At 45.2% G+C, this 70,925-nt stretch overlaps 3 protein-coding genes and 1 non-coding gene across 5 annotated transcripts in view; 3 read left to right on the forward strand and 1 right to left on the reverse strand.

The window, feature by feature from the left end:
* The window catches only part of LOC117047544 (lipocalin-like), an 11,494-nt gene extending 3,050 nt beyond the window's left edge, over positions 1-8,444 (forward strand). Inside the window, exons 3-7 of one of the 2 annotated variants that reach the window (XM_033150820.1) lie at positions 479-555; positions 1,532-1,642; positions 2,930-3,031; positions 6,624-6,649; positions 8,275-8,444. In XM_033150820.1, coding sequence (XP_033006711.1) covers positions 479-555; positions 1,532-1,642; positions 2,930-3,031; positions 6,624-6,649 — 316 coding nt within the window. In that variant the 3' untranslated portion in view covers positions 8,275-8,444. The remainder of the gene's footprint in view (positions 1-478; positions 556-1,531; positions 1,643-2,929; positions 3,032-6,623; positions 6,650-8,274) is intronic. The other variant, XM_033150821.1, reaches the window with a different exon arrangement.
* Positions 8,445-11,680: 3,236 nt separating this feature from the next.
* On the forward strand, positions 11,681-18,861 carry LOC117047547 (lipocalin-15-like). Its single transcript, XM_033150824.1, has 7 exons — positions 11,681-12,044; positions 12,638-12,777; positions 14,450-14,520; positions 16,059-16,172; positions 17,385-17,486; positions 17,939-17,960; positions 18,837-18,861. Exons 1-7 carry the CDS (start codon positions 11,949-11,951, stop codon positions 18,841-18,843), a joined length of 552 nt encoding a protein of 183 aa, XP_033006715.1. The 5' UTR covers positions 11,681-11,948; the 3' UTR covers positions 18,844-18,861.
* Positions 13,960-14,031, forward strand: TRNAK-UUU. The gene has a single exon. It is a non-coding gene; the product is annotated as a tRNA-Lys (tRNA).
* Positions 18,862-26,665: 7,804 nt separating the features above from the next.
* On the reverse strand, positions 26,666-49,398 carry LOC117047540 (cytochrome P450 2J5-like). The gene is made up of 9 exons (XM_033150815.1): positions 49,231-49,398; positions 44,741-44,897; positions 39,577-39,726; positions 39,078-39,238; positions 34,631-34,807; positions 33,425-33,566; positions 31,470-31,657; positions 30,234-30,375; positions 26,666-27,064 (listed from the first exon to the last, which is right to left on the reverse strand). The coding sequence occupies exons 1-9, from the start codon at positions 49,396-49,398 to the stop codon at positions 26,877-26,879; spliced, it is 1,473 nt and encodes a 490-aa protein (XP_033006706.1). The 3' UTR covers positions 26,666-26,876.
* Between the last annotated feature and the right edge of the window lie 21,527 nt (positions 49,399-70,925).

Consider the following 70,925-nt stretch of genomic DNA (forward strand, 5'->3'; position numbering starts at 1 on the left):
TTTCGAACTGCTAGGTTGGCAGGAGCAGGGACCAAGCAATGGGAGCGCGCCCCGTCGCAGGGATTCGAACCGCCGACCTTCTGATCGGCTAGCCCTAGGCTCTGTGGTTTAACCCACAGTGCCACCCGTGTCCCTAGATTTACAGTATGTACTTGTTTATAAATGTGACCCAAGAGCATTGCATAAGCGAGACTCTGCCAACCTGGTGCCCTCCAGAGGATTTGAGCTGAACATTTGGAAGAACTTTCTGATAGTAAGAGCTGCTCAACAGTGGAACGGTCTCCCTTGGGAGGAGATGGACTCTCCTTCCTTGGAGGTTTTTAAGCAGAGGTTGGATGGCCATCTGTCAGGGATGCTTTAGCGGAGATTCCTCGAACTCAAAACCCTGAAGGTTGTCCCTGTAAACCAGGAGGCTTCCTGAGCTGGCTGCCTGTGCTTCTCCTTCTTTCATCACTGTCCTGCTCTCTCTCTGCTCTAGGCTCGATGAGTGCGAGACGAGGAAAAGCCTTTTTGTCCGGACTGAGCAGCCTGGCCGATTCCTATACACCAGCCCACGTAAGTGAGAGCCACATCCTCTCCCTTCTGGCTGGGCAGCAGCCAGGCAGCCGTCATTCAGGGATGGGTTGGGAAAGAGATTGGCACCTTTCTGACTTAATCCCTCCTGGCTGTTTCCAAGCAGGGCATGGAAGAGCCACCCCTTGCCAGACGGAGAGGGGAAGTGGTTCTAGCAGCTGGGGGCTGGGTGGGTGCCAAACCAAGCCAACCTGCCAGTGCCTGCTACCATTTATATCATAGAATTGTAGAGCTGGAAGGGATCCTGAGAGTCATCTAGTCCAACCCCCTGTACAGGGGCGTAGCTAGCCGCTGGGCTGCCGGGGGCGGCAAGCCCAGCGGCACCCATGGGGGCGGGGCGTCGCTCCGTGCACATGACGTCATGACGCATGCGCATGGAACAACGCCTCCGCGTGGGCCAGTTGGCCCGCCCCTCTCCCGCTGCGCTCTGTGAGCGGAGCCGTCCCGGGGAAAGGAGAGGGGTTGGGCCAGCGAGGGGGGTGTCATTCCCCTCGCTGGCCTGCCCCTGTCCTTTCCCCCCGGGCTCCACTCCCTGAGCCCAGTGGGCAGGGAGCGGAGCAGCGGCGCGTGGGGGTGACATGCGGCGGCCCCTCCCACCACTCCCCATGCACCACCGGTCACCCCGGGAGGAGCAGCGCTGCACAGACAGGGTGCTCGCTCGGCTGAGCGAGCACCCCGTCCGTGCAGCACTGCTGCTCCCGGGGTGACGGAGGGAGCTGCGGTGCGTGGGAGTGGCGGGAGGGGCCGCTGCTTGTCACCCCCACCCGCTGCTTGTCACCCTGTCACTGGGGGCGTACCGCCCCTACCGCCCCTCCCCAGCGACGCCCCTGCCCCTGTAATCTAGGAATCATTTCCGTGGTGTGCAAAGCCAGTGTCTGGCAGTGGTGGGGTGTGTCTGTGTGTCTGTGTCTCCTTGCTGGCTCCAGTTCAATTCTCCTCTTGCCTCCTTCGATGCCAGGCTCTGGAAGCCGCCATGATGTCCGCGTGGTGGAGACCAACTACAATGAGTATGCCTTGCTGTATGCCAAAGAGAAACACTACAAGATGTTCAGAATGGTGACGCTGTATGGTATGTCTGTTCCTCCCACTGCTCAGCCACCAGGGGGCAGCCTTCCTCCCTTCTGCTCCCCCTCCCCCACCCTTCTGGCTTGCGCTGTTCCCCTTGGGGACAGAGGACTGGGGAGCCTGGGTTGTTGTTGTTGTTTTTTTGCACCAGATAGATTGGGTGGCAGGAGAGCTGGAGAGTTGGAAGGGACCATGAGGATCATCTAGTGCAGTGGTGGCGAACCTATGGCACGCGTGCCAGAGCTGGCACGCAGAGCCCTCACTGCTGGCACGCGCACCATCGGCCCAGGTCTTGAGATGGCCGCCGTGGTGCAGCGATCCCTCCGGCGCCCCCGACGTGCCGTCTCTCCGCTGCCTCCCTCCCGCGCTTGCCGCCCCTCAGGAGGGGGGTGGGCGAGCGGGGGATGAGGGGCGTGGCACTGGAGCGGCGCGGGGCTCTGCGCGCCCTTCCAGTGCTTCCGGGATGGGAGGCGAGGGCGGGCGGCTCGCGCTCCCGCCGCCGCCTCGGGCGAAGGGGCGGAGTCGACGCTGGCAGCCGGAGGTCGTCGCCTTATGCAAGGGCTGAGTGAGTGAGGGGGAAGACGACGAAGGAGGCGCGCGCGCAACAGCCTCTCCACACCTTCGCCGGCGGCGCTTTCCTGGGACGGCCGGGAGAAGTCGCTGCCGCTGCCCCAAGTCCGCTGAGGGAACGAGGACCCTCCGCTTCTTCAGGGGCAGCAGCAGGTGCGGGGCCCGAAGCCCCTTCAAAAGGAGAGCCGCTGCTGCGTCTTCATCTCCTTCGAGCGGTGTCCGCCCGCGCCCTCCCTCCGCTCCCGGCTCCTTTACGAGGCTTCCCGGGCGCCTCGGGTGACTGGCTCCTCCCCGCTCCCTTGGCGAGGCGGAGGCGTGCGTTTGTTTGCCCGCCTGTTTGGTCTCCGAAAAAAGGCTTTCCAATCCGCGCACCGCCGTCGTTGGTTTTTTTTTTTTTTTTTTTTTTTGCCCCGGCCGCTGTGCTCATGTTTCCCTCTTGGGCGACGGGAGTGGCGGCCGGTCTCATCTCCTTGCACTTCCTCCAGAAGCTCCCCAAAAAAAGCTCAACAAGTTTGGGCACTTTGTAATAAATAAGCGGGTTTTGGTTTACAATTTGGGCACGCGGTCTCTAAAAGGTTCGCCACCACTGATCTAGTGCAACCCCCTGCAGGGCAGGAATCCTTTTGCCCAACATGGGACTCGAACCCACGACCCTGAGATGAAGAGTCTTGTGCTCTACCGACTCTCCTCGCTCAACAGCGCTTTGTTTTTGTGGTGGCAGGTAGAAGCAAGGAGCTGAGTCCCGAACTGCGGGAGAAGTTCACCCAGCTGGCCTTGGCAGAGGGACTTGGTGATAACGACATCCTGTTCTTGCCCAGCACTGGTAAGTGGGAGAACTGGGAGCAGGAGCAGGACAGGCCTCAGGTTTCTTCCTCTAGGGATTGCCATGTGGGGGTTATCATGGGTTCACCTTGGACAGAGGGCAGCAGTTCATAAACAGTTTTCAGGCCCCTTCCCCTTGGTACCAGAAAACTCATCCCAGTGCCCCCCATCCTATCCTAAGAAAAGGCATTATTTGTAATAGTGCTTTGTACAACACACTATTTTTCTTTTTCTTTTTCATTTTCATTTACCGGTATTTATTAGATTTATATACCGGCATTCATCACAAGATCTCTGGGCGGTTCACAAGATAAAAATACAACGTAAAAGCACAAGTAAATAATTAAAACGCTAACAACAGAACAACAACCCCCACAAACACATTTAAACGTACATAGAGTGTTAATCTCAGCCCAAGGCCTTGTTGAAGAGGAACTTTTTCACTTAGCACCTAAAGGTGTATAATGAAGGCTCCAGGTGAGCCTCCCTGGGGAGAATATTCCACAAATGGGGAGCCACTACAGAAAAGGCCCCATCCTTGTGTGGCCGCCTCAAGATAGTAGCACCATGGCATTCAGAGCAGTAGCCACTGATTGTGCATTGATTCAAAATCCAATTAAGACTATTTAATGAATGCAATGAAAATGATGTTTGATCCAGCGATAGCACCTGTTTCAAAGCCCGAAGGTCATTTTCACCTCCAGCACCCCCTGGTGCCCCCTAGAGTCTTGGCACCCCACCTTAGGTATTCACTCCCCAGCAGGTAGCACTGCCCACTTGGGCAGCCACTAGGCTAGGAGTCTAGTCCGTCCAGTCAGCAACCTTTTTCAGCAACCGTCCCTCAGACCTTGTGGAGGGCCGGACTATATTTTTTTTTGGGGGGGGGGGTATCAGTGTCTTCCTATGCCCCACAAATAACCCAGAGATGCATTTTAAATAAAAGTACCCCGGACCGTCCGCGGGCCGGATTGAGAAGGCGATTGGGCCGCATCCGGCCTCCGGGTCTTAGGTTGCCTACCCCTGGTCTAGTCCATCACACCACTTAGTTTTGCCTCACCAATGGCACATGGCCCCAGAGAAGTTTTCCTGAAGGCAGTGTGGCTCCCCATCCTTGGTTTAAAGGGGTCCAGTCCCTGCCTGGTCTGTCTGTGATTCAAATTCTGAAACCCAAAATATCCCTTCACTCTTAAGCTCCGGTTGCCAAAACATAGAATCTCAGCAGTTTGCTTTGTTTTCTTTCCCTCCCCATTGATTTAATACATTGATCACATGCCTTTTTAAGGAAGAGATCTCCATGACGTGTACAAATACGGTATTCAGAAAAATCTCCCCCAAAATATGAAACATCATTTCAACACAGCTTTTTTAGAAACATCAGAAATGTGCAGCAGTCTTACAGCTGGCACAAAATCAATGAATGATGGGGCTCCATGCCAACCTATGCTACAACAAATCAAAGTGCACAACCAATTTTTTGGGAAAGCCAAATCAGACTCTTGAAAATGACAAAGAGGAGATGAATCAGCTAAGAACATCTGAAAATACCAGTCAGGTGGAGCTTGCCTGATTTCACAGGGAGTTGAGTTCCACAGATCCATGTGGGGACACCACCTGCATCCTTGCCAGGATTGGTTCCCAAAGCAGCTCACAGTTAAAACCCATCACCATTGTCATGCTATAGCCCGTGTATATCATTAAAAGCATACTAAATCCTTGCTTTTCAGCTGATGTAGGGTCAGGATCCACAGCACACTGACCATTGATCTGCCTGCTGGTCCTGTTTCTAGATTTTTAGCGGGGGCTATATGAAGAAAGAGGAAGAGAAAAACTGAGAGGAGAAACAGGCATAAACGTGTTTCCTGCTGGAATTGAAAATTAAGGATACCTGGCCTTATGTGCCATGCATAATAATAATAATAATAATAATAATAATAATAATAATAATATATTATTTAGACCCCACCCATCTAGCTGGGTTTCCCCAGCCACTCTGGGCGGCTTCCACCAGAATATTAAAATACAATAGTCTATTAAACATTAAAAGCTTCCCTAAACAGGGCTGCCTTCAGATGTCTTCTAAAAGTCTCGTAGTTGGTTTTTCTCTTTGACATCCGGTGGGAGGGCATTCCACAGGGCGGGTGCGACTACCGAGAAGGCCTTCTACCTGGTTCCCTGTAACTTGGCTTCTCGCAGCAAGGGAACTGCCAGAAGGCCCTTGGAGCTGGACCTCAGTGTCTGGGCTGAACGGTGGGGGTGGAGATGCTCCTTCAGGTATACTGGACCGAGGCCGTTTAGGGCTTTAAAGGTCAGCACCAACACTTTGAATTGTGCTTGGAAATGTACTGGGAGCCAATGTAGGTCTTTCAGGACCGGTGTTATATGGTCCCGGCGGCCGCTCCCAGTCACCAGTCTAGCTGCGGCATTCTGGATTAGTTGTAGTTTCCAGATCACCTTCAAAGGTAGCCCCACATAGAGCACATTGCAGTAATCCAAGTGGGAGATAACTAGAGTATGCACCACTGTGGCGAGACAGTCTGTGGGGAGGTAGGGTCTCAGCCTGCGTACCAGATGGAGCTGATACACAGCTGCCCTGGACACAGAATTAACCTGTGCCTCCATGGACAGCTGTGAGTCCAAAATGACTCCCAGGCTGCTCACCTGGCTCTTCAGGTGCACCGTTACACCATTCAGGACCAGGGAGTCCCCCACACCCACCCGCCCCCTATCCCCCTAAAACAGTACTTCTGTCTTCTCAGGATTCAACCTCAGTCTGTTAGCCACCATCCATCCTCCAACCACCTCCAGACAGGACCTTTGCCGCCTTCACTAGTTCTGATTTGAAAGAGAGGTAGAGCTGGGTATCATCCGCATACTGATCAACACCCAGCCCAAACCCCCTGATGATCTCTCCCAGCGGCTGCATGTAGATGTTAAAAAGCATGGGGGAGAGGACAGAACCCTGAGGCACCCCACAAGTGAGAGCCCAGGGGTCTGAACACTCACCCCCCCACCACCACCACCACTTTCTGGACACGGCCCAGGAGGAAGGAGCGGAACCACTGTATAACTGTGCCCCCAGCTCCCAACCCCTCTAGCCAGTCCAGAAGGATGTTATGATTGATGGTGTCAAAAGCCTCTGAGAGGTCCAGCAGAACTAGGAAACAGCTCTCACCTTTGTCCCTAGCCTGCCGGAGATCATCGACCAGTGTGTGCAAGGCAGTTTCAGTCCCATGATATTCCCAGTCTGAGCAACAGAGAGGAGTTTGCACCTGGGCATAGATTAAAGGTTAATAAGTCACTTTTAGTCTCTTGCAGCTGGGCACTCTGAATTGCATTGTGGGGCTGGGGGGAGGTGTTTAGGGAGTAGGGAATTCAAGAGTGCAATGGGCTTGCCTAGTGGTGCATGTTTGGCCAAGGTTGGACTAGAAGACCTCTGGATGCCCTTGTTCCAGAGCTATGATTTGGTGGCCACACAGGACTGTGCCCTGGGTAGCAAAGTGACCCTTTGCTCACCAGCATGCAGCCCCCCCCCGCCACCTTCGAATGCCTTTGGACCACTCCCTGATCCCTCTCCTTGCTTTCTCTCCGGACAGATCTTTGCATGACGGACGATGTGTAGGTGAGTTGCCTTTTACTTTGTGGCTTGTGGGAGAGGCAGGCGGTGGGCAGTGTTACATTTCTAGAAATCGAAAGGTTGGAGCTCATACATGTCTTTACCGAGGTCTTTCCTCATAAACCCTGACAGTGCATGTGTGTCAATTGCTGGGGAAGGAGTGCACGGGGCTCTCCAAAGCATGGTTTGTCAGACATGATATGTATTAACCTTTGTGTTATGTGTGAGCTGGGCCACTGTCTTGGGCAACGAGTGCCGAGGGCTGCTTGCTTAAGAACATAAAGAAGAGCCTGATGGATCAGACCAATGGCCCATCCAGTGGCGTAGGAAGCCTCTTCGCCACCCGGGGCGGAAAACCGTAGCGCACATGCACAACGTCATTACGTATAACGCATACGTCATTATATATGACGCATGCGTAGCGACACTGCACATGCGCGCTACGGAGCGGAGGTGAGCCAGGGAGGGGCGCCAGCCTGACGCCCCTCCCTGGCTCGCCTCCGCCCACAGCCGCCCCGAGCGGCAAGGATAAGGCCCTTTGCTTCGCTCCTTCTTCCTGCTCACCAGGCTGCGGGCGGAGGCAAGCCAGCTAGGGTGTCCGACTCCGTGGCTCGCCTCCGCCCACAGCCCGAGCAGCAAAGCATGCGCCGACGGCTAACCTGCTCGGCGCGCTTTGCTGGTTGGGCTGCGGGCGGAGCCGAGCCCTGGTGTCACGGGGGAGGGCGCCCAGAGTGTCACCCTCACCCGCCCCGCCATTCCTACGCCACTGGGCCCATCTAGTCCAGCATCCTGTTCTCACAGTGGCCGGTCAGATGCATATTGTAGGAAACCCACAAGTAGGATTTGAGCACGAGAGCCCTCTCCCCTTCAGGTTTTCCAGCCACTGGTATTCAGAAGCATGGCTGCCTCCGACTGCAGAGGCGGATTATAGCCAGCAATAGTTGTCTCCTCCATGAGTTTGTCCGATCCTCTTTTAAATCGCTCAACGCTGGTGGCTGTTATTGCCTCCATAGTTTAACTCTGTGCTTGCTTAGATGACAGAGAGAGAGGGAGAGAGAGAGAGAGAAGAGAGAGAAGAGGCATGGAGGAGATTTCAAGAGATCTCGGTTTTCCCAGGCATGCTCTACCCAAGTCCCAAACTCTGAGAGGCAAACAGGAGCAAGAGAGGCCTTCTTTGTTTGGGAGCATTTGTGGGGCTGCAGGTTGGCTTCTGGAAGGCCCACAGAAGGTTGGCCTGATGATCAGCCATGGCAGTTCTTCAGGACGCAATGACAGCCCTGCTGCTGAATCAGGCCAAGGGCCCAGTCTCCTGTTTTCTTGCGGGCTCAGCTGCTCGTCCTCAGCAGGTGCTGCTGAGAAGGAGACTGTTTCTGTACACGGAGGCTCTCTTGATAGACCTCTGAGTCTGTCTTGTCCCCTTTTAAAGCTAATAGAGCCACATCTGGTGGCAGGGGGTTCCGTAGTCATGGTGTGTCAACAAATACAGTTGTGTGTAGTTTGCACCCAGCGGAGGGCTGAGCTTACTTGGACACCAGCAAGGAGAACTGAGACTTCTGAATCTGGTGGTTGGTGGTTGGGATTATATCCAGAATGCAGAAATATGCGGCACACACACCCCATTTCCTTTTCAGGCTCCTAGGTTGAAAATCCAGGTTTTGCTTCGAGCAAGGAAGGCCCATTTTCTGACCCGTCTACCAATCCTTGACTTCTCCAGCACTGACATAGCACCTGTTTCCTGTTCAGCCATGAGCACCTTTCACCTCTAACCCACCCATGTAAAAGCTGGTCATTGATTAAAAATTAAAAAAAATGTCACACAAAATGGTAGTGTTGCTGTTTTGGTTTTGTCATTGGGGGAATCTCCAGGAACACACTCCCTTAATCCTCAGGCCATAGGTACATTAATTATTATTTGTTACTACTATCATAATGTCATAATAAGGTAATATTTCGTCCTGCAAAAAGTATCATTTCCTGCCATCAGGAAATGCTGCATTTCTTCCCAGAGTTGCCTTTTGCACCATTGATATCCCCCAGATTTTTAAAATATTATTATTATTATTATTATTATTATTATTATTATTATTATTATTATTACTACTACTACTATTACTCAAAGGCATTTGAAGGATCTATCGAATGCATTAGGAAGGCTGTCTTAATCCTTCAACCTGTTTGTCCATGTAGCCCACTGCTGCCTACACTGGCTGGCAGCAGCACTCTAGGATTGTCTCAAGCAGAAAGAGCTTGGCACTCCCACAGTCTCTGGCCCTTTTAGCAGGGGGAGTTTCAAGCTCTTCTGCATGCATAGCTAGAGGGTGTTCCTGACTTCATTCCAATCTTCGAATCCGGGCTGTTGTCCAAATCTATCCTTTGAAGTTTAATGACGCAGCAACTGCCAAGTTATTTCAATCCGAGCTGTTGTCCAAACCTATCAATTAAAATTAAAATTGATGCAATAGTTTCCACATTGTTTGTTGAGCATACTGTTTGCAGTATTGCAATGTAAATGAACTGTATTCCACCAATATAAGTCATTAGGCGATCAATCAGCTTTTCCAGAGATCACACACTAAAAGCATTTTTTTCTAATACCGGTACAACACATTTTTGTGTATTGTTTTCAGAAGCATATGCATTCCATGCACAGTTTGCACTAGCATGTGCATTTTTAGACATGTTCCTTGACTTACGTTGCCTGTGAAATTTAGAGAATTTTGAAGGGCAGTTGTGTTTCAGTTGACACATTGTTGCAGAAGGTGAAAATTTGGAAGATATGCCTTGAAAATGTGAGCTGAATCTAATCTCTTCCCTGTTCTTAGCTGGAGCCCCTGGCTGTCTATTGGGTTGGGCCAGACCTGATTGGCAGGTGACCTGGGGAATTTACCTTTGTGTTTTGGTGGTCAAGAGGACTTCATTGCATCCATCCACAAGTTAGGAACCGAGGAAGCAGCCTTATACATAGTTAGACCATTAGCCTATCTCCTTCTGTATTGTCTACACTGATTGGCAGTAAGTTTCAATGGGTTTTGGCAAGGGACACTCTCAGTCCTACCTAGAGATGTTAAAAATTCCAATTTTTAATACACACACACATACAGCAGGAGAAAACAGCTTGCTCCATCTTCCCTCAAGATATTTGAAGATGACAGCCCTCAAGATATTTGAAGATGGCTATCCTGTCTTCTCTCAGTCTCCTCTTTTCCAGGCTCAATGTACTCAACTCCCTCAATCATTCCTCATAAGGCTTGGTATCCAGACTGATCATCTTGGTCACCCTCCTCTGCACATGTTCCAGCTTGTCAATATCCTTCTTAAATTGTGGTTCCCTGAATTAGACACAGTATCCCAGGTGTGGTGTGACCAAGGCAGAATAGAGTGGCACTATGACTTCCCTTGATCTGGACACTATACTTCCGTTGACGCAGCCTAGAATAGCATTAGCCTTATTTGCTGCTGCATCACACTGTTGACTCACGTTAACCTTGTGGTCCACTAAACATGTGGTGAACAAACTAAAGTTCGATCCAAACTAGGTGGTGGTAGTCATTGGTTGATGATAATGGTGATCTAGGTGGAAATGTCCAACCTATTTTCAACAAGAATGCACTCCCTGGCCCTAGAGCAACAGACTCACAAAGGGATCCAGCTCTATCTTTATCCAAGGATATGCTGGTGACCTCAGTGCCCAGGAGTGCCTTCCTCCATATTTACTGCCCTATACTGGGGGAGAAGTCAGACTTAGCCTTAGCTGTTCATGCTTTAGTCCAGGGGAACTAAATGTGTCTTCTAGATGTGTCATTTGGTTGACAGATGGAGCTGGCTTGAAACCTGTGGCAAGAGCCACTGCTCTCTTGCCAGTGGGCAGAAACTCCCAACCAGCTGCAATCAAGAGAGAGAGGAAGTGGCCTGTGAACTAATCCTGCCTTTATCTAAATCCTCCTGAAGCTTTCCTAAATCCCCTTGTGCAAAGGCCTTCCAGCTGAGCCAAGCTGCCTTAAGAGAAAATGCACACAATACGCCCCCTTCAAATTACTGGCTTCTTTAAACAAACAGCAAAACCTGAAGGACCTCAACTTCCTCCCAGTTGCTGCATGCCCAGAGCAAGAAAAGTGGTAGAGGTTGATTCATAGATTCATAGAAATGAAAAGTTGAAAGGGACCCTGAGGACATGTAGTCCAACCCCCTGCAATGCAGGAATATGCAGCTGTCCCATACGGGGATCAAACCTGCAACCTTGGGGTTGTCACCGCTATGCTTTAACCAACTGAAAGACATGGAAACCTTGCTCAGAAAAGGAGATGAGCATCCTATTTGGAAAGGGGAGAGGAAGCAACAATATTGGAATATTGGGAGACTGTGGGTAGCCTTTACACAGTTAGACCCACTGAAATGATTGAATATAGCCAGGAAAAAGCTAGGACTGGGAAAAGTTGGCCACGGCAGTTCATGCACTGGTAACTTCAAGACTGGATTACTGCAATGCGCTTGAACCGGGAGCAGCAGTTAGTGCACAGTGCTGCAGTACAATTGCTAATAGGAGTGAGGCCTTCTCAGCATACAACACCAGTGCTCAGGAATCTGCACTGGTTGTCAGTCTGCTACTAGGCTAGGTTCAAGGTGTTACTGTTAAAATATAAAGCCCTTAACAACTTGGGGCCAATTTACCTGTGAGTTGGAAGGGGCCAATTTACCTGTGAGTTTCTTTTTTTAAAGTATTTTTTTATGAAGTATTTTCTTGATTTACAAAGGTATATGCAATCTCTCTCTCGTATTTTGGATCATGGGGAGTCATGTTGAGGTGTCCCTTCAACCAACCTGCCTGTTCTCTTTTCTTGTTGTTGTTGGGTCAGTCGAAGGGGCTTGCTCAGAGCTGTAGCTACAGGGGAGCTAGCCAGGGTTTTTGCCCTGGTTGAAGCCTCCAGAGGGGTGCCATTGAGGCTCTCAGTCTCTCTCTCCCCCCCCCCCTCTGTACACAAGTACGCATGGGTGTGTGTGTGCCAAACTGGGTCTTTGACCCGGGTGAAATAAATCCTAGTTTTGCCCCTGGTTGCTATCCAGTTTCAGCCCAGCAATTATCACTTAATAGGGTGTTACCCAATACCACCCATCCAAGATAGCAGATCCACACTTGGCCAAAGTGTTGCATAAGACGTGGGAGGGGACGCTGCAGAGTGCCCTGGCCGCTGTGACACCCAAGGGGAGAGGTATAAAGTTGGGCGCCTTCGAAGGAGACGGCATCTTCCTCTGCCCAGCTGCTTTTCTCTTGACAGCACGCAAGGAGCAAGAGGAGGCACCTGCGGGAATGAGATCCACCATGCATAGCCTTCTGGTGCTCCTGCTATGCTCATTCTGCGTTCGGGCAGAGATTGCCATGCAACCAGACTTCGATCTTCAGAAGGTACTGAGCTGTAGGGAAAGGGTGTGGCCCCTGCTGTGTGGAAGTTACATCCCTCTCTTTGCTTCCAGAGCTAGCCAATTGCTTACACTTCTTTCTGCCTTCTGCAACCAAGTGTCCTCCATGAGTTGGTGCCGAAGGAACTCCCACCAGCCCCAGCTAGCCAGAGGCCAGCGGCAAGGGGATGATGAGAGCAGGTGTCCACCAAATACTGTCTAAATTTATACTTGATTCGTTGCTGGCCATTTGCTCTGTTATGTTTTGACCGTATAATCAAATCTGGTTGGCAAATTTGAAAGCCTTATCATCACCTCATGCACTTGCCAGAGTCAGCTTCACTGACACCGTTGTTGGTTTATTGCTGACCTACACTTCAGTCCAGCTCCTGAGATTTAATCTGGGTGTGCATTCATTCTCCTTTTTTATTATGGGCTTCTTTTCCTTAGAGAGGTTCCTGTGCTCCACTCCGAGCCTTGGCACAAATAATGCAGGTTAATTGAAATGCACAGAAATGTGGGGAATGCCAGATTTGGCCTCGTCTGGATGGTGGAGTGGAGGGGTGAGACCTCTGGTCTGACTGGAATGGTTTCCTCCAGTTTGCAGGGATGTGGCACATCATGGCCGGAACATCAAACTGCCCCGTATTCCAGGGCATGAAGAGCATCATGACAACATCTGCTGCTTTAGTCAAACCCCTTCCAAACGGAGACATGAAAATACTTACTGGCTACCCTTTGTAAGTAACTACTGCTAGATGCTTAGGAGCACTTTACATGATCAAGAATGGGGGAGGGAGGGCACATTTTCTGGGGGGAGGGGGAATATGCCCCTCCCAAATACCCCCTCCCTGTGAAACCCTTTGAAATCGCTGGGGTAGGATGAAAAAATTCCCTCTTCATTAGACCAAGCATGGAAGGCACACCCCTCACTCTGGTTTGCCTTGGGGGGGGGTGTTTCCATGTAGACTACAATGGATTGGTGATCCCCTGTGGCTGGATCATAGAGCCAGCAAGGAGAAGCACCCTCTTTCAGAACAGATGTGCCAAATGCTGATCAAAATTTGTTGGGGTGGGTTTGGACCATTTCCCTATAAGGAGATGCTTAATGCTCCCCCACCCCACCCCGGCCACCCCACTCCTCCTGCAAATCAACACTGAAGTGTTATAGTATCCCAACACTAATTTAATCAGTACTTTCCTAATATTATACATCCTGGAAAAGTGACCTAATGCTAATTAAAATACACAAGTGGGATGATAAAATGAAACTCGCTGCAAATGTTATAATTTATTTCTTTATTCCATTACATTCTATTCCACCTTTTTCTAAGATGAGCTCATCGGGGTGTATATGTTTCTGCCTCCTCCTCTCATCCTCACAGTGACCTGTGAGGTAGGTTAGGGTGAGAGGCAACAACTGGCCCCCAGTGAGAGCCCTGGTCTCTGAGGTCTTAGTGGTTGCACTAACTGCTACATTATCACCGGCTCTCATAATGTATCTGAAGAAGTGTGCATGCACACGAAAGCTCATACCAAGAACAAACACAGTTGGTCTCTAAGGTGCTACTGGAAGGAATTTTCTATTTTGTTTCTCATAATGCAGTTTCACTCTGTGTAGGGCTTTCTGGGAGTTTTGGACTCCAGTTCCCATCATCCCTGACCATTGGTCTTGCTGGCTGGGGAAGATGCAACATGTAACCCCCAAACACCTGTGAATATGTTGGGCAGCTAAATCTTCAATATGAAGGAAGAGTCCCAACTCAACACATTGACAGCAATGGCAATGATGCTCCTTTCCCTGTTCTTCCGTCTGAGAAAGGGATCGCGATGTCAAGCGTGCCCCTCCCCCACATTAAAATATGGGCGAATGAGACAAAGCACCTCTGCTGAATATGCCCCACGGGGAAGCAGCCTCCATAGTCTAATAGCTCAGTTGGTAGAGCATGAGACTTTTGATCTCAGGGTCATGAGTTCGAGCCCCACATTGGACAAAACATTCCTGCATTGCAGGGGGTTGGACTAGATAATCATCAAGGTCCCTTCCAACTCTATGATTCTATAATGGGGGGTGGGGCTCAACCTCTTGCTAATATTAAAAAAAAATGGGCAGATTTTACTATCTGGGCCCAGTTGCTTAGAAACATTAAACAGGTCCCTATAAGTGTAACTCTGTATACTTACTGCTTTGTAAAGTTTGTGGAGGCTTTAAAGCTACTCAGAATCAAATGATAGCTTAGTAGATAGAGCATGAGACTCTTAACCTCAGGGTTGTGGGTCTGAGCCCCACATTGGGCAAAACATTCCTGCATTGCAGGGGGTTGGACTAGATGACCCTTGTGGTACCTTCCAACTGTATAATTCTATTATGTCTAAACACATTATGTGTCTTTCCCTCATTTCTCTTTTCAGCCCTGAGGAGTGCAAGAAGGTAGAGATGTACTTTAAGAAGGCAGACCAGCCTGCACACTTCACGAATGACGGTAGGGCACAAGTGCTTTAGGGCGTGTAGAGAGGGGAGCAGGGCTGTGTGTTAAGGCTTGCCCCCGGAATTGCATTTTCCTGCCCCCCGCCCAGCCTGTCATGATTCAGACGAGGGGATGCACCAAGCAAGGGGTTTCCCAGGCATGGCCAGGGCAGGCAAAAGTCTGCACCTTGGAGGGAAATCAGGACCATGGAGAGATCCCCTGCTCCTGAGGTCAAACAGCCAGGTTGCCTCAGCAAGGTCTTAGGGGCACAGAGTGTGAGTGAAAGAACTGTAGCTTTCTGCTGCAGCCCTTGGTTCCTTTGTGAGAATAGGATTTCCAGCTGCAGGGATCTCTTCTGAGGACTTTTCTCTTGATTTCTCATGGAATCTGTGGGCCAGCCATCAGAATCTGGTGCCCAAGGTGTCTACTCAGGGAGAGAGGGGGAAGTGTCAGTGGACCCCCATGAGATGGACAAGGGCATGAACCAATCTCCTTCTCAGAGCTGCAGTTCCCTGAGGACTTTGCCCTCTGCAGGATTTTGGTCCAGAGCCAGGACACAACCACATGTTGTGTGAGAGGAAAGCCTGGCACGTGACCTCTTTCTGAGTAGGGGCTACCTGTGTGGTAGTAAGAAGAAGAAGAAGAAGAGGAAGAGTTTGGATTTGATATCCCGCTTTTCACTACCCGAAGGAGTCTCAAAGCGGCTAACATTCTCCTTTCCCTTCCTCCCCCACAACAAACACTCTGTGAGCTGAGTGGGGCTGAGAGACTTTAGAGAAGTGTGACTAGCCCAAGGTCACCCAGCAGCTGCATGTGGAGGAGTGGAGACACGAACCCGGTTCCCCAGATTACGAGTCTACCACTCTTAACCACTACACCACAGTGACTCTGGCAACAGGGACAATAGGACTTTGCAAAACTGACCTGACAAATGGTTATGTGTTTAAAAAATCCTGTGTGCCTCTGAGCCTGTGCAGAGTGCTTTTCTCTCTCTCTCTCTCAGATAAAAAGGCTTGAAACAGAGTGATCCTGAGCATGTACAGGGTACTTCTTAATGCAGATTGAAACACACATGTTTTGGTACATATCTATTCCCTTGCCTACTAAGTGCAAGAACACTGAACAAGCATTTTTCAAAATTCCTAGCAATTTCCAAATAAATTCTGGTTTCTCTGCAGCCCAGCTGGCAAAAGAGCTTGCCATTCACATTAGTGGTTCTTGGATCATTTCCTTCTCACCCATCTAGGAAAATTGGGATGGAGACTCTAGAAGAAGTCAAGAATCTTGGAGGTGGCAATCTTTGTGATGCTATGCAATGCCACACGAGGGAAAGGCAGAATTTATTTAGGGTGGCATGGGATAACTTCAGAGTGTGGTTTGGTGGGTGATTATCTGGCTCTGGAAATCAATATTATCTGGCTCTGGCTCTGGCTCTGGAAAGATGGGAGGAAGGAAAAGTTGAAAGGACAAAGAACAGATTTTCACCCTCCTCCCATGGCCTCAGAGTCCCTAGGGCCAGAACTAATTGGGGGTCCCTCTTTTCCTTCATTCAGAGAATGCCAAGAGAGATATGCGGGTGCTGGAAACCGACTACACCAACTTTGCCCTCCTCTACACCTTCAAGGAGGTCGAAAACGAGCCCAGCAGCACCACCGTCCAGTTGTATAGTATGTGCTCCAATGACCCATCCTTGAGCAAGAGAAAGGAGGGTGGAGGTGGCAAGAGTCGCCATCTTACTTCCTGAGCCATTGACGGCAGAGCAGTGTTGCTAAGTTGGGGCTGCTTCCTTGAAGGGATTGCACACCGTCTGATGCATCCCAGGCAAAAGCAGGGCCCCCTGATTGAATCCCCTGATCGGGACCCCTCACTGAAACTCAGGAGTTGCTTTCTTCTCTGTCTCCTGGGCGCTGTGCTGATTAACTCAGCAGCCACTTGTCTTCCATGGTTTTAAAGCCAGGAAGATGTGTGTGTGTTGTAGATAAAACTAGAAAACCCTCATTGTCCTGCAATAGATTATAATATAGTACAGTACGGTACTAAACAGGGCCAGCACAAGGCAATTTGCTGCCTGAAGTGAAGGCAAAGATGGCACATCTCTCCCACATATACTGGCAGCTGAATCTTATTTCAGCACTGGTGATGGGGACAGCAGAATTTCAGGGCAGGCTATGTGGCACAGCTCTCCCCTCTGATACCTCGCTGCTGCTGCTACTACTGCCCTCCTCTCCTCCAGCTGCCTCACACTTCATAATAGCATGGGGTAGGCTCAATTACCAAAATAAAAAGTAGCATCCATTTTATGACACTTTAAATTATCTGGAATCCTGGGAATTGGTGGAGGATGCAGAGGACTCGATGCCTCCCATAGAACAAGAGTTCCCAGCATTCCTTGCAGGGAGGGAGAAGGTTGTTAAATGGTTAGGCTGGACCACTAGTTTTAAGGTGGGATGAGACAGATGTTTTGTTTTATGTACAGCAGCATCAGCCGCAAGAGGCACTTTATAAAGCTTAAGAGGCCAGGCCTTTGTCCCAATAAGTTTACAGTCTAAAAGTTGATGGAGGGAAGGCCATGAAAACAGAGTTGCCAAGTTGCTCCCAAGATTGAGGGGGCCCAGCGCATGTCATGTGAATGTGGGGCAAGTGTCCAGGCCATGAGGTGCAACCCCTCATTCAAACCACTTCTGAAAGCTCCTCCTCCTCCCTACCTCCAGCCTCAGCCCACAGACTGGAACCCCCTTAGGGTGTTCCCTCCACATGGCAGCCTCTCAAGACTCTACCCTGCCCTGCCCACAAACTGGAGGTTGGTGAAGGTATTGCTCACCACCTCAAACATTGTGTATATGTGAACAGAGTCTAATTCTGACCTCCTCTGGATGCAGCCCGCACTCAAGACATCAGCAATGAAGTGCTGGAGAAGTTCAAGGAACATTACCACAAGGTGGGGCTCACAGACGACCTGATGGTAATCCTCCCCAAGTCTGGTGAGTATAGCATTTGTGATTTGTTTTCCTTTCAACCTGTCTGGTTTAGCATGCTGCTGTTACTCATCATGAAGTTGCTACAGTAATCTCACACTTTTAACATTTGAAAGAAAAAGGTACCTGTGCTGCATACCCTTGAGTGTCCCCAGAAAAAAACACTGCTCATTGCGAGGATAACACTGATTCCCACAAATTGATCCAGAGGTTGGGTTGTGAGTGAAATGGCAGTAGAGGAATGGGCCAGGTGAGATTTTCCAAGCTAGCTTATCCATTGGGTATAAGCAATACCACCAGACATTTTTTTTAAAAAAATTAAAAGCCTACTTGTTTTGCTTAGTGGGAGTCAATCCTGACCATCAAGGCCTCCCATGCTTGCTTGACAATTGGATTTCTTAAAGTCACATCTCTGTGTTCTAATACTCATGAACTTCTTTCCCGTTTTTGCATTGCAGATGTTTGCTACAAGCTCCTCAGGTGAGTGATAAGTCTGGCTAAAGAGGGGGAGTTTGCTACATCTGGAAAACTGGAAGCTGGAGGGTAGAGAGTTACTCCCCCCCCCACTGGTAATGTAGTAATGGGCAGCCAGTGTCCAATGGTGATTTAGACTACCTGGAATCAAGCTATCTGGGTGCAGAGAGACAGGACAGCACTCAGATACCAGGCACTGGAGGCTCTCATGGTCAGTTGAGAGGATGGGAAACATCAGCAGCTGCCTAGATGCAGTTCAGCTACAACTCCCACCAGCCTCAACAAACATGGTCAATGGCCAGGGATGATGGCAACAAGCATCAAAGACCAAGAAACCTCAGGAGAGTTTCCCACTGCTGCTTGCAGCCAATCCTTTTTCCTGGGCACCGTGATTGCCATTCAACAGTCATTCGGGAGCCCAAGGAATCCTCAGACAAGTCCGGAAGCTTGTTTACAGGCAGATGTGGGCTTTTCTCTTCCAAGGTTGTCAAGGGGAGGGAGCCGAGGTGTGCATCTATGTGCGGGAGCAATGGCAAACCAAGCCCCACAAGAAGGGCCTGCCAACAGCTGCCCCAAGGAAACAGGGCCCTGAATTTTGCTGGCATCACAAGTGTGGCAAGGCCTTGGCCATGCTGGCTGGGGGTGGTGGGTGTTGTAGTTCAGGAGCTGCATCTGGAAGCCCAAACATTCACCAGTCCAACTGCAGGGCTTTTCTGAGTAGATCTGCCATCTGTTGGTTGCTGTTGCTGTGAAGAAGGTTTGTGACTGGACAATCCAAGAAGAAAAAGAGGAAGAGGTAGTAGTTGGGACAAAATTTTGATATAGTGCCAGTTGCACAGTTCAATGCTTTTTCCACTTACCATCCTAACTTTTGTTTTGCAGTGCCTGAAGAGGACCCAATTCATCATCAGCCAAGGCTTGCCCTCCACCCCACTGCAGAAGTCCCGCAGATTCAGAAATCAGAAATCATTGCTGCTGATCAGATCTCTCACACTCTTTCCCCACTACAAGTGTTCCCCACTCTGCAATCTGACCTCTGCTTCATCCACACCCCATCCCTTCCTGCTGAATAAACAGCTTTACAATTTGGATTCTTTTTTTTAGCAATGTGTTTCTTTGAGATAGGCTGTTTTTAGCAAGGATGATGAGGTCTATTGCAGATATTAATATTGCACAATTTGAAGCGACTGGGTGCATGAAAACTGACTCCTTTTTGGAAATAAAACATTGTCAAGGTCAATAAGTTTAATTAAAACTTTACTTGCAGAACTTTCTTCAAAACATGACAAAAAGCAGTAAATGATAAATCCAAACAGTTCCACAGTCCAAAGCATAGGCTCAGCATCTTAGAAAATATGAAATCCTCCAAACAGACCTATAAGCATTCTTACTTCCACAGAGCCTGTGAAGAAAAAAACACATAGGCAGCTCCCTTCTCATGTGAACTAAGGTTAAACACTCACGCGTTAGCTAGCAGAAAACAACAATAGTTAATGATCAACTCAGTTAAAACTCAGTTTCCTTTAGAATACTGCAGTGGAATTTCTCCATGTTAAACTTTTTTAGCAATACACATTTAGTCATTTAGCCCTTTCAGTGTCAATTAAACAATTATACTTAACAAGGTCCCCAGACCTTCGTGTAACAGACATTGGACATTTAACTTTCCAGACTCAAAGTATGTGTTCTGGCAGCCATGAAGGATCATACCATCCATTTGTACTGTCCTGCTATTAACCCCCATAACTATGGGAATATAATTTAAAAGTACCAGAACATATGAAAATATCAAAAACTTCAGACCAAAAGGAATATATCAGTGGACATACATGTACCATATGCTTCAAGGAGGCCCTTGCAGCATCACAATCCCAGCATCTACCTGCCTGAGATGATGCCTTCCTGTACACCCATTTGGGTGGATCAATCTGCATTTCAAATCCTTTCTGTACAGATCCTCAAGCGATTTCCCATTGTTTAGGTTGTACAGAACATTTTAATGTCCTATTCCACAACTTTCTACATTTTTATACATCTGCCTTACAGAAACCCAAAGAGCATTTATAAACAGCAGTTGTGGATGTAGCTTTCTGAGAAGTTCTGGAAAGTCCCTCCAACAATTTAGGAGATGCCAAAGTGCTCAAAGCAGACACCAGCAGATGTTGCCTTTGTAGATATTGCCATTCAGCATGATATTTAAACCTCAATGTAGGAAATGACCAAAATTCTCCACCTGAACCTATCTGCTGATCTAATATATAAATCCCACATATCGGCCCACTTTTTCCAGGAAAGAGGCTGACTTTCCATCCTCAAATCTGCATTGCCCCATCAAATTAATCTGCCATGGGCATATGGGCCAAATTATAACTGACGAGACAATACATACCATGTCTTTGCAGTTGCTAAAATTGTAGGTGGGATAAGGAGGTATTTCTCTTTTCTCCAAAGCTACCCATCCTAGGAGAGGTGCTAGAGAAGTCATCTCTAAAAATACCCATGCTGGGGTAGTCACAGAATAGTAAGGATTCAAAGGATGGCTGTCTTTCTGTTCCCGTACTTTTTCGGAAAGGATGGATGTGGTATGTTTCTCATTCACTGTGAGCTGAAGGTGATGTTCCCCTCAGGGAGACCTCAGTTCTGCAACCCTGGTAGGTGCTGATATTTTTATGCACACCACACACACCGCAACCCTGGGATTTTCCATTCACCCAAATGCACAAAGACTGAACTCTCACCCACTGTCTCCTAGCCCCCTCCTCACTTTCCTTCCTTGCAGATCCTCCTATGCACCCTCCCCTGCACAAAGTCTGGGCTAGGTGCTCACCAGATTCGAGATGTTAACATGCAGTGGTTGGGAGTGAAAGAAGCCAGCCAGGAGCCTGGCAGGATAAGACTTGTTGAATTCATTTGTGATGCAAAGCCATGGGGGTGGAGAAAATAATATTTCCTCTGCAAAATGATTCCTCCTTCCCAGATTCCTCTCCTCTCCTCTCCTCTCTGGGACGGAGCTGTGCACTTAGGAGATGCTCCCTGCAGCAGGGAGGGGAGGGAAGAGTTGTTGCTGTCACCACCACTGTTCAGCTGGTGCCTTTGGGGAGACAGCCAGACCACTTTGCTTGGTGGGCTGCGTTCACAGCTGCCTCTTTTGTGGGGTTGAAAGGAAGATTCTGGCTTCTCCTTCCTCAGCAGTCTGGGCTGGATGGTGGGTCACTCCAGCTGTAGCCAAGGCTCAGAAGTGGGGAAGCATCTCTCACCCAACTTGCACCCTTACATTTTTTGCACCCAGGGCAACTGCCCCAGTGGCCCCTACCATGCTATGTCCCTGCCTCCTATAGCCTACAGAGGACTAATGCCAGCCTTTCATGTTATTCTCTTCCTTTCAATTATTACAGTTCCACATAATACAATTAACTATACTGGTGGCGCAGTAAAATTGAATGGTTAGTATTAGCATCAATGCCTGGAAGGTTTTGTTCCAAAACTGTTATTATATAGTCTCAGACCATTAGCCTAATTGCCTGGTATAAAAGTGTTGTAAGTCTGTGGACAGAGAAGGAGCCTCTTACACAACCAGAAGTGCTAGACGGAGACAAGAGACAGAGTGAGAGAGAGAAGGCAGGGAAATGTTGGGCATACGATTATTTTTGATTGCTCTGCTGGTGGGTCTTTTGATTCTGCACTTCCTGAAACAGCTCTGGTGGTCACGCCGACGCTTCCCTCCAGGGCCCCTTCCACTTCCTGCCATTGGAAGCATGTGGCGGGCTGCGATCAGGCTCTATCGAGAGACATTCACTAAGGTACTTCTTTCTAAATAACTGCATATTCTGGCGTATAAGACTACTTTTTAATCCAGGGAAACCTTCTCAAAAGTCGGGGGTCGTCTTATACGCCGGGTGGAGAATCTGCGGTCGAGTATATCTCAAACTCTATATTTTAACTGGAAAAGTAGGGGGTTGTTTTATGCGCCCAGTCGTCTTATACGCTGGAAAATACGGTAACTGGCTGAGAAGGAGAATTCATGAAGCAAAGCATGAATTATTTTCTTCTTGTGGTAACTGTGGATAACTGTGGTCTTTGTGAAAACTTCTGGCATGAAGTTTATATGGGAAATTGGTATGTGATATCTAGGAGACTTGGGGTGCAGTCTTCCAGGACGTGGCGGATGTTCAAAGGCAGTTTAAGCACTCACGTTATTTTCACACCAACCCTGTGGTTGGGCTGAGAGCTAGAGACTAGCCCAAGGTCACTCAGTGTGCTCTGGGGCAGAATTGTGCTTTCTACCAGCTTCTCCCCAATCCCAGTCCAACACTCCAATTTTGCAACACTCCAACTATTGCAAAGTCATCAAAGAAAAGCATCTCGCCAGGACTGGGTACTCTAACGAATTTAACCTGAAAGGTATTTTGAAAGTGTTTGGCACACTCAAGAACTGACTTCTTGTTAGCATCTCTGGGTTACAGAAAGACCTCTGAAATGTCCTCAGAGGCCATTGCACTCTCACACACTTGTGGGCAGAATGAAGATTCAGGGACAGAAAATCTGACAGCTTAGTTCAGACTGGAGAATAAACAGGCTTCTTCTTTTTTCAGCTGCCCAGATAAAAAGTGAAATGCGCAAATACTTTAAAATCTGATTCACAGTATGAATGACCAATGCCAAATGGGCAAACCCCCTCTTGCTCAAAAAAATTAAAGGGACAGGAAAGGTTAGCCATGTAGGCATGCTAGGATTGAAACATGAGGTTGTATAATGAGAGTGGCTCAGAAAACTTAACAGAAGTGGGAAGAAAAAAGCTAAGCAATTTATCAGGCGCTAGTGATCAGTGTGTCAGATGCATATCCAGTGGAGCCACAATGATGTGTTCCCTTTACCTTCTGGCTAGGAGGCATATAAGCTCATAAACACAGGTGCTGATTCATTTATCTGTTTTAAAATTTTGTTGCACCAGCATTCCTCAAGCAGTTAGTATCAGTTGGCTCCAAAGGTGGATGGACTACCATTTAGTGAAGTTATCAGGCACCCCATCTAAAACATACCACAAAGCTAGCTGAAGCATTTAATAAGCTCCATAAGTAATATGCTTCAAAGTAACTGGAACAAAACCAAGAGCACAGGCATCTCTGGGTGCGGTCCTGTCTGTTTGCAACATCACTTTTTGTGATAGCCATACTTTTTGTGTGGCTGCATAAGGAGCTTACAGATGGGCTGAGATCTAAGATGGGCATGTACAGGGAACCCCCGATTTCTGCAGGGGTTGCGGTCCGGGTCCTTGCATGCAACAGCGGAGCACACGCAAGTCCTGTTGAGTATAATTATTTAATTGACACTGAAATGGGGAATGCCTGTGTGTAATTGAAACGGACATGAGGGATATTCCACTGGAGTATACCACCGGGTCCTTGTCATTAGAAAGCATTCCAGACCCTCCATCTCCCAGAACCTGGCGAGCCTTAAAAGTAGAACAGCAAAGAGCTCAAAGACAGAGAGCATGGAGCAGCACATGTAGAGGAGACGATGAGAATGACGAATGAGGGAGTGGGCGAGAAGAAGAAGAAGAAGAAGAAGAAGAAGAAGAAGAGGAGTTTGGATTTGATATCCCGCTTTTCGCTACCCGAAGGAGTCTCAAAGCGGCTAACATTCTCCTCTCCCTTCCTCCCCACAACAAACACTCTGCGAGGTGAGTGGGGCTGAGAGACTTCAGAGAAGTGTGACTAGCCCAAGGTCACCCAGCAGCTGCATGTGGAGGAGTGGAGACATGAACCCAGTTCCCCAGATTACGAGTCTACCGCTCTTAACCACTACACCACACTGGCGAGACAGGGAGAGGGGGTGGAGATTCACTTGGAACAACGCCATTATCCGAGAGGCTGGGTTCTATAGCCTCTCTCTATAAAGATTGATTTCCAAAGATTTCCAAAGAATAGCAAGGAGAGACAAGAGGGCCTTTCTAAACAAGCAATGCAAAGAAATAGAGGAAAATAACAGAATGGGGGAAAACCAGAGATTTGTTCAAGAAAATTGGAGATATGAAAGGAACATCTCGTACAAAGATTACCACAATTAAGGACGAAAGTGGAAAGGACCTAACAGAAGCAGAAGACATCAAGAAGAGGTAGCAAGAATACACAGAGGAATTATAACAGAAAGATACGGAGGTCTCATACACCCCAGGTAATGTGGTTGCTGACCTTGAGCCAGACATCCTGGAGAGTGAAGTCAAATGGGCCTTAGAAAGCCTCGCTAACAACAAGGCCAGTGGAAGTGATGATATTCCAGCTGAACTATTTAAATTTTTAAAAGATGATGCTGTTAAGGTGCTACACTCAATATGCCAGCAAGTTTGGAAAACTCAGCAGTGGCCAGGGGATTGGAGAAGATCAGTCTACATCCCAATCTCAAAGAAGGGCAGTGCCAAAGAATGCTCCAACTACCGCACAACTGCACTCATTTCACACGCTAGCAAGGTTATGCTTAAAATTCTACAAGGCAGGCTTAAGCAGTATGTGGACCGAGAACTCCCAGAAGTGCAAGCTGGATTTCGAAGGGGCAGAGGAACCAGAGACCAAATTGCAAACATGCGCTGGATGATGGAGAAAGCTAGAGAGTTCCAGAAAAACATCTACTTCTGCTTCATTGACTATGCAAAAGCATTTGACTGTGTCAACCACAGCAAACTATGGCAAGTTCTTAAAGAAATGGGAGTGCCGGATCACCTCATTTGTCTCCTGAGAAATCTCTATGTGGGACAAGAAGCTACAGTTAGAACAGGATATGGAACAACTGATTGGTTCAAAATTGGGAAAGGAGTACGACAAGGCTGTATATTGTCTCCCTGCTTATTTAACTTATATGCAGAATTCATCATGCGAAAGGCTGGACTGGATGAATGCCAAACTGGAATTAAGATTGCCGGAAAAAATATCAACAACCTCAGATATGCTGATGATACTACCTTGATGGCAGAAAGTGAGGATGAATTAAAGAACCTTTTAATGAGAGTGAAAGAGGAGAGCGCAAAATATGGTCTGAAGCTCAACATCAAAAAAACTAAGATCATGGCTACTGGTCCCATCACCTCCTGGCAAATAGAAGGGGAAGAAATGGAGGCAGTGAGAGATTTTACTTTCTTGGGCTCCATGATCACTGCAGATGGTGACAGCAGTCACGAAATTAGAAGACACCTGCTTCTTGGGAGAAAAGCAATGACAAACCTAGACAGCATCTTAAAAAGCAAAGACATCACCTTGCCGACAAAGGTCCGTATAGTTAAAGCTATGGTTTTCCCAGTAGGAATGTACAGAAGTGAGAGCTGGACCATAAAGAAGGCTGAACACCAAAGAATTGATGCTTTTGAATTATGGTGCTGGAGGAGACTCTTGAGAGTCCCATGGACTGCAAGAAGATCAAACATATCCACCCTTAAAGAAATCAGCCCTGAGTGCTCACTGGAAGGACAGATCCTGAAGTTGAGGCTCCAGTACTTTGGCCACCTCATGAGAAGAGAAGACTCCCTAGAAAAGACTCTGATGTTGGGAAAGATGGAGGGCACAAGGAGAAGGGGATGACAGAGGATGAGATGGTTGGACAGTGTTCTCGAAGCGACTAGCATGAGTTTGGCCAAACTACGGGCGGCAGTGAAAGATAGCCGTGCCTGGCGTGCTGTGGTCCATGGGGTCACAAAGAGTCGGACATGACTAAACGAATGAACAACAACAACAACAAGCTTGGTGGATCAGGGGAATGCTGTGTTTATAACTTAATTTTTAATTTATTCATCTACTTTAAATATATACTCTTATGAAACTGCAGGTTATTACAATGTTCTTATCTGTTTACAATTTGTCTGTAAATATTCAATAAACCATTTCCATTTCCATTCTTCTATAAAAAGTTGGTTATCTTGATTTGTTATTTTTCTGGTAAGTTCCGCCATTTCTGCATATTTATAAGCTTTTGAATCCATTCTTCTTCTGCTGGGACTTGTACTTCTTTCCATTTGGGGGCATTCTTCCTGCACTAGTAGCATACATGAATAAATTCCTGTTCAATTTGGGTAGTTATGTCCCTCTAATTCCCAAAAGCTTCTGGGTTTTGTTTTTTTATACAAATGTTATTTCAAATATACTTTTCAATACATTATATATCATTTCCCAGTAAACTTTAACCTTACCATAAGACCACCACATATGATGAAAAGAACCTTCTTTCTCTTCCAACACTTATTTGATTTAGATTTATACATTTTTGCCAATTTACTTGCTTTTTGATAACATCGATATATCATTTTCATATAATTTTCTCTAGGACCATAACATGCTGTAAATATCAGAAAGAACTTTCTGACAGAAAGAGCTGTTTGTTAGTGGAATGGACTCCCTCAGGAGGTTGTGGAGTCTCATTCACTGGAAGTTTTAAAGCAGAGGTTGGATGGCCATCTGTCATGGATGCTTTAGCTGAGATTCCTGCATTGCAGGGGGTTGGCCCAGATGACCCTTAGGGTCCCTTCCAACACTACAATTCTTTGGTTCTATGATCAGTATGGAGGGGGTTGAAATGGGGAGAGAAAAGGAAGTGCAGAAAGAGGAGTGATCTGTGTGTAGGAGAGAGTTGAGGAAAGTGAAAAGGAGGATCGAGGGAAAAGGGGAGTAAGAGCAAGAATGGGGATGGAAAGTAAGTTGGAAAAACGAGGGATTAGGAGGGCTGGGGATAGGGTTGAAGATGAAAGCAGGGGCATGAAAGGGCCTGAAAAACAGGAGGTGGAATGAAGGTGAAAATGGGTGAAAAGCAGAGCTGCAGAAAGAAGAGACCTCAGCAGTTGCATGAGATGGGAAGGGGAAACTCCAGGGGGCTAATGTGTCAGGTATGGCAAAGAGTGTCAGGAATGGCATGAGTGGAGCCCCCTGGAACTTTCCTATTTTATTACGCCTTGCAGCGGGGAACAGCACAGAGTTTATAAGGATGGGGATGTGTTGTACCCCCTGGTACAGCCTCTAGATTGAGTTCTTTCACTCCTTCTGGCAGCTGGAAGCGGAACATTCTCAGCAGGCTGGTCAGGAAGAGGAATATTTCAATCTTTGCTAGCTGCATTCCCAAACACATGCGAGACCCTAGGAGGAGACAAGGGGAAAGCAACAAGTGAGCAATAATTTATTTTCCAATGTCTATTTCTGTGTACTCTACATAATACTTTGGTGAACTAGACATAGTTAGGATAGGGAAATAATCAAGGCTGTTGTCAATTCCCTAGCCTGCTGAGTGCCAACATTTCAGGGTTGATTATGAAAGACAAACTTTGTTCAACTGCCCTGAGCAACAGCGGGGATAAGTCACAAGGCCAGATTGAAAGAAACTGAGAGATGGGAAGGGAGGAAGTAGAGGTTGTAGTAGCCGATTACCCTGTGCTTGCAGCCCTGGTTTCGGTGTGAAGGTTTCTGGGTCTCTTTGTTTATTTGGTGCTTGACAGAAAGAGAGCTGCAAGGCTTTTAAAAAAATACTCAACTGCCTCTGCACTATCTCCAAGGGTGATGTTCTATGAGCTTGATAGTCTTCTTCTAGAGTATAGCATTGTGCAAGGTCCAGCACAGGGCTAATCATAAAAAAAATCGTATTCTGAATTCGCCCTTCCCTCCCTCCCACACAACAACATAAAATGTTTGGATGGGAATATTGCTGGGAGGCAGGGACGATAAGGAAAGCGCCGTATAATATTTGCAAATTTAATATTCCAAAGGCAGCTCATAGAACGTCTATTTGTAGGGTCACAGCTAACTGGGCTGAGACAAAGTCTCTGCCTGAGAGCTTCTGTGAGTCAGAGGTGACACTATAAGACTCAGTAAATGAACTCTTTGCAGTCTTATGGAAAAAGAAGAAAACATATTATCTCTAAGATGAATGCATTAGGCACATGAATTTGCCTTTCAACTGTTTCATCATCATAGTCTTAGAATACAACGAGATTCTAAGTGTAATATGAGAATTATGACTCAACAAAACCCAGCATTAACAATGCTGTCGAGTGTACAGTATACATTGACCCAGGTAATCAGGCCTGAGAAGTTCAGCGTGAAAGAGGTCTGAACTGGTGCTCCAAGCTCTAACTGCATGGCTCTTACAAGCCATTTCAAAGTCCTTATACCCAGTGCTATTTTTCTAGAAAAAGAGGTGCTAAAACTTACCACAAACACCTTTTATAATGGCAATGGCACCCACCTGACAGGGGCCAGAACTGAGTTCCAGTGTGTTCCAGCTGGAAAATAGCCCTGCTTATACCAATAATTTAGGAACTTTAAGCACTGTAACTAAGTCAAGTTTTACTGCCTGCGCAATGTTTTCTGAATGCTGTGTGGAAAAACACAGGACTCTGACCTTTGGAGAGTTTATATGTGAACCATTATAAACTTACCAAATGTGTGTTCTTTTTCCTCCTCTGGGGAAGAGCGAGACTTTGAAAAGAACTCACAAGGGCATATATTAAAGGTCTAGCAGCCTATATTTCCACACTTTACTTTGCTGCATGTTTTTTTTAATTTAAAATCTTTGCTGGGATGTTCTCACCAAAGAGTACTTGCCCCAAACCTGGATCTTGGAATTCTCGTTTCTATATACAAGGCATGTCCATCAGGTAGATCATGACATCTCTGGTAGATCACTGAGAGATCTCTGGCTCCCCCCAAAGAAGCTCAACAGCTTTGACCTGAACCCCAAAACAGGGCTTTCCTTCCTAAAAAAACACTCAGCAACTTTGACCTGAACCCCCCAAAAGGGGGTAGATCATTGCCAGTTTTTAACTGTGAGTAGATCACAGTCTCTTGGGAGTGGGCCACCCCTGCTATATACCTATTTTTCCCCTGACAACCAACCAGAATAACCTGTAAAACCAGGCTATATAATCGTACAAAAATGGCTGGCTCATCTTTACTTTAAAACATCACCATCAACAATTGAATAGGCATAATTATTTGTATAAAAATGATAAGAGATGTTTGGAAGTTAGCAATGAGAATGTCTGCTGAATTTCTACAGGAACAATATTTTGCAGCATGCGGCAGATGATACTAAAAGCCCAGCTCCTGACAGATATGGGACAAAAATATTCCTTTGTTCTTTGAAAATGGAAAACTGACACATACCCCAATCTCCTATAGAGCTCAGGATGAAAGAAATAGGAAGTGGGGTGATTTCATTGCAGACTCAGTTCTGAGTGTGGTTTCAGACCAGGCTAAATTACATCCCAGGAAAAGATGCTGGGTAGCTTCTTGGGAGAAAATCAATGAAAAACCTAAGCATCTTAAAAAGCAAAGACATCACCTTGCTGACAAAGGTCTGTATAGTTAAAGCTATGGTATTCCCAGTAGTAATGTACAGAAGTGAGAGCTGGACCATCAAGAAGGCTGATCGCCGAAGAATTGATGCTTTTGAATTATGGTGCTGGGGGAGACTCTTGAGAGTCCCATGGACTGCAAGAAGATCAAACCTATCCATTCTCAAGGAAATCGGCCCTGAGCACTCACTGGAAGGGCAGATCCTGAAGTTGAGGCTCCAGTACTTTGGCCACCTCATGAGAAGAGAAGACTCCCTGGAAAAGACCCTGATGTTGGGAAAGATGGAGGGCACAAGGAGAAGGGGACGACAGAGGATGAGATGGTTGAAGAAGAAGAAGAAGAAGAAGAAGAAGAAGAAGAAGAAGAAGAAGAAGAAGAAGAAGAAGAAGAAGAAGAAGAAGAAGAGTTTGGATTTGATATCCCACTTTTCACTACCCGAAGGAGTCTCAAAGCGGCTAACATTCTCCTTTCCCTTCCTCCCCCACAACAAACACTCTGTGAGGTGAGTGGGGCTGAGAGACTTCAGAGACGTGTGACTAGCCCAAGGTCACCCAGCAGCTGCATGTGGAGGAGCGGAGACGCGAAACCGGTTCCCCAGATTACGAGTCTACCACTCTTAACCACTACACCACACGGGCTCCCCAGTTGGACAGTGTTCTCGAAGCTACTAACATGAGTTTGGCCAAAGTGCGGGAGGCAGTGAAGGATAGGCGTGCCTGGCGTGCTCTGGTCCATGGGGTCACGAAGAGTCGGACACACTGAACGACTGAACAACAACAAAGCTTTAGCCTAAACGTGCCACTGCCTTGCGATGTTCTGCTGCCCAGCAGTGCTACTCCTGCCAGAAGGATGTTACTTCTGCTCTGCCTCCCTTGGTGCTGCTGTTCTCATTTCCTGGAATCTCCCCAATAAGCATGCCTACAACTAACAACATAGCTTGGACAATGGCATTTACCTGCACCAAATGGCAGATATTCTTCTCTAGCCACATATTGTCCGTTCTTGTCCAAAAAATGATTTGGGTTGAACTCTGTTGGTGTCTCCCATCGTGTGGGATCAAGAAGAACAGAACGCAGATCGGGAATTATAGCTGTCCCCTGCAAAGAAGAAACAATTGAATGGGAATGCACTCAGAGCAATACATTTCTGGGTTGTCCTTCACTGCCCTAGGGCTAATATTTCTGAAATTGAAACTGAATTTAAACTGGGTGACGTTTTTGTGGGGAGAGTGGCATTTCATCTCTAACTTTTTCCCATTTAAAAGCTCCCTGTTTGGGCAGGGTAAAGGACGGCCTCATTCTCTCCATCCCTCTTTTAAAAGGGAAGACCCAAAACCAGAGGAAGACTTCTGGTCTCCATATTTTCCTCCTCTTGATACATGAATAATAGAATTCTAGAGCTGGAAGGACTTCAAAGGTCATCGAGTCCAATCACCTGCAATACAGGAATCTCAACTAAAGTGTAAATTACAGAAGACCATTCAGCCTCTGCTTTGAAATCTCCAATGAAGGGAATTCCACAACAGCTCTGCCAGAAAGTTCTTCCTGATGTTTAGCTGGAATCTCCTTTCCATTGAAGCCATTGGTTTAGGTCCTGCCCTCTAGAGCAGGACAAAACAAGCTTTCTCCATTTTCCATTTGACAGCCCTTGAGATATTTGAAAATGACTATCATATCTTCTCTCAGCCTCCCTTTCCCCCAGGTTTTAGCATAACCAGCTTCCTCAACCATTCCTCATAAAGCTTAATTTCCATACCCTTTATAATCTTGCTCACCCTCCTCTGCAAACGTTCCAGCTTGTCAATATCCTTCTTAAACTGTGGTGCCCAGAACAGGACACAGGACTCCCCATGTGGTCTGACCAAAGTAGAATAGAGCACTACTATTACTTCCCTTGCTCTGGACACTATACTTCTGTTGATGCAGCCTCATATAGCATTAGCTTTTTTTTTTATGCTGCATCAAACTGTTGACACTATACTCCTGACAAAGAAAATGTCCCATGGAATGGTACTAGCTGATGGTGAAACAAGTCTGCAGATGGAGCTCCTGCTCTTGTGTGATTTTCTTGCTCTTCGGGTTTTAGACAACGCAAGCTCCTGAATGGCTGCCTGCAACGCTCAATACGCTGCAGCCCAGTGATGCTCTTTGTTCTTGGGATACAGGAGTGCAGTTGTATCATGCTTCTATACCTTGGGAATGAGGACACCATGAATCTTCACATCCTCTGTACATTGCCTGACAACCCCAAAAAGTAAGGCATATTTAAAGCGCTGTGTTTCATGAATCACAGCATTGATGTAGGGCAATTTCTTCTTATCTTGATAGCTGATTGAGTGAGCAGAACCTATGACATCATCTATCTCCTTGTAGACTTTATCTGAAGAAAATGATGGAAAGATATGGTTTATTCTGAATATTGCAATGTTTTTTTCAGATGGACATATATTCCCCATGAATTTATTCCATAACATTCTGTGAATGAGTCCCTGTTTCTTACATTTATAGCACACCTTTTCCTCCAAGGAGCTCATGTCAGTGGTTCTTCCCCACTCAAGATCCCAAGGGTGAAAAAGGGGGAAGTGAATCTCTGCTCAGCTGTTTCTGGTTACATGAGCTGGCTGGATTTGCTGAAGGGCTGTGATCCAAGCCTGTCTGTTGTACACATTTTTGAAAAAACATATCCCCCACCCTTCAATATTTCCTATGTTGTTTCATTAATCCTCTTCCTTACTTGATCTTGGCAAATATCAATCATGTAGTAGACCAAGGAGAAGCAGGGAGAGGGCTCAGGCACTTATTTCACAGCAGAGGCAATGATGGCATCTGCTGGAGACCTCTTGGCCAGTCCTCCACATGGGATCCAACTGTTAGAGGTTGAGGTCCCTTTGCTCTCCCCGGCAAAATATTTGAGGGTCCTGGACTTCCCAAAGTTGATGGATGTTACCATTCAAATGGGGGCGGGGCGGGTGCCACATCTTGTAATCAATTCTGTGGACTGGGGCTTACCTGCCTCCGAATAATTTATTCAATTTGGCACCCCTGCCTCTTTATATCAGATAAATGAGCTTCTCTCAAAGAGAAAATCACTCGCTAAGCTGTGCAGAGGAAAAGGTGGCTTCATTGGCCATGTGTTAAACTGCCATTTATATTTCGAAAGATTCCAAAGTCCTTTTATCAAGGCCAAATAAAATGCAAAGAGGGAGTGAGTGAGCCCACCAGAACTCTTCCAGGCTGAATGTTCAGCAAAGAGGGGGAGAGAGAGTCAGAAAACAGGTGGCTTGTTACTGGTCATAATCTGTGCATTGGTTAACATTTCATATTTGTTGCAGTTTTAGAAGGGGCATGACTTGCCGGTTGTCATGAAGGTATCTGGATTCATCACTATATTCACCCTGGCAAAAACAATGACTTCTTTATGCATCTTTCTTTCCCTTCTTTTGACCATGCCATTTCCCAATCTTCAAATTGTCTTCCCTCTTTTTGCACAGACATTCCTCTCCTTCAGAAAAACTTTCATTGACTCGCTTAGCTTCATCCACTGCCCACAACCGCCTCCTGTTCCAACTTCTCTACACATTCAGACCCTCCATCTCCTCCTGTCTTAGTAATAATAGATTGGAAGCTTCCTATGGGGACAGGGTATTCAGGGCATTTTACATTTCTGCTTCTGATGACCTTGATTTTAGGTTCCAGAAACTATGTAGGAAAATGTTCATGGGGAAAAGGGTTCTTTCCAGATGTAACAAAATAGAAAATTCTTTTCAGTGGCACCTTAGAGACCAACTGAGTTTGTTCTTGGTATGAGCTTTCGTGTGCATGCACACGAAAGCTCATACCAAGAACAAACTCAGTTGGTCTCTAAGGTGCCACTGAAAAGAATTTTCTATTTTGTTTCGACTATGGCAGACCAACACGGCTACCCACCTGTAACTTTCCAGATGTGTAAGTCAAAAGCATTTAACTTATTTTGATAACCCTTTGTCTTCCAAAACTTCCATCATAAACTCACTTACTTTTAACTATTTCCATGCCTTTAGGTTCCTTGTTTTAGCATCTCATTAGATATGTATGAAACCTTTAAAGAATTACAGTCCACTGTCAAGAGGTCAAGAGAAGCCCAGGCTCCCATAGCTCCCTCTCTCACCTTGGATATCTGGATGACTTGCCAGGAGGAGAAGCGCCCATTTCAAAGAAATGGTGGTTGTGTCTGACCCTGCTATAAAGAGGTCAAAGATACACTGAGCCAAGTTTTCTTCATTATAGGTAGCCTCTGGGTCATTCCTGCTCTGATGTTGAAAATAGGGAAGGTGACATGTCATTTACATGCATTACAATCTGTCCTTCAGCACTTACTTTATCTACTTTCACCCAGTTATTACCATAACACCAGGAAATGCCTAATAAGGGGTCAAGGGTCCCATCACACCACCTGAAGTGAAATGGGAAGATGCCACCACCACTGCCCTGATGTTGCTGCTTCCTCCCTTACTTGCATTGCACAGCAGTGCCTGCAAAGTGACAGCAGCAACAGTGGTATCCAATAAGATCCTGTGAGATTTTGATGAAATCTCAATGAAGCTGCCACCACTGCCAGCACTGCTTCTTCACCAGTGGTGGACTAGGTGGTGTGTCAACAGGGATGTCTCCTGTTGGCATTCCACTGCCCAAGGCTGTTAGCAATATCACTGCTCCCAACCTTCTTTTTAAACCTTATTCAAACAGTTTGTTATGATACTGTTGTTGTTTTAAAATAAACATACTAAAAGCCTTAGCCCCACCCACTAAATTGCTTCAGAGATGGATCCAGAACAGGTGGTCCCCAGAGTGGCCTACAGAAAATTAGCCTGAATTGAGAGCCACAGATTGGGGCCACAAAGCAAACTGGAGGAATTGTATTCATTCCTGGAAAGGATGCCCCAACATATCCTCCGCTGAAGAAAAATGAGATTAAAAATGAAATCGTTGAACCAGTAGAGCTTTTCTGTTTTCTCTGCCTATGTTTGAATGTGAGATGAACACCAATCCAGATTAATTTATGCACAGAAGCAATGCTCCAAAGGGAAGACCCCTTACTTGACACACACAAATTCCCACTTATTCACTGTCAAATTTGGGGTTATGGAAATACCTGGCATTTCCTACCCGTTTCAATAGATGCTTATGGGTGGAAGTCAACATACTTTAGCAACAAAATGACTATGAGGGAAATTTGGGGAAACTCAATGTGCTTTTCAGCTGAGATTCGGAATAAAAATATTGGTGTCTTGGCAAGAGATTAGTATTCACATGTAAGAGGGAATAAAATGACTCTTCTGATGAGCAATATTCAGTTTTCAAAGCAGGTACTTACTTTCTCCATCTCAAGTAGATAGAAATCAATGAAATCCTGTGGTTCATGCAGAGCCAGATTCTCCTTATGCTTCTCTATCTCCTCCTTTGCAAATGAAACTACCATTTCCATGCAGGACAAGGCCTTCTTGTGGGGCCCTGGGAGATATTTCATGAGCCATGGGAATATTTCATACAGCTAAAGGAAAGATAGCAGAAATGCTGTCATTACCATGAGGAAGCGTGGTCACACATTTGTGCTTTGAATTACCACTTTAATAATCTGCATAATTCTTCAGGGCTAGCATATGACTTTGAGTCTAACTGAGAAGAAGGAAGGTGTCTGCAACTTCTACTGAATCTCACAACAACTTGTTCTGGGAATTATCCCTAGGTGAAAATGTGAAAGAAAACTATTGCTCAATATATTTTCCAACTCCCAGACTTCATTCCAAAACTGGGAATAATCCCAGGACTCCTCCTGGAACAAGTGAGTGGTCTTTTTGCAGGAGGTGGGGGTGGATGGAGAATAAGTATTGGTGGGGGGGACATTCAAGTCAGTTCACATTTAAACATGAATTTATCTAATATACAAATTCAAACACAGCCATTCTTTGAAATGTGCACTTCTGCAATTTTTATTATTACTTATTTTATTTATTAAATTCCCCAGTTGCCCAGTCAAGTAATGCCCATCTTTCCTCTACAAAAAATCTTTTAAAAAGAAAACTTTTCTTTCTTCCTACTTTTCACATTAAAGAATACTTTTTCTGATATGTGTGTGTGTGTGTGTGTGTGTGTGTGTGTATATATATAAATGTAATGGGACCCCTGACCATTAGGTCTAGTCACAGACGACTCTGGCGTTGCGACGCTCATCTTGCTTTACTGGCCAAGGGAGGTGGCGTACAGCTTCCGGGTAATGTGGCCAGCATGACAAAGCCGCTTCTGGCGAACTAGAGCAGCACACAGAATGCTGTTTACCTTTCCGCTGGAAGGTAACTACTTGCACTTTGACGTGCTTTCGAACTGATAGGTGGGCAGAAGCTGGGACCAAGCAACGGGAGCTCACCCTGCCACAGTGATTCGAACTACTAACCTTCTGATTGGCAGACCCTAGTCTCTGTGGTTTAAGCCACAGTGCCACCCGCATCCTATACACACACACACACACACACACACACACACACACGTGTGTGTGTGTGTGTGTGTGTGTGTGTACATACTTAAACTTAAACAAAAAAGTTAAACAACAAAAAAATTGTACATTTATGTCATTTGTTACAAGGGAAACAAAGTTGACAAAAAACCCTCATATATTCTAACAATAAATCTTAGTGTACATCTAACTTTCCATCATCTCCATACTTCACTTAGTATTTACTCATTTATTGCATAAACTTATCCTTCGATTTTATAATTATTATTTCTCCTATGTCCTTATTTCTTGCTTATTACAGCTACAGCGAATATTCAAAGGCTACGACCGAGTTCAAACTGCATCAACTGTTCTTAAGATATGTTTTTAAAACTTCCCATTTTGCAATACAGTGGTACCTCTGGTTACGAACTTAATTCGTTCTGCAAGTCCGTTCTTAAGCTGAAACCATTCTTATCCTGAGGCGCGCTTTCTCTAATGGCACCTCCCGCTGCGCACACACCTCCACTGCAGGACTTCCACTCATATCCTGGGGCCAAGTTCGCAACCAGGAGCAACTACTTCCGGATTAGCGGAGCTCGTAACCAGAAATATTCGTAACCAGAGTTACCACTGTAAATACTTGTTTTGAATTATCTTTCTTTTCTTTTTTTGGTTAATTTGGCTAGCATATTCAACTAATTTTTGTAACCAATCTGACCTGAAAGGGATTTTAATCACTTTTCCAGTTAGACGCTATTAGGATTCTCATGGCATATTAAAAAAAATTCTCTTACATTCCTAGGAATGTCTGGTCCTGTAGTTCTGAGTAGAAATGCTTCTGGTTTTTTATGAATGAGACTATAAATATTTTGTAAAGTTCTATATAGATGTCGTCCCAGAAGATCTTCAGATCGTATAAATCTTTCGCCTTTTTTAATTTTTCTGAATACATGGAGGAACTAGAAATTGAATGTTGGACTAATATAGGGTTGTCTGCCATGTCCCAGGTAAGTGGAAATGGAAATACTATGGGCAGGTATGCCTAAGAATGCATATATTGTTGAAAACAACATACAAACATGAAATTTACTGCTTTGCAAAAATGTGAATACAGTATTAGGCAAACGTGTGCATTAAGAGAAATTAGCACTAAAATGCAGGTGAAACTTCATGAGAACTTTTTTTAAGTTCAGAAATTGATGTAGCAATGAGGAGAACTGTATTTAAGACAGGAAAAATGAGAAACTGAAATTGACAGGTCTGCCCATCCCCCAGTTCAAAAGGGTTTAGTTGGGTCATACAGAAGGGAGCTGCTTTTTTTTTTAAGCAGTGGGAGCAACCATTAAAAAAAATCCAGGAAAGGTGGTGGCTGCAGGGGGCCCACAGTTGTTGTTCAGTCGTTCAGTCGTGTCTGACTCTTCGTGACCCCATGGACCAGAGCACGCCAGGCACCCCTATCCTCCACTGCCTCCGGCAGTTTGGCCAAACTCATGCCAGTCGCTTCGAGAACACTGTCCAACCATCTCATCCTCTGTCGTCCCCTTCTCCTTGTGCCCTCCATCTTTCCCAACATCAGGGTCTTTTCTAGGGAGTCTTCTCTTCTCATGAGATGGCCAAAGTATTGGAGCCCCAACTTCAGGATCTGCCCTTCCAGTGAGCACTCAGGGCTGATTTCTTTAAGGATGGATATGTTTGATATTTTTGCAGTCCATGGGACTCTCAAGAGTCTCCTCCAGCACCATAATTCAAAAGCATCAATTCTTTGGCGATCAGCCTTCTTTATGGTCCAGCTCTCACTTCCATACATTACTACTGGGAAAACCATAGCTTTAACTATACGGACCTTTGGCACCATCATGACTGCCACTGCTAAATTCAATCTCTCCCCCCCCCAATTCAAATCAGCAAATTGATTTGCTTCCCCCCCCCCGGGAAAATCAGTGCACCTCTATTGAATTTAGGGTTGGACTCTTCAACAGTTATTGTAGCACTCTTGAAACTTGGGCATTTATGGCTCTTTTTAAATGTTTCCAAAATTTAGAGATGCTCACATGCTCCAATTGTGGTCTTTGCAGTGTAGAGCTTACAGATCCAGCCAACCATCCACCCTTGCTGTCTTTCAGGATATGCCATTCTGTGCCTCCTTAGTCCCTGCTTTTCCAAGTTATTTCACCCACAGACTCTCAGGGTTCTGTGGCCATTGAATTTTGGGAGACAATATACCACACTAGTGGTTTAAGCCCATTAAAATAATGGGCGCTAGAGCGGTGGAGGCCTCGTCATTCTCCCTTTCTCCGAATAGGTACGGGGGCTGTGCCAGCGCTGCGGGAGCCGGGAGAGCAGGTACTGCTCGCAGGATAAGGGAAGACCGCCCGGTTTGTTATTTTTTGCTCTTGCGCCGCTCCCCACCCCCAAGCTCCTCAACCGCCCTCTGGCTGGCCACGCCACTCCCGGGCCGCTAGTCCTCGGGGCCCCGAGTCAGATGGCTGCTGCAGCAGCTGCGGGAGCGCAGCGTCCCTCCTCGTCCTCCGGAGCGTCAGCGCTCCGCGGGGCGGGCTGCTCTGGGCCGCTCCCGGGCCGCTAGGCCTCGGGGCTCTGGTTTCAGCGGAGAGAGTAGCAGCGTGGCCTCCCTTCTTGGCCTCCCCTCGTCCTCTGGAGCGCCGGCGTTTCATTTCAACCGCCGCTTCAACTGCCGCCACTGCTCCCGGCCCGATTGTCTCTCTGCTCCAATCCCTGTGTCCGTGGGGCACATGCTCAGTAGCGCAAACCCAGAGAAACAGGGACTGGACGCAGAGACACTTGCGTTTATATACATAGATTAGGTCCAAGTGCGTCAGGAATATTTTGTCTTTCTTAAAACCTGAAGATATTAAACTGGTCCATAATAGGGCTGCCAATATATTACCTCAGGAAACAAGTCCCCCATGAGTCATGATATTCAGTGGGCAGAGAGAAAACAAATTTAATTCACTATGATGGCAACAAAACTATGTAATCCCCTTCTTGAGAAGATTATTATGCTAACCCCTGGGCTCTAGACGACCTGTTTTGAAGGTCATTGTTCCAATTTTATCCCATCTTTCCTCCAAAGAGTCCCCTGTGATTGGACATAGTCTCCTTATTCTTTTTTTCAATCTTTATAATAATCTTGAGAAATGATTTATGCTATGAGATCATAAATTGCCCTTATCTTAGATTAGATTTAAACCTAATCTTTCTTCTCTAATACTCTATCCTCTATCATAATGGATTCCAGAATGCTGAGTGGGGGACCTAAGACCCTGGGAGACCATACTCTGGCTCAGTAGGAATGAAAATGTCTACTCACAGAATGCTGGATGCTGCCTTGAAATTTTAGGACAAAATCCATGGCTTCTATCAGCTTCCGGAACTGTTCATCTTCAAGAGCAAACCGGTGCCCAAAAGCCACAGCACATATCATGTTGGAGACTGAATTAGTGATGGGCATGGAGGGGTCAAGTGGTTGTCCTGCAAAATAAAGTTATACTAATGTGACTTCAGCTGCTCCTGTTCATACTGAGAGTCGGATTTTATGATGGTCAAGAGAAACCGCTGTGATCTCCACCACAATGGGTCAGTGTGTCTCACAGAAGGTTGGTGGTTCAAGCCCATCCAGGGACAGCTGTGTCAGGATTGCTGTATTGCAGAGGATTGGACTAGATGACTCTCTGGCTCCGTTCCAAGTCTACCATTCTGTGATTCTAAAGCATATCACATTCCTTTCCAAAATGGACAGAGGCAGTACAAATAGATTTCTGCAGGCTGGAAAATAAGAAAACCCATCACCATCACCTAGGATCATGTACCCTTTGATTGTGCAATGACCTCCACAAGCTGACGGGCCTCCTCTGCTATCTTGTGCTCCATGCCTTTCTTCCCCAGTCCCAGCTTCCGCATAGTAACCACTCCAAGCCGTCTCTGTTGCTTCCAGATGTGACCATTTGATAATATAATACCTATGGAAAATCATTGAGAAATTATTATTTACAGAAATTAATGTAAATAATTAAGTTGCCAGCCTGGAAGAAATTATGTTCACTGAAGTTCATGTCCTTGAATTTAATAACTACTTGCTCTCTCTGAAGTCAAGAATTAGAAGATGATGCAGAATCCATCTCAGAGTATTATATGGGTATATCTACAATATTGGTGTAACAGAACCTCACTTTCTATTGCCTTTCGTCATTCATTATTCATTATTATGTGATAATAGAACAGAAATCAGGTGGTCCCAGAAGTCCCTGCACTTTACAGTATCAGAAAAATGTGAGCTCTCCAGACATGTGGTATCTACGATGGGGGATTTTGTCTGGCATTTAAAATTATGGAAAACTCAGGTGATACCTGCAAGTTCAGTCTTTGTTGCACAAACTACCAGTGTTGATAAAGATAAACCCAACTCCTTCTGTGGCATTCGCTATCCCTCCCAGTTTGGTGTCATCTGCAAATTTGATGAGCATCCCCTCAATTCCTCCATCCAAGTCATTATAAAGATGTTGAACAACAACATGCCCAGGACAGAACCTTGCGGCACCCCCTTGTCCTCCCCCTTTCCAAAGTGATGAGGAACTATTAATGAATACTCTTTGGGTTCTGTCAGTCATCCAGCTACAGATCCACCTAACAAGTACATCATTCATCCCACATTTTAGCAACTTCCTTGCAAGAATACAATGGGGGGTTTTGTCTTTGACTTGTGCATATGAAATTGTCAGTGAGGAAATGGAGGAATTTGCCGGACCTTACATTCTTGGCAGAGTTTGAGTTCCAACAGATATCAGGGAAATTGAAGTCTCCCATGACTCTCCTATTTGAATGTTTGGTAATCTGTTCTAGGGAGGCAGCATCTAAGTCTTCAGTCTGGTTTGGCAGTCTATAGCAGTGTTTTTCAACCACTGTTCCATGGCACACTAGTGTGCCGCGAGATGTTGCCTGGTGTGCCGTGGGAAAAACTGAAAAATTACTTTATATATAGTCAATATAGGCACAGAGTTAATTTTTTTAACATTTTCTAATGGTGGTGTGCCTCGTGATTTTTTTCATGAAACAAGTGTGCCTTTGCCCAAAAAAGGTTGAAAAACACTGGTCTATAGCAGAGTCCCACAGTAAGGTCACTGATGTTTCTCTCTCACACAATTTTTACCCGTATAGTCTCAATCTGCTTTCCTTGCACAAGGTCTCTTCAACAGGTGTATATTTTGTATTGTTTTTGACTCATATTTAGTTGTTGTTTCTGCACTGTTTTAAAACCAGTTTAGCTGCTTTTATATGTCTGTAAGTTGCTGTGAGACATTCATGCAGAAGGCAATTAAAAATTTAATGACGATGGTGGTGACTGCCCACTGGGTCTACCCTAAGTAGGATTGTTGTTCAGTACTACCAAACTCAGCTGCTCTCTATACTCCTTCCACATGTACTTGAATTCTTGTATGTGGTGCAATATGGCTTAGCTGTTACTATGCTATATATACCTATGTGCCTCTTAAATACTCCCCTCAGTCTCCCTGCTCTTGCCTCTCATTACTTTCCAAATCCTGCACCTGTCATCTGGCACCCTGCTGATTTCAAGCCAGTAAGATTTGCTCTTGAAGCCCCTCATCATCATAAATTTAATGACTTTTAAAATCATTTATTAGTACGTTTATACCCCATTCTTTCTCCCAAAGGAATCCACAACTGCAAACAACAAGCAACACAACAACAATAAATCTTTTTAAAAATTCAAATACAGATGCAGACTGGGAAAGTTCTCCAATGCTTCTTGGAAGGGGAAGGTCTTTGGAAAGTGCTGAAAAGACAACAGAGGGGACACCTGTCTACTATTCAAAGGGAGGGAATTCTAAAGGGTAGGGAACACAACACTATGCCCATGCCTACATTGTATGGAATGGGCCTCCCACGATGGTATCTGCAGGAGGCCCTCACCCACAGAGTGTGGTGATTGACTAGGTCAGGGGTCTGCAACCTTTAAGACACAAAGAGCCACTTGGACCCGTTTCCAAAGGGGAAAAAAACAACTGGGAGCCGCAAAACCATTGCGACATTTAAAACAAATATAACGCTGCATATATTGTTTCTTACCTTAATGCAATAATAATAAATAACGTATAGGAGCCAATGCAAAGTATAATTAGTAAAAACAACAAGAATAAGTTATTACTTTTTTTGCATTGACTCAGGGGCGTACCCAGGATCAAAACTGGGGGGGGGGGGCAAGCCATGGTCGTTCAGGTTGTGACATTTCAGCACGGAAAGGCGAATGAAACCAAAATTTTAGGGAAATTATATATAATTATAGCAGTGCTTTATTACAGTAGTTATTACAATTATTTGCTTGGTTTTTTTAAATTTTTATTCTAGTTACATGTCTTATACCAGGGGTGGCCAACTCCCAAGAAACTGTGATCTACTTTCAGCAGTGATCTACCCCCGTTTTTTGGGGTTCAGCTCAAAGTTGTTTTTTGGGGGGTGTGGTGGGTGGGAGAGAGGGCTTCCCCCTCTAAGATAGGTTGGCAAGCGAACTAATAAAGAAAGAAAAAGGGGGGGTGGGAATGGAAAAGTGGGGTGGAAAAATATAAATTGGGGGTAGGGTGGGGTGGGGAGAATATCTATTAAAATATGTAGTAGTTTAAAAAATAAAAATAAAGGGGGGAAATCTTTTTCTTCCTTTTCCTTTTTTTGAAAACAAAAACAAAAGGGGAAGAGAAAAGAAAAAGGGGGGATAGAGGGAGAAAAGGGTAATAATAAAAATTCAAATAGAGTGGCTGCAGCAGCTGTGGGGGGTGTTTGTTTGTTTTTCGTTTGTTTGTTTGTTTTAAAAATGGGATTTCTCCCCTTGGATTAAAAAAGGAGGGGAGGAAGAAAAAGAGAGGGGGGTGGGAGAGCAAGCCAAAAAGCAAAAAAGCAAAAAACAGGTTTTTTGGGGGGGGAATCACGCCAGGCACTGCAGCGCGCCGGCCTCGGGGCTCCGGGCCCCCGAGCCGCCCTTGGGGCCGTCTTGAGCATGTACACCGCCCGCAGCGAGCGCTGGCGAAGCACCGGTTGGCAGAGGTTTCAGAAGCAGCCTGGACGTTTTCGCCGCCGCCGCCCCAAAGCAGCTCTACTTCATCTTGTCAGCGACCATCACCGCCCTCCCGTCACGGCGACGCCTGGCCCGCTTGCTCCGCCCTCTGCGCGGCCGCTTTGAAAAGGATTCCGCCCGACAGGGGCCGCTCAGAACAGGGGCCGCTCCAATCGCCGCCACCACCTCCCGCCGCCTTTATTATCCCGACTCTTTTCTCTCTCTCTCTCTCGATAACTCGCAAAGCCCAGCTCCTTCTTCTCCCCGCCCTAACGCCACCCTCATTGGCATGTTCCCCTCAAACAGGAACAGGCATCCCGGCGGCTGATTGGCCGGACGAAGCATCGCTCTCCCGTGCCCACCTCCCGCCTTCATCCTCAGTGGCTACCTCGGCGGTAAGGCCCCGGCTCCGAGCCTATGCGCCAAGGCGGGCGATCTGTCCTGCCAATCGGCACGCCGAGGTGGTAAAAGCTCAGCCCTCCCCACACGCTTATTGGTGTGAAGAAGTCGCTTCCTCTCTCTGGGAGTGGTCAAGGTGGACATCAATCTTGGGTCTGTCCTCGGGAACCCCGAGAGGGCTGAGAAAGACCACCCAGCTGTTCAACGTTGATGCGGATTATTCATGGTTTTTTTGGCCCTTTTTTGCCGATAACCATTTAATTATTATTGAAAGGGCATTGAAAGGGGGCATGCCGGAGCCGCAAGAGACCTGTCAGAGAGCCGCATGCGGCTCCGAAGCCGCAGGTTGCTGACCCCCGGACTAGGTGTATAAGGAATGAGATGCTCTTTTGAGCATCTGAATCCCAAGTTGTATATGCCTTTATACACCAAAACCAACATCATGAACTTATTCTGTGAGCAACCCTGAGATTTTTTTTGATGAAGGGCCGTATATAAATTTAATAAATAAAATAAAATAAACCCAGTAGCTAATTGGCAGCCAGTGGAATTCTTTCAACAATGGCGTGACATGTTGGCTGTTCCTGCCCCCATGAGCAGTTGACCCATTGCATTATTCATCAGATGCAGCTTCTGAACTAACCTCAAGGGCAGCCCCAAACAACAAACATTGCAGTAATCCAGCCTGGAGGTTACTAGTGCATGAATGGCAGCAGTTAGGCTATCCATAAAGCACTTGCTCGAGGATTGGGTTGTATCTAGGTAAGTTTTACTCAGAGTAGACACATGGAAATTAATAGACCTTCATTAGCCATGTACATTAATTACAATGGGTCTTCTGTAGGACTAGCATTGGCTCCAACAACCCATTTCCTGCACTTAATCGAGAAGCTTTGTTCTGTTTATCCAGACAGTCATTTAAATATAGGTAAGTAGCTATGTTGGTCTGCCATAGTCAAAACAAAATAAAAAAATTCCTTCCAGTAGCACCTTAGAGACTAACTAAGTTTGTTATAAGGGACGCGGGTCTCGCTGTGGATTAAACAACAGAGCCTAGGGCTTGCTGATCAGAAGGTCGGCAGTTCAAATCCATGCGACAGGTTGAGCTCCCATTGCTCGGTCCCAGCTCCTGCCCACCTAGCAGTTTGAAAGCATGTCAAAGTGCAAGTAGATAAATAGGTACAGCTCCGGTGAGAAGGTAAACAGTGTTTCCGTGTGCTGTTCTGGTTCACCAGAAGCGGCCTTGTCTTGCTGGCCACATGACCCGGAAGCTGTCTGTGGACAAACACCGGCTCCCTCGGCCTATAGAGCGAGATGAGCTCGCAACGCCAGAGTCGTCCACAACTGGACCCAACGGTCAGGGGTACCTTTACTTTATCTTAAGTTTGTAATTGTTATGAACTTTAGTTGGTCTCTAAGGTGCTACTGGAAGGAACAAAATTTTTTTTGAGTCATTTAAATGTTTTCTCTGGGGGAAATGCCAGTAGATTGTCTCATTCTTCACTACTCACCCTTTCCTTTTGTTGTAAAGAAAGACACCACTGGTCGCTCCTCAAATTGTTCAGACTGGTCAATGAGAGCTTCTTTCACTGCTTGGAATCCAGACAAGACCACAAGGGGTATATTTCCTGCCCAAAAGGTGTAAACGTTGCCATATTCCTTTGCCATCTACCATTTGGGTCAAAAGAGAGGAAAGGAATGTTATGTTCAAAGTAAACAGGTGGCTATTTCGACTTAACACATGACCTCCAGCCTTCCTTACCTCTACAGCTTCTCACAGCTTCTTTTGCCAGCATCTCCCTCCCTTTCTCCCTCCCTTCCTTCCTTCCCAACCCATTTGTTTTACTCTCTGTTGCACATTATGTGCAGGGATGTGGAAACTGGAGCCCATCAGAGGCTGTACAACTGCAACTCCCATCATCCCTGCCCATTGGCCATGATGGTTGGGGCAGGTGGGCATTGTAGTCCAGAGGGCACCAGGTTGACATAAGCTGGGCTAGAGCACTGGGTCAGGTTTATGACCCACAGTGGGTCACAGCAGGAGCATCACCACCATACAAATATTTGTTAATGAATTAAAAAGAGGTCCCCCAAATACATCTCTGGGCTAGAGATTATTACCAATTACAGATGTTTTAAAAGTTATGTTCTTATCTGATGGCTAAGTAGTCTTGTAGTCTTTGAATTGTTTTCTCTGGAAAAAATGGCTTATAAATGGATTAAATAAACAAATAAATAAAATAAAATATGAACTGACAGTGAGTGAAAACTTTTTTAAATTTTCTCTTATTCTATCTAGCTTAGATTGCTGCAATGTGTTATACATAAGGCTGCATCTAACGATGGATCAGAAATTTCAGATAGTGCTGAATTCGGTGGCCAGGTTGCTCATCAGGAGAAGACTGTTTGAGCATAATACACCAATTTTGGTCTGACTGCATTGGCTGCCAATTAGTTTCTGGGCCCAATTAAAAGTGTTGGTTTTGATCTACAAAGGCTTAGGATCTCAATACCTAAAGGACTGCCTCTCCCCATATGATCTGATCAGGACCCTGAAATCAACATCTGAGGCTACAAGAGGTCCAGAGGATGGCAACACAAAAACTGGCATTTTCTGTAGTCTCTCCTTTTTGTGGAATGTTCTCCCAAGGGAGGTTCAGCTGGAACCTTCATTATAAACTTTTAGGTGTTTAAGGCGAAACTGTTCCTCTTCAACCAGACCTCTTGCTGATTAACATCTTATACATTTGCAAAATGTGTTTGTGCAAAGGGTTACTGGTTTGTTAGTTTTTTCTTCTTGTTTTTATCGTGTATTTTATGTATGTTGTATTCTAACTTTCAGAAAACACCTGAAGGCAGCCCTGTATTGGGAAGTTTTTAACGTTTGATGTTTTATTATGTTTTTATATTCTGCTGGAAGCTACCCAGAGTGGCTGGGGATACCTAGCCAGATGGGTGAGGTATAAATAATAATGAAATTATTCTTAATTATTACTATTATTAGGCCGTGAACTGCCCTGAGCTGTGGATTAAGGGTGATATTTATAAATTTAATAACTAATAATAGCCACATGTGAGCTGCAAGCTCCTCCTTCATTTTCTTGGAAAGAGATTATGAGCTCCTACTTCATTGCCAAGAGAACTTGGTGCCCATTAATCTGTTGGAAGGGGAGAGGTTCCCAGCATTCTGGGTCATGGGCAGAATACAATGGAAGAGAAGGAAGACAAATTCCAGAGCTTATTGTAATAAGCTGTTCGATTAGCTCAGCTTTTCGTTTTGCACGATGTGTCTCAGAGATAAGCCTCCTTAATCCAGCAGCAGCAAGCAAGACACACAGTAATAATATTAAAACTAAGGTAAAAGGACAAGATTCTTATTAATATTGAAAAGCGCAAAACCATTTAAACAAGGTCTGTTATATTAGAATAATTAGGGCATGGGTATCTACAGTAAGTGAAATCAGCAACATGCCAAAAAGTTGCTGCATTTTCTATATGGCAAGTGTTGAATAGTAAATGGTAGCAGGATCAGCCTGTGAACTTCGTCTCCCAGTGCCATTCTTTTCACAGTGTCAGTCAAGGGCAAAGTGTGTAATATGACGCTCTGGGCGAGAACAAAATTTGGCACCGCCAAATAGACCTTCTCAGTTAAGGATCTTCTCAGTTTTGCACACCCCTCGGTGCCCTTGGCACTGGACCTCAGAGGAAGCTGAACCATGGGGGCGGAGATGCTTTCAGTTATACTGGGCCGAGACAATTTAGGGCTTTAAGGGTCAGCACCAACACTTAGAATTGTGCTCAGAAATGTACTGGGAGCCAATGTAGGTCTTTAAGGACTGGTGCAGTATGATCTCGGCTGCCACTCCCAGACACCAGTCTGGCTGCTGCATTCTGTATTAGTTGTAGTTTCCAGGTCACCTTCAAAGGTAGCCCTACATAGAGTGTACTGCAGTAATCCAAGCGAGAGATAACTAGAGCATGCACCACTCTGGTGAGACAGTCTGCAGGCAGGTAGGGTCTCAGCCTGCGTACCAGATGGAGATGATAGACACCTGCCCTGGACACAGAATTGACCTGCACCTCCATGGACAGCTGTTAGTCCAAAACGAGTCCCAGGCTGTGCACCTGGTCTTTCAGGGGCACAGTTACCCCATTCAGAACCAGGGAGTCCCCCCCCCACCTGCTCGCCCCCTGTCCTCCAAAAACAGTACTTCTGTCTTGTCAGGATTCAACCTCAATCTGTCAGCTGCCATCCATCCTCCAACTAATCTGAGTAGGCTGAAAGCAAAGAGTAAGGTTACCGTAACTTCCGTCATAGAGCTTCAATATGCTGATGACAACATAGTGCAGAGGATGTGTGTTTGAGGACCGGTACATTTGCAGGGAAATCAAAATGCTTGTTTACAAAGCTATTGTACTACCAACCTTACTGCATGCTTGTGAAACATGGACCACTTATAAATGCCATCTCCAATTCCTCGAAAGATTCCATCAACAGTGTTTCAAAAAAAAATTTTTACATATCAGTTGGGAAGACAGGCAAACTAATGCCAGTGTACTGGAAGAAGCAAATATCACCATTGTCAAAGGAATGATTCTTCAACATCAACTTCGTTGGGCTGGTCATGTTGTGCAGATGCCTGATTATCGTCTTCCAAAGCAACTACTCTATTCTGGCAGACAATATACCATATTAGGTCCCAGTGCCTCAGGAATAAAAAATGGAAAGTCTAATGCCAGTGGTCAACAGAAGAGCTTTAAATACTCTCTCAAGGCAAATCAAAAAAAAATGTAGTATAAATACTGACAATTGAGAAACACTGACCTGCAAGCGCTCCAATTGGAGAACAGCCTTTACCAAAGATGTCATGGGCTTTCAAAACACTCAAACTCAGGACAAAAGGGAGAAACGTGCTAAGAGGAAGGCACGCTTGGCAAACCCTCACTGTGATCAACTCCTGCCCAGAAACATTTGTCCCCATCGGGGAAGGATGTGTGGATCCAGAACAGGCCTCCACAGTCACTTACAGACTCACTGTTAAGTCCATGTTCATGGAAGACAATCTTGCTTGGCTATAAGTGATAGTAGAAGAAGAAGTAGAAGAAGAAGAAGAAGAAGAAGGGGGAGGAGGAGGAGAGGGGGAGGGGGAGGAGCTCTTGGTGGGATTATTATCTGGAGATTAGTGTTTACTGCCGAGATCCATTAAGGATGATTTGCTGTTTTATTAAAAGTGGATTATTTACAAGCAGAGGGGATGGACATGCAGAGGAACCTTCAGAGGCGGTTTTAGGGTGGCATGACTGGTTCGGCCACAATGGGTGCCAGTGCCTCAGGGGGCACCACAACAATGATGTATAACGGAGAGCAAATGGTGGATGGGCAGTGCTGAATTTTAGCGCTGCACAGGGAGCCACTGAAATTTGAGAGCCCCAAATCCGCCTCTTCTTCCATCATTGTTTTATCAAACTTTTATCTGCATGGCAGCTGCTGGGTCTACCTGTGTATGGCCTATATAGCACAGCAGCAATGGCAGGAATGACAAAATCAGATTAACAGATTCACAAAATTAATTCCAAAATCTCTGAATTGGTTTTGTTTTGTTTTGTTTTGTTTTGTTTTGTTTTGTTTTGTTTTGTTTTGTTTTGTTTTGTTTTGTTTTGTTTTGTTATTTATTTATTTATTTATTAAATTTGTTAGTTGCTTTTACTTGCCCTTATTACACCTGAAAGTAGTTTGTAAAAAATCTGGGTGACTTGAAAATGAATTAAGTTACTTTGGCAATGGAACCTTGGGTGATTTTTAATTAAATTCAGTTTTAATTTTAATTCAATGACTTTTAAGTGTAGGAGTTTCATTGCATTCAATTGTGTATTAAATTGTGGCCCTTGCAGTTAGCATTTAAACCCATGGTACTTTTTAAGCTTAAATACCAGAATGGTTGGGGGGAATTGATAAAACAATTATTGACATTAGACTGAGTTATTACTAAGAAGTAAGTACCTTAATGAGAGTATCTTCATGAAGTTTCGTCCCGGATCGCCACAAACCTCCAATGAGAGGAAGCGGAAAAGGTCCTGGAGGATATTGCCTGCGTGACCGGAGTTGTTTCAGGGAGTGCAGAATCAGAAGAACCACCAGCAGAGCAATGAAAAATGCCCAGATCTCCATCCTTCTCTTGCTGTCTCTTTCACCTTGTTTCTTTCTAGGATGCCCAGTTAGGTTCAACTCTCCTTCTTCAAGAGCTTTTCTATTTCCTCCGAGACCTTGGCGTTTTTCTTTTTATATACTCCATAATGAAAAGCAATTAAGCAACAAAGCTTCTGACGTCCCACCCAAATAGCCCTGTAATGAGACCTCGAGGCACACACCACAGACAGACTCTATAATCATTCTTATGTGTGTCACTCAAATGTCAGGGGGTGTGTTTAATATGAATTGCAATTAGAATTCTACGTAGTGTAAGACTGATTGGTGCCACAAACATTTGGGGAAATGCATACCGTACATTCATGAAATTAAAAATGTATGTGAGAAAAGGCCTGGTGGATCAGGCCAAAGTCCTATCAAGTGCAAGTGCCCATGGGAAGCCCTCAGGCACGACAAGAAGGCAATATCCCTCACCCACTATTGTTCTCCAATATTTGCAGCATCTGATCCTGGAAATCTGGCATTGTCCAGGGGTGCAATGGGAAGCCAGAGCCTCCCCCCCCCACACACACACACTTGCTGCCTCCTTGTTCATGAGGTGGTTCCCCCTTTTCTCCCTTTAAAAAGTAAGGTAAAGGTAATTCTGGGTCATGTGGCCAACATGACAAAGCCGCTTCTGGCGAACTCTGTGGTTTAACCCACAGCGCCACCCACGTCCCATCCCTTGAAAAGTACATAGAGCTAAAAGAGAAAGCTGGGACATGGACAGTCTTTCCCACAACATCTTTCTGCTCCATGTGTACTGGATCCAACTTTGGAAAAGCAAAGTGTGTATGAGCACATTCTCCTTCTCTCCCTCTCTCTTTCTCCTTTGGTGGTGGTGGGGTTCATCCGGGAGAGTGAGCCAAGCGCATGGTGCTCATAGCACTCATCCATGGGTAGGCAACCTAAGGCCCAGGAGCTGGATGCAGCCCAATCGCCTTCTCAATCCGTTCCATGGGAGTGAGTGTGTTTTTACATGAGTAGAATGTGGCCTTTTATTTAAAATGCATCTCTGGGTTATTTGTGGGGCATAGGAATTCTTTCATTATTATTTTTTCAAAATATAGTCCGGCCCACCACCACATGGTCTGAGGGACGGTGGACCGGTCCATGGCTGAAAAAGGTTGCTGACCCCTGCAACTAATCCTAAATTCCCAAGGTGTCCATGGGCTTAAAAGGGTTTGTGATCCCTCCTGAAGTGGAATAGAATCATCATGAATGATGTCCATGAGTAGCATATCCTTCACAAACTTGTCTAATATCCCTTTAAAGCCAATTAAATTGGTAACATCATGGTTGTGTGAATGTTTTCTTTCTTTCTTCTTTATTTCCGTGGATTTCTTTGCTTCATCTCTCAAATGCTCAGGGAAGTCTGAGGTATCTTGGTTTTCCAAACAGTGCATACAGGCAGGGCTGGCACAGCCTTTAGGTGGGGTGAGGCCATTTCCTCATGTGGTGGAAGCCCCTGGGGTGGCACCCCCATGCCAGTGGCAGAGAAGTGGTGCTGACATAGAGAATGATTTTGGATAAGATCTTCATTGGGATCTCGGTGATTTTTGACTGAGATCTCAGCATAAATGGCCGAGATCTTACCTGTCATGGACTGGCTGGAAGCAGAGGAGTGGTGGGAGGCACCAGCTGGGGAACCCTCAAGGAAAGAAGGCTGAGAGTCAGGGAATTGGTGGTGGGTTACAATGAGTGGGCAGAGGAAGAAAAGGGAGCAGACGGGGAAGAGGAGGCATCAGCACACAGCTGAAGAGACAACAGAAGGGGTCTATGGCAGGGAGCAGTCCAGAATCAGAGGCAGAAGTGGAGGCTGGAAAGGAGGAAGGTGAAGAGGCAGAGATGAAGGAGACTGCTGAAGAAGCCAGGGGGTCTCTCCTTCTTGGTGCAACATTTGCCACACCCTCGTCTCCTGCAAGAAGAGGTGAGATGGACTCTCCCACATGGGTAATGTGGACAACCAAATGGGGTGATTTGCCTCATAGGGGAGAAATGGAGATCAGACTATTTAAGCCCACTTTTACCATACTGCACACTCACCTCTTCTCATTTTCTAGTGTGGGCTCTGCTGTTGACTTCTTTGAGGGGACTGAGTCGGAATATATATAAACACTTAATTATAGGTCCCCCCCCCATAACTTTTAATTTATAGAGTTCCCTGGGAAAACGGATAGATTGTTAAAACTCTCTGGGAATTGTAACTGTGTGAGGAAATAGGGGACCTCAGCCAATAATGTGAGATGAGCACCACAACCCCAGAGTCGTTCGCGACTGGACTTAACTGTCATGGGTCCTTTACCTTTACCTTTTTAACAACTCAACACCCTGAAGAAACTACACTTCCTATTATTCTCTGGGGGAAACCATGACTGTTGGTGCAGGTAGTGCCTGGTACTGAACTTGCACTTTATGAAGCTCATGAACCAACATCCTTCACATAGATAAATAAGGAAGCATTTCCTTCTATGCAGCGGAAACCAAACAGTGCGCACTTGAAGAATAATAAGTTGGTAGCATCAGATAGATAAGAAACCTGAGAATATTATAATTATACTATGATATCTGATGTGAATTGGCCTACAAATATGGCATGCAGGTAAAGCACGTTGTTGAACACATGGATGACTCAAGACCTAGCAAACCTCTCCAAACACAATGTCAGTGGCAGGTGAAGGGAGGGCCAGAATAATGAGACAGGAGAAAGGTATTGGGTTGTATTAGGCCACAACTTGATTGGTTGCAGGAAAGAGTAGGTTTGGCTAAGGCATTGGGCACGTATCCTGCATAAGGCAGCCCGCCTGCTACCTGATAGGAACTTGTGTTGGGGAGTCACCCCCGACATGAATTGAATGGCACAATCCCACACAGGCTGCCATTGGGAGAGGTGTTTTGGTCCATTGGTCTCCCAGAGTCACCCCTCCTGGACCCCCCTAACTAGGTACCCCTGTGACTAAGGGTGCAGCCCAATGCCTTCTTTGCCAAAGTTGCGAAGACCTACAAGCTGGCCAATTTGCTTGCAGGATAAAATTCCTTCCTGGCCCCAAATATGCCGACCAAATAAACCATAGCAAGGTCCATAGGCAACGTGACTGCTTCCCCCTCATGCAGGCCTCTAAGGACTGGGTGGGTGGAAAAATCCCACAATGATTGGCTAACAGGGTGGCCGACTCCTGGCCACCCCCTTAAATAGGCTGGGATGTGGGATGCTCACAGCCCCTGAACCCTAGCCTTCAATTGGCTGTCAGGCAATGCTCACCCTTACCTGAGGGCCCAACGAAGCCAGAGGTGAGCAGTGTCAGCCATCCCCTCCCTTGGCTGTGCCGGAAGATGGCAGCCTTCCTGAGCCCACCATGGCCGTGCCATGCGACAGTGGCTGCCCACCCGGAGTCTAGGGTGAGCGGATAGAATGGAGACTTGGAGACTCATAAGTCAGGTTTTTTTATTCAAGAATGAACGAATGAATACCAGTGTACAAATATTTTTCTTAAATATTCTTCTTAAATATTTTTCTTAAATAAAACATAATCATGGTGAAGGTTTTCACATATTAAGTAGCCACCCCTAGGCTTGTGGATGGCAGGATCTAGAATCAGCCTACTTTGAAACCAGAGTTTTGAGGACAAGCATGAACAATTCTGGATTGAGGAAAAAAATATATTAAATAAATAAAGTTTCAATAAAACATGGTTAGACCTCTGGGTCCTCTCTTGGCCCTGGGTCCCTGGCAAATGTCCCCAACTTGCCACCCTCTGAAGTTGGCCCTGGATATTCAATTAAGTTATACTCAGAGTAGAACCATTGAAATTAATAGACATGACTGACTTAGGGCCCTTAATTTGAATGGGCCATTTCTGAGTAAAACTTGCTTGTATACCACCCTATAAAACCATTTCTAAAATCATACAGTTGTTATTGAGTAAAATGATAGGTTATACCCAGGTATTTAAAACTGACATTCCAGTCCTTCAGTTTTTTATGACATATGGCTCTCAGATCTGCCGCTTCTTAAATCTTGCTCCCTTAGAATGATTCCAAACTAAGTTCTATTGCTGCCTGCTAGGGATCCCTTTTTGTGTGTCTAACATAGCTGTCCGCCTGGAGGTCGGGCAATTCCCTGTTTGTGCTCAGATGTGGATTCTGAAGATCCATTATTGTTTAATGGGTTGGCACCCTTAACCCTACTGGATTACTACCAATCCAAATGGAAAGCTACATTGCATGAAAAGCTAAGAGGCTTGGGGTTTTCCCCACAGGCCCTGATAGCTGTAGTTTATGAGAAAGCTAGAGCAGTAATCCGCCAATGAATTTGGGATGTGGAACTGCAATGCCATGTGAGTGAGATGAATAAACACCCAGCAATAAAAGATAATGGGAGAGGATTTACCCCAGCAAATTTTTTGTCAAAATTATAGATACCTAAAAACAGACGGTCGTTTACACTTGCTAGATTCAACGTGCTGCCATCTGCCTTATTGTAGGGAAGATTTGAGGGTAAACCATATGCGGAACAAATCTGCCCTTGCGGCTTGATGGAGGAAGAAACTGTCTCTCATGCCTTGTTAGGCTGCTGTTTCTATGGAGATATAATCTCAGTATTCATTACCCCTGCTATGCAAAAATCTCCAAATGAATCCGAACTTCAATGTCTAAAATCCCTGTTAGAGGACAAGGATCCTGAGATCACGTTAAGGGTAGCCAAATTCTATGTGATTGCCATAAAACTTAGGGAACAAGCGGTGTTATCATAATGATTAAGGCCTTAAATGATAATTTTAGGTTATATTTTAGTGACTAAGTTTTAATTTATATATATTTTTAATTGATGCTATCTCTGTATTGTCCGTGTTATACCTAATTGCAAATTCAAATGCATCCCTATCGTCATGTATGATTTCCTTGATATTGTATGTGGGCTGGAACTGGTCTGTGACCGTAATAATAAATTTCAGTTAAAATGATAGGGTTTACCTGCATTAGCCTTTTTTATATAAGGTCCCCAGATACCAAAATTCCAGGTACTTTTCTGATTTCGGCTGGCAACTTATTCCAGACGGCTGGAGCTGCGGTACTAAAAGCCCAATTTCTATGCAAAATAAGTATAGAAAATGCACTTGTCAGGCAGGGAGATAAGGCAACTTGTAGGTTAAAGCAGAAGTAAAGCTGTTGCTAGGGAGTGGGGAGAAGCACCTAGGAAGCTCTTTTCCAGGTGACAGCTTGCCCCAGTATTTCCTTTTCCTCTTCACTGCTTTACGGTGTCATTTCCCCCACCTACACAGGTAAAGTGGCTCAGGACGAAGAGAAGCCTGGCTGACAGATTGCCCTTACATCCTCCTTGGAAGTTCAACCTCTGAGGTGCGTTCGAAAATGGAAGCATTTACTTAAATCCACACTTAAGTGAGCAATAAGGTACTACGTCAGTAATTTCCAGAGATGTTGTCCTGTTAATCTTTTTGCAGCATCAACAAAGAGCCTTGGGACACTTTAGAAACACAACACATTCCTATGTTTGTTCTAAAAAACGGTCCATTGATACCTGGGTGTAAGCGTTAATTGCAAGAGCTACTGATTACAGAGGGAGGTGCACAGCAGTGATTAGTGAAGCAGTCCAGCAAGAGCAGCTGGGACCATATGAGGTGAGAGAAGGCGGGATGGGGTGCAGTCAGGAGAAGCTCCTGTAATTCCCTGTCCAGCTGCTGCCGCTTTCCTCCTACTCATTGTCAGAGGTTCGCTTCAGCCAGCAGTGAGCTTGACTCCTTTCCTTGCCAGTCCCTCTCCCTCTCCCTTTCCCTTTCAGTTGCATAAGCACAAATTTCAGTGGTGCACTGTAACGCCAAAATCCACCACCCCTCTCTTCTTGCCTTCTGTCAGGGATTGCCCAGCTCCTCGAGAGGAGAGGGCGAGGGGAGGTCCTACTCAGGAGGAGAGCCGGGGCAAAGGTATTCCTTGTGAGGAGCAAGGGGAGTGTGATCCTCCTCTCAAGGAGGAGGGGGACAGGAGGACTACTCGAGAGGAAGGGCTGGTTGGAGGTCCTGCTCAGGAGGAGGGCAGGGAAAGAAGTCCTCGTCGGGAGGAGGACTGGGAGAGCAGCTCTTCACGAGAGGAGGGCTCTCTACGTTACAGGGAACCCCAGCCGCTTCTGTCGACGGACTCCTCCTCCTCTTCTAGCCTCTCGCCTGAGCTCTCTCCAAGGGAGGAGGAGCTGCAGAGGCTTGGAGACTCTGGGCAAAGACCCAGCACTGCCAGCCAGAGAGGATCTGAGGGAGAACTGCTGCTTCTGGTGCCAGCATAGCATCAGGGGGTCAGGAGGCACCGCAGACGTCGTTTTAGGGTACCGAGACTTTGGTGTTGGGCGGGAAACCAGAGAGGGGCACTTCTGGATTCTGCAAGTGACTGAGCAGTCATGTTTTGAACTAGTTCTACACTGTAAAATAGTAATGCACAATAAATAGTCTTAGCAACTGAAGGCTCTGTCATTACTCATGAGCAACACTTGGGAAAACCCTGACAACTTCCATTGCACATAATAGTGGTGGCGCCTGTTGGGCTGCCCCAGAAGCTAGGTGCCTGTTGCCACTGATATCTGAGCACCATAACCCTGAAGTGAGCACATCACACACAGCCTCCTCGGCTGCTGAGCCTGAGCAATCATTTTCCAACAGCCTCAACCTCAAGGCTGGTTATTCCCAGCCTAAGCCCAAGATAAGGGAAGGCCAGGGACATATCTTGAGCTAAAATATAGCAACCATTCTATAGCCAATTGTGAGAATGCCTGGCTTAGGCATGCTTTTGTTGAGTAGTTCAAATATTAAGGCTCATTATTGTTCCACAAAATGTGTACCTCTTTAAAAGTCAGAAGGAAATCTCATGACCTAGTTTTGCAGCTGTGAGGGAGTACTGCAGGTGTTGTTAACTGAGCTAGCAAATGTAGTATACAAGGCGTGTTGTGTACTTCCCTCTGTTCCCCTGGTGGGTGGGTCACTGGTTGGGTCATGTTTTCTAAGGTTTTGTAAACTTAGTATAACTTCTGTTATTTTATTTTCTATAATTAAAACCAAGCAAAGGACTTATTTTGCATTCTCTTAATTATGTTCAATACGTGTAGTTTCCTCAGCATGTCTTCTGCAGAGCAGTTGCTCCACTCAATTTCATAACAGCTTTGCCCATGCATATTCTCAGCCAATCTTCTTTGGCAATCACTCGTAGCCGAGTAAGATTGTCTTCCAAAACAGGGTTTTAGCACCTGCACAACATGACCAGTCCAACAAAGTTGATGTCGAAGAATCATTCCTTCAACACTGTTCCAATAAGAAGAAACTATGTTTTTGTGTACTTGCTAGGATAGTATAAATGCTTTTGTATTTTGTGTGTTCATAGTAATATAATAATAATTTATTATTTCTACCCTTCCCATCTGGCTGGGTTTCCCCAGCCACTCTGGGCGGCTTCCAAAAGAAGGTTAAAATTACATTAAAACATCAGTCATTAAAAACTTCCCTACACAGGGCTGCCTTCAGATGTCTTCTAAATGTCATATAGTTGTTCATTTCTTTGACATCTGATGGGAGGGTGTTCCACAGGGCGGGCGTCACTACCGAGAAGGCTGTCTGCCTGGTTCCCTGTAACTTTGCTGATCACAGTGAGGGAACTGCCAGAAAGCCCTTGGCGCTGGATCTCAGTGTCCGGGTAGAACGATGGGAATGGAGACGCTCCTTCAGGTATACAGGACCAAGGCTGTTTAGGGCTTTAAATATCAGCACTCAGTCTTTGGGAAACATCCTACCAAGTCTGTATGCTGCAGGATCAAACAAACTTTTTTTTACCCTTCCACCCATTGTGTTTTATTGGCATTGGAAAGACAGTGAGGAAGGTCTTGTCTCCAATAACATCACATTGCCCTGCTTGGAAACATTGGGATTTGGTGGGACATAGTGTGAAAGCATGGTTGCTAAACAGTTTCTGTGGCTGCCATTGCTTTTTGAAATGCTGTTGTTTTGTCCTTTCTTAATGATATTTTAGGAATTGTTCTGATAACTGAGTGTGTGTTTGAAAGCTGCTTTGTGATGCAGCAGCAGAAAGGAAATAATGAGCCAGGCCTTTGTGTTACACAGCTCTGGTACTGAGGCGCCGGCTCAAATATGTTGGAAATTCGCCAACTTGCGTCCTACAGTGGGTGGGGACTGGGTAAGTTGCTGGAATGCAGAACTGTGACTGGGGGTGAAGAAACACAAATTGAAGAGCAGCATCAAATAAAACCATATAAAGGGAATGAAACTGATTATACCTGAAGGAGCGTCTCCACCCCCCATCGTTCTGCCCTCACTGTGAGAAGCGAAGTTACAGGGAACCAGGCAGATGGCCTTCTCAGTGAAGGCAGCCCTGTTTAGGAAAGTTTTTAATGCCTGGAATTTTAATGTATTTTTAATCTTCGTTGGAAACCGCCCAGAGTGGCTAGGGAAACCCAGCCAGATGGGCAGGGTACAAATAAATTGTTGTTGTTGTTGTTATTTATTAAAGGTTACTGGGATAAAACAGTTTTCAAGGACTGTTTAAGGGTAGCAAGAAAGTAAGTCAAGCAGCGTCCAAGTGGAGGGCCACCACTGAAAAGGTCGTTTGTCACTGAAAGTCATGAATCTGATTGACCTTAGTGGTGTAGACTAGAGAGCAGAACATCTAAGCCTTGGGGATTCTAAGGCCATCTTCAAGCCCAAGCTGATTTACATGGGTATAGGTGGCTAAGACCTGCCTTTGTAAGTGCCTGGCTGACGTATTCAGCTATGCCATTGAAACCCTCGTTAATCTCTGGCATAGGGACTCGTACCCATCATATGTGCTTGACTCATTCCCCTTTGTGGCTCAGTAAGTGTCAATAAGATTATTTTGATTTGCCTATGATTACCGGTACTGCTTTACTGTGAAGTGGCACTTCCGCAATTGAAAGAGGCTTTTATAATGTTATTACACCTCGTTCATCTGACCTCACATATTATAGATCAGATTATAATTTGCTATATTGATTTAAGGTAGTGTGCGCTAGCTACAGGCCTTCTTGGATGGCACAGGTTTTCTTTATCCTTCTAAATCTGGTTTCTGGGCTGCTTTGTGGATTGAAAGTGCCTCTTCCTCCTTGTAGAATTACTAGCAATGGGAGGACAAAGGCAGGGACGCCTTTCCGTGGCTATCAGTACTATCAACCATGATTTCCTTTTCATCTGCCTGCGGAGGTTTACGATAGCTGACACAGAAATGAAGTGGCTCTCTACCTACGTTATGGGTAGGTGCCAGAAGTTGGTTCTGGTAGACAATTAACTTATTGCAAAGGACTTTCCTGTAGTATTCAGCAAGAATCAGTGCTGTTTGCCATGCTGATTTATGAAGCCTTTGTACATAGTCATCCAGAGGATCTCAAATACAGCTGCCGTAGCTGCAAATCTCCTTTTCATTTAATCCACATGACATGAGTGATAGATTGAAAAAGGAAGAATCAATCAAAGATCAATCAAGGCAAAAATTGTAGAAGAGAGAAACAACAGTGACCTTATTGTGAGTGTCTGCTGTAGACTCCCGAGTCAGACTGAAGACTTGGATGATGTCTTCGTAGAACAGATTGCCAAACATTCGAAAAGGACAGATAAAGTAGTCATAGGAGACCTCAACTACCTCGAAATCTGTTGGAACTCAAAGTGATCCTTAACACTTAACAAAAACTTTTAAAAAAAACAAAAACAAAAAACAGTGAGTCTGTAAGTGACTGTGGAGGCCTATTCTGGATCCACACGTCCTTTCACAGTGGGGACATACCGTATTTTCCCGTGTATTGGACGAGGTTTTTTGACTCAAAAATCACATAAAAAAAAAACTGGGGTCATCCAATACAGGGATAGTAGTGTGGGGGGGAGAGAAACGCCGTGCCGCCAGCCATTTGATTGGCGGGAGCGCGACTTCCTCAGATGCCGCAGCGAGCGGGGAGTGATCTGGGTGGTGCTTCCTGCCTGCAGCTGTGTGTGTGTGGGGGGGGGGAGAAGCTGTGCACTGTAAGCCAGCTCTTTGGCTGGAGCACAAATTCACCTGATGCCGCTGCACAAAAGAAGCACTCCCTGGATCGTATCCCATGCGTGGCTGCATAAGTGGAGGTTGCGCTCCTGCAAACCGGATGGCTGGAGGGAGCACAAATTCACCCAATGCTGCTGCACACAGGAAATGATCTAGGGAGTGTTTCCTGCCTGCAGCTGCATTGGGGAAGAGGCTCAACAGCTTGGGGCCATCTCCCCCTCATTTTCTTAAAATTTAGTCCCCCAAAATGGGGGGGGCTTATACAAGGGGGCGTCTTATAGACGGAAAAGTATGGTAGGTTTCTGGATGGGATTCGATCACGGTAAGGGTTTACCAAGCATGCCTTTCTCTTAGCACGTTTCTCCCTTTTGTCCTGAGTTTGTGCGTCTTCAAAGCCCATGAAATCTTTGGTAGAGGCTGTTCTCCAATTGGAGCGCTCACAGGCCAGTGTTTCTCAATTGTCAGTGTTTATGCTACATTTTTTAAGATTTGCCTTGAGAGAGTCTTTAAACCTCTTTTGTTGACCACCGGCATTATGCTTTCCATTTTTTAGTTCAGAATAGAGTAGTCACTTTGGAAGACGATAATCAGGCATCCGCACAACATGACCAGTCCAACGAACTTGATGTTGAAGAATCAATACAACACCTTTATTGGCATAAATAAAACAATAAGCATAAAACCATCTGTATATACTGAAATTCTAAAACATACAATGTGTAAGAAGGAAAGAAGGGAGGGAGGGATCTTCGGTAACCGCTATTGTACAGGCAAGAGCACCCCAGATTTTATTTCAAAAATCCTGGTCAAAAATTGGGCCATAGCTCTAGTGACTTCAGGAGAATCATCAAAATTTGGACTATGAGTTGTTTATTAGAGGAGAACCTGGGCCATAAAGAGGACATCAAAGGATCTTCACGAAAGGTATTTAAAAGAGGGCAGTCCAGAACGATGTGGTCTATACTGGTGAAACTCGAAAAATTAGAATATCGTGGAAAGGTTCGTTCCTTTCAGTAATTCAACTTAAAAGGTGAAACTAATATATGAGATAGACTCATGACATGCAAAGCAAGATATGTCAAGCCTTTATTTGTTATAATTGTGATGATTATGGCGTACAGCTGATGAGAACCCCAAATTAACAATTTCAACTTTGGGGTTTTCATCAGCTGTACGCCATAATCATCACAATTATAACAAGCAAAGGCTTGACATATCTCGCTTTGCATGTCATGAGTCTATCTCATATATTAAACTCCAGTAGCTAATGAAAACAATTGCTTACATAAATGGACTTTTCCACAATATTGTAATTTTTCAAGTTTCACCTGTAGAATCAGGTACATTCTGACCACAGAGTCTGTTCTGGAAGGGGGTGCCTCTAATCCTTCCAGATAGCACAGCGGATGGAAAGGCATTCAAACGCGCCAACATAAATACTCTGCAGTGTAATGGAATAACCAAGTCATAAAGGTAGTTAGGCATCCTTCCATAATGGGGTTGCAGTCCCAGATAGGCAGGGGAACACACAGAAGGCTGCGAAGGATGTAGTTTTTGGAATTCGTTATCTAGCAGCCTCTGCTTGGTAGGCATAAAAATGTGTGATTCCTCAGATAACAAGAGGGAATCCACCATGAAGCCTATTTGCCTAAGTATGAAGGTAATGTCAGAAAACCAAGTAAAATTGTATTTATCCTTTAATTAAAAAGTTAGTAGACTTTCTGACTCTGTATTAAAGAGAATTTTCAGCCAGTATTTGAAGGTAATAATCCAGCCCCTAGTTTCTAGGAGGTGCTGGCCCAACTCTACACACATAGCCAAGTAGGAAACACATTTTGGAACTCCTAAGATTTGCCGAAGGAAGGATTCAGCCTTGTTTAACCCCTTTTGTGGTTATAAAACTAGATGATAAAAGACCATCTGGGGAGAACTTCATCTGACATGTAGTATTAGTATGTAACTTTTTAATCAGGAAGAGTAATCGGGGATCTATCCCAGTAGCTTTCAATTTATCCCATAGCAGCCCTCTGGGAATTGAATCAAAGGCGCTTTTCAAATCAATAAAGGCCATGTATAACTTCCCCCTATCAGATTTCATGCATTTGTCTGCTAGAGATGCCAATAATAAACAATGATCAGTAGTTGATTTCTGTTTTGTAAAACCAATCTGAGTGCTCACTAGAAGGACAGATCCTGAAGTTGAGGCTCCAGTACTTTGGCCACCTCATGAGAAGAGAAGACTCCCTGGAAAAGACCCTGATGTTGGGAAAGATGGAGGGCACAAGGAGAAGGGGACGACAGAGGATGAGATGGTTGGACAGTGTTCTCGAAGCTACTAACATGAGTTTGGCCAAACTGCGAGAGGCAGTGAAGGATAGGCGTGCCTGGCGTGCTCTGGTCCATGGGGTCACGAAGAGTCGGACACGACTGAACGACTGAACAACAACAACAACAACAAAAGGAAATGGTCGCAGGAAGGAAGAGGGGAGAAAAGTTAAAATGAAATTAATTAATTTAGGTTGTTTTATTGAAATTTTGAATTAGGCAATGGAGGTTCAGAAATATTGTGAATGCAGAGGATATGTTAAATTCATAAATTAGATATGTAAGATGAATAATTATTTGGCAAAAGAGTTTTAAAAAAGAAAATGTTAGAAGAAAAAAGTAATATGGGGATTAATTGGCAATAACTGTGGATTAGGGTTAATCTATAAATCAACGGGGGGGGGGAATCGGGGAAGTCTGTAAAGATGTTATGTGTAAAGTAAGTGGTTAAATTGGGAAAGAATTTGTTGGTTGCCCCAGTGGGAGGGGGGTTTGTTTGTTTGCTCCCCTTGGTGAGAGAAAGGGGAGTATGGAAAATTTAATCATGTATTGTAATTTGGTTTTAATTGGAAAATCTTAATAAATACTATTTTTTTAAAAAAAATATTATAGAAGTCATCCATGTTTTAGGTATAATTCCTTTTTGATCTATAAGCGTAAAAAGGTTGGCAAGTGGTGTTACCCACCAGTCAGCATACTTTTTCAAAATCTCAGCAGGGATCCCGTCGAAACCAGGGGCCTTACCAAGTTTTAAATCATCAATCAGTTCCATGATTTCATCTGGACTTACCGGTGGCCAATTTGTAATATTTGAAGCGACAGGTTCATTAGCATTAAGTGAGAAACAGGATGAGTCATTAAATATTTTACAATAATAATCTACCCAAGATTGAGGGGGAATAATTGGTGCAATAAGAGGGGAATTATTTTTTAAGTGGCCAGAGGTTACTTGCCAAAAGGTTTTGTGGTCATTCATTTTTATGGCATTTATTAGATGTGTCCATTTATTCAGATGGAATGCATTCTTTTCCTTGGCAATAAATTTGTTATATAACTTCCTGCATGCAAAATAGGTTGTTTTACTTTTTGCATCACACTTTTTATGAAAAATTCTGAATGCTATTCTGAGCAATCTTTTCTCTATATAGCATTCCCAATAAAACCAGGGGGTAGGGTTGGTAGGGGTAGCAGGCGTAGGTTTAGCTATTGTATCACAGTTTTCTATTACTTGAGAATAGATTGAGACTGCTGCGTTAACAGAGTGAGAGTTAATGAGAGAGGCTCTCAGGTGCAGCATTATGTCTGAAATAAAAAAAATTGGCAATTGCCCCATCGAGTTGGTTTGTCCACTTGATCCTTTTCAGGATGTTATAAGGGGCTTGATCTAAGTAGCCAGATTTTTGGATCTTGGTTACAGGGCCACACTGTACGATCAATAATAAGGGAGAATGGTCACTTTCAGTGCGGGCTCCAACAGAAAAAAAACTGACATCTGAGTTAAGGTTTAGGGATCAAATACAGTAATCGATTACACTGTGGCCCCTTAATGAGATAAAAGTGAATTCATCATCATCGGGGAAATTGTTCAGACCATTTAGGATAACTGCGTTGTGAACAATGCAGAATTCCAAGAGTCTTAAGCCTGCTCTATTCAATAAGCTGTCCTTAGAGGAACGAGGAACAGATAGTGAGGGAGGTAATGTGTCCAAGCCTTCAAACCCCAGCTTAGATATAATATGCTGGTTATTGGCCCCAATTCGAGCGTTTAAGTCGCCCATGATGATAAATTGGGCAGATGGAAAAGTTTTTGTGAGGGAAAGCATAATGTCTGTCATCCTATTCCAGTTGGCGTTTCGAATGGTCTCGTCCTCTGAGGGGGGAAGATAGACGTTTAGCAGAATAATCTGTTGCATATTTGTACTTATTAGGAAGGCTTGAGCTAGAGGAGGGTAATTGTCCAAAAAGGTTATTTCAAATGGAAGACTGGATCTGATTAAAGTTAATAGGCCAGCTTTACGGCGACCTTTGGAGAAATGTCTATGAGCGGGAATATTCCTATGCAATTTCTTGCTAAGCCAAGCAAAAATACCGCCTTCTGATCACAAGCTCTAACATCTCCAGTTAACAAGTATGAATTGATCTGGATTGCTGACAAATGTGTACATATTACAACCACATCCTGGCCACAAACTCTAAATATCTCCAGCTGACAAGTGTGAGTCGGTCTGGACTGCTGACGTCTGTCTACGTATTACAACCACATCCTGACCACTAACACGTGTAAACGAGTTCTATACTTGCTGAAACATACAAATAAATCGTATTCCAGCTGCAGGCTACCCTATCTACTGTGGTTATCTAGCAGCTGCAGCATTTTGGCTTCTTGTAAAAAAGGAACATTAGCATTACTCACACACTATTTGATGAGACAGCCCCAGCAGAGGCATAAAATCACAAGACACGCAGCATAGCAAGGTGTGGAAATATAGGCTGTTAGGTCTTTAAAATGTCCCCTTGTAAGTTCCTTTCAAAGCCACACAATTCCCTTAGCATGGAAAGAGACTGTTGATGTAATTTGGAGAAAAAAAATGGGTGAAATTGCACTAAGTGCTTGGCCCATGTCTTGAGTAGCCCATCCTCCATGTCTGGATTCTGCTTAGAGTTAGAGTTAGCATACCAGCTGCACTAGGTGGCTCAGAAACAGTCCAAGACTAAATATCTGGAGCATGACTCATCCACCTTCCCTTTCTCTAAGGAATGCATGGATGTGCAGAGGCAGCTATAAGCACTGGCAGAGGAAGAGGGGGGCGGTGTCACGACACACGGCGCATGCGTAAGGATGCATGCGCGCTGCGAAGCGACGCCCTGCCCCCCCCAGGGGGGTGCCTCTGCGTTTGCCGCCCCGGGCAGCCAAGTGACTCCGTTTGGCACTGCTATAAGACCTGCCTCTTCTTATATGGAGAGAGGCAGTCTTTGGGATATTGCGGTCCCCAGCCGTTTAAGGCTTTAAAGGTCAAAACCAGCACTTTGAATTGGGCCTGGAAACTAATTGGCAGCTAGCGCAGTCTGACAAGGATCCATGTAATATGCTCAAACCATCTTTCCCCGTTTAGCAACCCGATCACTTAAATTTGCACTAGCTGAAGTTTCCAAACCATATTCAGAGGCAGCCCTACGTATAATACATTAGTCAATATAATCTTTATTGATTTTCACAATTTGTACTTCATATACATACTGTAATTACTGTATTACATATACATACTATTAAGTAGTGGGTGGACATAGCAGACGACACAGTGATTCTCCAAGCAGCTCTCTTTATTCTCAGGCTGGAACAGAACTGAATTGAAGGGCTGAGCCGGGCTGCTTATATAGTACTCAGTAACATGCAACAGTAACAACTCTCTCTAGCTACCAAATCCGTGAACGGAACTCTCAATCCTTCATTTGCATGTGGACCTGAGTGAGAACTGCAGCCACGGTAGGCAGAGTGAAACTATATACATAACACCCCTAGTGGCCTAGGGTGAGAACTTCAATACACAACACCCCTCCCCACCGAGATAAGGCATTAGGTTACAATCATAGTGGTTCCCTTACAGCAATATTCCTATTGGTTCAGTAAGGCACATAGCGTATTGGTTTCAATTTTCCCAGTTCGCAAGCATAACTAATTCTATTTACAATGCAGCATTACGTGTGCAATTTGTCGGTAACATAGTCTTTTAAATAAGCTAGGTGCTTGGGAACCCTACCTGACCGCCGAGGGCCAGTATCAGAGTCCGGTTGGCTGCCTGAGTCCTGCTGCAACTGCGGTGTGACCAATGGTGGCGTTGAGCCCGAGTTCCCTGGCTCCGCTGCTGTTGAAGGAACTGCCGTGAGCGGCTCAGCGGAAGGTCAGGCATGGCAGTGGTCCGAGTCTCAGGTGAGTCAGGCAGAACCACTGCAGTGGCTACTGGCTCGGCTCGGCTCCATGTCCGCAGTTTGTGAGAGATATAGGTGGAGCCTCGCCTTCCGTTAGCATCTGCTCTGGAGCTGAGGCCGCAGTTGGGGATACAGCGGTATTGTCCAAATTCCCAACTCTGCGCCTTAGCTAGTCTATGTGTCGGCACGACAAGCATCTGTTCTCGAGTGCCACCTGGTATGAGTGGGGCCCAGTGTCTCCCACTATTGTGGCCGGCACCCAAGGAATGTCCCCCACAAAGTTCCAGGCAAAGACCCTATCCCCCAGAATAAAAGACCGTGGCGCATTAGCACAGCCCGGGGGCTTGGCCACCCCAAGCTGTGGACCTGAGTGAGAACTGCAGTCATGGTGGGGAGAGTGAAACTATATACACAACACCCCCAGTGGCCTAGGGTGAGAACTTCAATACATAACACATACTGTATTACATTTTACACTTCCATTCTCCCTTTTTCTGTCTTCCTTATGTCCATTGTTAATTTTTCACATTGCCCTTTTCAGTTGTATATATTTTATTTCTATTTACATACATCTGTTTATAAATTGTCTACATATCAACAAACCATTCTAAATATTCCATACTTGTTGTCTTGTTGTCTACTTATATATTGTTTGTAAATTCTATTTATTTATTTCAAGTTCATGTATTTTCTGTTCTTTTGTTGTTAATAATCCACTAAAAATATTTGAGTTTCTAAGTTTCCCATTGTGAGGGTTTTTTTCCAATTCTACCGGTATTTTTATTTCAACACATTTTCCCTATATACACCATATTTTTCCCCATTCTTTTTGAAATATTTCGTTGCCCTGTTGTCAAATAATCCCCATTAGTTTAGCAATTTCTGCATATTCCATTACTTTTTGTTGCCAATCTTCCACTGCTGGCATTTGCTGTTGTTTCCAAAACTGTGCTAACAATAATCACGATGCTGTTGTTGCATATAAAAACAATTTCTGATCATTTTTTACAAATATCTTCCTCAGCCATCCCCAACAAGAATGCCTCTAGTTTTTCCTGAAAAGTGTATCTAAAAATCTTCCTTAATTCATTATAAATACTTTCCCAATATATTTTCACCTTATTGCACTGCCACCACATGTGAATGAAATTGCCTTCTTTCATGCCACATTTCCAGCAATTTTTATTTCCTGTTTTATACATTCTTGTTAGTTTAGTTTAGCTGGAGATACCATCTGTACATTATTTTTAACAGATTTTCTTTCAGCAAAGTACATGCAGTGAATTTTAATCCTGTGTTCCATAATTTTGACCATTTTTCATATTCGATGTTATGCCCTATGTCCATTGCCCATTTGGTCATGGCACTCTTTATTTCTTTGTCCTTTGTATGCCATTCAAGTATAAATTCATAAATTTTTGACAGTATTTTTATATTCTTTTGTATTACTGCAGTTTCGAATATTGATATTGTATGGTCAAATCCCCTTTTTTGTCTTTAATAAAGATGTCATTCATTTGGTGATATTCCATCCACCCTGATAGTCTATCCTTTAATTCTTCATATGGTCTGATCTTAATTACTGGTATATTATTTTCTTCTGACAGCATGTCCCCTATACGTTAACCTTTGTCCTTTCATGTTTAGTTTTTTTTTTTTTTTTTTTTTTTACTGAATACGTTTTCTGGGGTGACAGCCAACATGGGGTCCATACTTCATACAGTGCTCTCTTTATGGTGTGATTTAAAAGTCTCGATGTACTCTTACTTTGTCATACCAAAGGTATGCATGCCACTCGTATCCATTTCCAAACTCCTCCAGGCCCAATATATCTGCATTGTCCAATCTAAACCATTCCTTCAGCCATGTTAGGCATGCCGCTTCATAATATATTTTGAGATCCGGCAATGAGAAACTGTCTTTTTTTATTTCAAACCATCCCAATTATCACTGGTCAAAGCCAATTCAGAGAATAGCAAAAAACAATTTCTAGGTTTGTGTGGCAGGGGGAAAAGCCAAGAATAAAATTTAAACTTTTGACGGATATAACACATAACAATAATCTAACCTAGAGGCTACCAGAGCATTGACAACAGTAGTTAGACTGTCCCGGCTCAGATAAAAGTGCAGCTGGGCCACCAGCCAAAGTTAATGGAAGGCGCTCCATGCCACTGAGACCAACAGAGCTTTGAGTGACAGCAAAGGATCCAGGAATACCCCCCAAGCTATGTACTTGCTTCTTCAGAGGGCGTGTGACCCCATCAAGAGCAGGCAACCTCCCAGCCATCAGGTCTAGGGAACCACCCACTAACAGTGCCTCAGTTCTTATGTGGATTGAGCTTCAGTTTGTTGGCTCTCATCCAGTCCATTATTGGAGCAAGATGTGAAGAAGAATCAGAACTGTGATTCATCAGCATTTTGCTGACAACGTATCCAAACCTCTGGATCTTCTTCCCCTTCTTCTTCTTCTTCTTCTTCTTCTTCTTCTTCTTCTTCGATCATTCATAGCCAAGTAAGATTGTCTTTCATAAACACAGTTTTAACAATGACTCTGTAAGTGACTGTGGAGGCCAATTCTAGATCCACACGTTCTTCCACAGTGAGGACATTGGTTTCTGGGCAGGAGTTGAACACGATGTGGATTTGACAAGCATGCCTTTCTCTTAGCATGTTTCTCCCTTCTGTCTTGAGTTTGAGCGTCTTCAAAGCCCATGACACCTTTGGTAAAGGCTGTTCTCCAATTGGAGCGCTCACAGGCAAGTGTTTTCCAATTGTTGGTGTTTATACTACATTTTTAAAAATTTGCCTTGAGAAAGTCTTTAAACCTCTTTTGTTGACCACCAGCATGACGCTTTCCATTTGTTAGTTCAGAATAGAATAGTTGCTTTGGAACACGATAATCAGGTATCTGCACAACATGACCAGTCCAACGAAGTTGATGTTGAAGAATCACTGCTTCAACAATGGTGATCTTTGCTTCTTCCAGTACATGGTATTAGTCTTCCCAAGTGAAGTGTACAATTTTTCAGAGACACCGTTGATGGAAACTTCCAAGGAGTTGGAGATGGTGTTTATAAGTGGTCCATGTTCCAAAAGCATACAGTAAGGTTGGTAGTGCAATAGCTTTTTAAACAAGCATTTTGTTTTCCCTGCAAATGTCCCGGTCCTCAAACACTCTGTACTTCAATTGGGAGAAAGCCACACTCACAGAGCTCAGGTGATGCTGGATTTGGGTATCAATGTCAGCCCTTGTGGAAAGACAACAGCCCAGGTAGGAAAAGTGATTGAGATTTTTCGATGTTACACCATTGAGTTGGATGTGTGGCACTGTAGAGGGGTTATTTTGTACTTGTTGGTGTAGCACTTTGGTTTTTTGGATGTTGAGTGATAGGCCAAGCTTTATGTAAGCTTCTGCGAAGATATTTAGGATAGTTTGGAGGTCATCCTCTGAGTGTGCACATACTACGTTGTCATCAGCATACTGAAGCTCTATGATGGAAGTTATGGTAACCTTACTCTTTGCTTTCAGCCTGCTCAGATTAAAGAGCTTTTCACCTGTTCAATATATGATTTCTACTCCAGAGGGGAGTTTCCCTTTGACAAAGTGTAGCATCATGCCAATGAAAATAATGAATAGAGTTGGGGCAATAACGCAACCCTGTTTAACACTTGATCCCTGTGTGAATGGTTCACTCTGAGAGCCATTGTTATCTGCAATGGTTGCTGTCATGTTATCATGGAGTAGCCGAATGATGTTCACAAATTTATCTGGGCAGCCAATTTTCAGAAGGACAGTCCACAGGGCATTACAATTTACATTGTTGAAGGCCTTAGTCAGGTCAATAAACGCCATATACAGGGGTTGGTTTTGCTCTCTGCATTTTTCTTGAAGTTGTAGAGCAGTGAAAATCATGTCCACTGTCTCCCTAAAAGGCCGAAAACCATTTGGGAAGGATCATCTAAGATATTGTTAAGAAACAGTTTGCTAAGATCCTTGTAAGAATTTTGCCTGCCGCACCTAACAGAGAGATGTCTCGATGGTTTCCGCAATCAGTTCTGTCACCTTTTTAAAAAAGAGATTAATAATTTTGGTATCCCTAAAGTCTGCTGGGATCTCTTCTCTCTCCCAGATGTTTTCAATGAGCTTGTGAAGTTGTTGTGTAATTTCAGTTCCACCCACTTTGATGACTTTGGCAAGTATCCCATCAGGTCTGCTGGCTTTCTGGTTTTCATGTGGTTAATAGGTTTGGAGATATTGCCATCTCATCTCTAACTTGGTTTTGCAGAATTTGTGAGAGGACCTCAGCAGCTACGGGGGAGTTGCGGTTAAGGAGATGTTGGCAATATTCTTTCCAGTGCAGTGCAATAGCTTCTTTATCTTTTAGAAGTGTGTTACCGTCTGCTGAGCATAGGGGCCATATGCCATGATTTATTGGCCCATAGATGGTCTTAAAGAAACTATGTGTATCATGAGAGTCAGCTAAGTGCTGGAATTCTTGAGCTTTTTTAATCCACCAGGTGGTTTTTTTTTAGTTCTCTGGTTCTTCTTTGAACCTCGGGCTTAGTGTTGCCATAGGTCTTTATCTTAGTGGCACAGTTTCTATCTCGTCATAGCTCTGATAATGAGCACATCATGGCGATCTTTAGCACGGACAATAACATAGTCTAGGAGGTGCCAGTGGTTTGACCGAGGAAGCCTCCATGAAGTTTTAAATTTATTTTTGTGTTGAAAGAGTGTGTTGGTAATAACAAGGTTGTGCACTGCACATATCGTCAAAAGTAAGATTCCGTTCTGGTTGCTGTTGCCTATTCTTTCTTTCCCAGTAGTCCCAGGCCACAGATCAAAATCTCGCCCAACTCTTGCATTAAAATCACCCAGGAGGATAATTTTATCTTCCTTAGGTGTCTCTGATAGGACAGTATCCAGCTGAGAGTAAAAAAATTCTTTAATGTCTTCATCGGCATCCAGTGTTGGTGCATAAGTGCTTATAATAGTAACTTGTTGGTTTTTGGTGAGTTTTATTCGAAGGGTTGAGAGTCACTCATTGATGCAGGTAGGGACTTCACGCAGCAGTGGGGTTTAAAAGCATAGGGGATTGAATTGAACCCTATGCAACCCCACAGTGAAGGCCCCCATGGGACTGAATCACTCTCCAAGCAACACCCTCTGAGAACATCCATCCAAGTAGGACTGGAGCAAC

This window comes from Lacerta agilis, chromosome 5 (genome assembly GCF_009819535.1).
Source record: "Lacerta agilis isolate rLacAgi1 chromosome 5, rLacAgi1.pri, whole genome shotgun sequence".
NCBI lineage: Eukaryota > Metazoa > Chordata > Lepidosauria > Squamata > Lacertidae > Lacerta > Lacerta agilis.

Excerpts from the sequence above, each read along its gene's own strand:
- LOC117047540 (XM_033150815.1), bottom strand. The coding sequence starts at position 49,398 with ATGGAGATCTGGGCATTTTTCATTGCTCTGCTGGTGGTTCTTCTGATT. Across the intron at positions 33,567-34,630 it reads ATCTACTTGAGATGGAGAAA|AGCAGGAATGACCCAGAGGC; the intron begins GTAAGTACCTGC and ends TTTCAACATCAG. Across the intron at positions 31,658-33,424 it reads AAGTCATCCAGATATCCAAG|ATAAAGTCTACAAGGAGATA; the intron begins GTGAGAGAGGGA and ends CATTTTCTTCAG.
- LOC117047547 (XM_033150824.1), top strand. The coding sequence starts at position 11,949 with ATGAGATCCACCATGCATAGCCTTCTGGTGCTCCTGCTATGCTCATTC. Across the intron at positions 12,045-12,637 it reads CAGACTTCGATCTTCAGAAG|TTTGCAGGGATGTGGCACAT; the intron begins GTACTGAGCTGT and ends GGTTTCCTCCAG. Across the intron at positions 14,521-16,058 it reads TGCACACTTCACGAATGACG|AGAATGCCAAGAGAGATATG; the intron begins GTAGGGCACAAG and ends TCCTTCATTCAG.